The 72,089-nt window shown below is 43.7% G+C and overlaps 1 protein-coding gene and 1 long non-coding RNA gene across 2 annotated transcripts; one reads left to right on the forward strand and one right to left on the reverse strand.

The window, feature by feature from the left end:
- Positions 1-27,787: 27,787 nt before the first annotated feature.
- LOC142008442 (uncharacterized) lies at positions 27,788-33,934 on the reverse strand. The gene is made up of 5 exons (XR_012644147.1): positions 33,825-33,934; positions 32,238-32,340; positions 30,977-31,030; positions 30,630-30,729; positions 27,788-28,253 (listed from the first exon to the last, which is right to left on the reverse strand). It is a non-coding gene; the product is annotated as an uncharacterized LOC142008442 (long non-coding RNA).
- Positions 33,935-33,999: 65 nt separating this feature from the next.
- HAS2 (hyaluronan synthase 2) lies at positions 34,000-57,826 on the forward strand. Its single transcript, XM_074985626.1, has 4 exons — positions 34,000-34,112; positions 45,496-46,122; positions 50,318-50,419; positions 54,877-57,826. Exons 2-4 carry the CDS (start codon positions 45,496-45,498, stop codon positions 55,804-55,806), a joined length of 1,659 nt encoding a protein of 552 aa, XP_074841727.1. The 5' UTR covers positions 34,000-34,112; the 3' UTR covers positions 55,807-57,826.
- The last annotated feature ends 14,263 nt before the right edge of the window (positions 57,827-72,089 follow it).

Genomic DNA, 72,089 nt, shown 5'->3' on the forward strand with positions numbered 1-72,089 from the left:
GCAGGGCGAGACAGTCTAGTGTGTTAACACATATTCCTCTCAACTCAGGTTGGATTGAGAAAGTAAGACAGATCTTGTCAAGACATGAGACACTGATGGAGTGTTTGGTTAAGGTCAGCCTGACTCTCAACAAGCTCAGCAATGGGTTGTGAAATCTAATTATGAGGAGGGACTGGGTACTTAATGATATCAAGAGCTGCAAGATAGGATTTATGCATAAGCAGCATTTATAATGAGCTGGATGGGGAAGAGGATGTCTAAATGGCTTTTACGAGGGGGTTTGATTTGCTTAATTTGTTTAACGAAAGCATGTGACTCCCTGAAACGACTGTCGTAACCATTTATTTTGTATTCCTGTTGCATCTAAAGGGCCCCTTATAGGATGGGGGTTTGGGGCTGAGGATAACAGCATTTTACTAGATGCTGTACAAAAAAACAGAGGGAAAGACAAGACCCAAACAGTTTACAAACTAAGCAGAAATGATAGACAAAGAATGGGAGGGAAAGCAGATGCACAGACAGATTCCAGGATAGACTTGCCAAGGGTCATACAAGTAGGGTCGCAGCTCACCTGAATAGAGAACCCGGGTGTCCTGACTTCCTGGCCATGGACCTATATGTGAAATGAAATGTAATCACTTACCTTCACTAACCTACTCTACTTGGGGAAATGTGCACACAAGAACCTGCACTGGGAGGAAACTATAAGGTACCAAAGGTCTTGCCAGTGTGGCAGAAAAAGACACTACAAGAAACAATGGCTGGAAGTTAGAACCAAACAAATGTGTGTGAGAAATAAGGCACAAATTTCAGCGGTAGCTGTTAGTCTGTATCTTTGAGAACAACACAAAGTCCTGTGGCACCTGACAGATTAACAGATATTCTGGAGCATAAGATTTGAGGGCAAAGACCCGCTTCATCGGATGCATGAGTTGTGGGGGAGTGTTCAGAAGGGTATTTAAAGAGTGGGGTCCCAGTAAAAGGGAGGGCCAGAGCTAACAAGATCTATTCAATCAAGTTGGAAATGGCCCATTATCAGTGGTGTGTATCAAAATAGTGTAGTACCCAGAGGCACTGAGACCTCATCTAGGGTGAGTGAAGTCTCTGCTCTACAGCCATGGCTGAGAGCCAGCTGGCCTTTAGTTCATGTGGTAGAGTTCAGGGCTTTAGAAGGTATGTTTGTAGGTTCTATCCCTGGTGCCCGCAACCAAGGTCTGTCAGTGTTACAATAGGAAAAAACAAGTCAGATCAGACGGGGGGGAATGGTTTCCCTGCACAGGTTCTTGTATGTACATTTCCCCAGGTAGAGAAGGTAAGTGAATGGTCATTGTCTGGTCTGGCTTGTTTTTCCCTCTTTGGATACATACTACTGATAATGGGCCCTTTCCAACTTGATTGAATAGATCTTGTCAGCTCTGCCCCCCCTTTTACTGGGACCCCACTCTTTAAATACCCCTCTGAAACCACCCCACCCCCACTCATGCATCTGATGAAGTGGGTCTTTGTCCATGAAAGCTTATGCTCTAAAATATCTGTTACTCTATAAGGTGCCACAGAACGTCTTGTTGTTCTCAAAGGCACAAATTTGTAACTCTAAGGCTACGTCTACACGTGAAGCCAACATCGAAATAGCTTATTTCGATGTAGCAACATCGAAATAGGCTATTTCGATGAATAACGTCTACACGTCCTCCAGGGCTGGCAACGTCGATGTTCAACTTCGACGTTGCGCGGCACCACATCGAAATAGGCGCTGCGAGGTTACGTCTACACGCCAAAGTAGCACACATCGAAATAAGGGTGCCAGGCACAGCTGCAGACAGGGTCACAGGGCGGACTCAACAGCAAGCCGCTCCCTTAAAGGGCCCCTCCCAGACACAGTTGCACTAAACAACACAAGATACACAGAGCTGACAACTGGTTGCAGACCCTGTGCCTGCAGCATGGATCCCCAGCTGCCGCAGAAGCAGCCAGAAGCCCTGGGCTAAGGGCTGCTGCCCACGGTGACCATAGAGCCCCACAGGGGCTGGAGAGAGAGCATCTCTCAACCCCCCAGCTGATGGCCGCCATGGAGGACCCAGCAATTTCGACGTTGCGGGACGCGGATCGTCTACACTGTCCCTACTTCGACGTTGAACGTTGAAGTAGGGCGCTATTCCTATCTCCTCAGCTGCGTCTACATGTGCATGCTACTTCGAAGTAGCGGCACCAACTTCGAAATAGCGCCCGTCACGTCTACACGCGTCGGGCGCTATTTCGAAGTTAACTTCGACGTTAGGCGGTGAGACGTCGAAGTCGCTAACCTCATGAGGAGATAGGAATAGCGCCCTACTTCGACGTTCAACGTCGAAGTAGGGACAGTGTAGACGATCCGCGTCCCACAACGTCGAAATTGCTGGGTCCTCCATGGCGGCCATCAGCTGGGGGGTTGAGAGATGCTCTCTCTCCAGCCCCTGTGGGGCTCTATGGTCACCGTGGGCAGCAGCCCTTAGCCCAGGGCTTCTGGCTGCTTCTGCGGCAGCTGGGGATCCATGCTGCAGGCACAGGGTCTGCAACCAGTTGTCAGCTCTGTGTATCTTGTGTTGTTTAGTGCAACTGTGTCTGGGAGGGGCCCTTTAAGGGAGCGGCTTGCTGTTGAGTCCGCCCTGTGACCCTGTCTGCAGCTGTGCCTGGCACCCTTATTTCGATGTGTGCTACTTTGGCGTGTAGACGTACCCTCGCAGCGCCTATTTCGATGTGGTGCCGCGCAACGTCGAAGTTGAACATCGACGTTGCCAGCCCTGGAGGACGTGTAGACGTTATTCATCGAAATAGCCTATTTCGATGTTGGCTTCACGTGTAGACGTAGCCCTCATGAGGTTAGCGACTTCGACGTCTCGCCGCCTAACGTCGAAGTTAACTTCGAAATAGCGCCCGACGCGTGTAGACGTGACGGGCGCTATTTCGAAGTTGGTGCCACTACTTCGAAGTAGCGTGCACGTGTAGACGCAGCCTAAGGGTATTGGCCAAAGTTGGCAGATAACGTACTGGGCTAGATGGACCTTTTGTATGACCCATTATGGTTGTTCTTATTGCAACAGATTACTAACAGAAGGGCTGGAGTCTCCACTTCTTGCAGTCTTCAGTTCAAGACTGGATGCTTTCCTGGAAGAGATGGGTAAGTCAAATGAAAGTGACTGGGCTCACAAAAAGGATAACTGGATGAAATTCTCTGGCCTGTGGCATCCAAGGTATCGAACTAGGTGATTTAATGGTCCCGTCTGGCCTTAAAATCTATGGCTAATTGAACTATTGCAGCACTTAGAAAAAGTGATCCTTGTCTACAGTAGCACTGCAATGGTGCAAAGGGATATAGTGTTAGTTGACATAATACTGAGGCTTGCCCAGAGAAACTGCAGCCTCAGGCATGATGTGAATGTCTGCGTGCCATTGAAAGCACTTCTCGATGTGGTCCAGGCATTCGATTGTCATCATGCCAACATGCCATCATGTAGACAAAGCTACTAAGACTGAAACCCTCTAATTTCCAAATGTAGACAAGGCACTAGATTAAATACACCCAGATCACACTGGATTCAGTGGTGATGGCACTCACTCACTCCCACTGGTTGCATCTACACAAGACCCCTTTGTTCCCCCAGTGGTGATGGATCCTTACTCACTCCCAAGAGCCCTTTGTCTCTATTGCAACCTTTACTGCAGCTCCGTCTGCGGCAGCAATGGGAGGTGGTGGGGCAGAACACTAGAGTATATGAGCCATCAAGTGTTTTGACCATTGTGTTACCTAACCCTTCCGGGACCAGATCTAGGCAACCTGGTACTTACATCACTGGTAGCTGCTGATGCCTTATCTATCCTAATGCTCCCACCACTCCTATCACTGGGGGAGCTGCACTGGTTGTAGATGCAGCAGAAAATTTCTGGAAAATTTCATGTGCCCCAAGGCCTGCTTCGAAGCAGTGTGGCTTTGTAGATAGTGCACTGTACAGCAAGCAATCAAGAAGGCAGAAAGAGAGAACTGTAAGCTACTTGTGGAAAACCTGAGGCTTTCAGGCTAGGGTACTGAGAATGCTGATGAAGTTCCTTGGTGGGAATGCGTGCTTCTGAATACTCTTCTACTGTTATCCACACTGTAATCTACATTGAAAATTTATCATTAACAAGACATCATTACCTATTGTTTTACATGCAGCACTGCCAGCTGCTGAAGCTGATGCTTTGCATCCAGTCCTGTGCCCACTGAAACAAAGGATGATATTAGCATGGACTCTCATTGAGGGAGCCGGACAGTTACCCTCATTGCCAATAGTCCTGCCCACTCCCTTAGGCTATGTCTATACTAGACAAAGAAAGTCAACCGCAGATACACAATTCTAGCTACGCCAATTGCATAGCTAAAATGGACATATTGTCACCTGGCTAACTTGTCTGTCTGTAGGGGGAAGATCAACAGGAGATTTTGACTCTGAGTCCCGAGAGCTCGATTTTGCATGTCCAGACTAGAAGTGTGAAATCAAACCCCGAAAGATCAACCCTGAGCCGGCTGATCTTCTGTGGTAGCGTAGAAATGCTCTTAGTATTCCACACTTAATGTAAATAAAACTCGATTACTCTTTGCACAGTTTGGATTCAGTTTGTCTTGTCTACCACAGCTGTGGCAGAGAGATAGCCATGACAGTTTGTATTCTACCAAAAGAAACAAGCAGTCATGTAGCACTTTAAAGACTAACAACATAATTTATTAGGTGATGAGCTTTCGTGGGACAGACCCACTTCTTCATAGGCAACCGTGGTCAAACTGGAGTGCTCTCATTATCAACTGTGTTCTCTGGGAGGGGTTACTGGATGTCATGGTATGTCTATGGTACCAAAAAAAAAGTCTATTGTTAATGGACATTAGCTTACTTAGGCTAAAATAGCAGAGCATCTGGCTTTTAACTCAGGTTAGCAGTTTGAGTTCAAGCAGGTAGGGCAGTGGTCATTTCACTGCTATTTTACCCTGTATTGACTTACAAACATACTTGGTTTTTTGCACTGTAGATTGTAGTGGGTCTTAGTTGCTCACTCAGCCCTTGTGCACAGGAAGCTGGAAGTGTTAAATATCTGGCCAAGCTGTAAATAGCACATTTCTTCCGTCTTTTGGGAAGGGGTTTGAGTTTATCATATTATCTTCATAATAGTTGATGGATACATGTGTTTAGAGAGATGACAAGACCTCTTGTGTAGGTTCTATTGTGAATTTTAGTTCATGGAATGGCTCCTAGTGCAGGGAATGTCAACATTATTCCTTCTCAGCCTCTTTTGTCTCCCACATGCTACAAAATCTCCACTGCTCACCTGTGCCACAATAACTGTTTTTCTGCATAGCCAGTAGATTAAAAGCCAGGGCTGGGACACTGACGGGTAGCAAAGAGGGCAACTGCTTGGGCCCTACACCATAGGGGGCTCCATGAAGTTAAATTGTTAGGGCTTTAGCTTCATCTCTAGGCTGCACAGGTCAGGATTCAGCTTTCTGCCTGGACCCCAGTGAGCAACACCAGCCCTGCCTTCTGGTTTATTTTGGCAGACCCCCCTGAAATGTGATCTTGAGCTCCACCCCCATGCCCCAGGTCCCAGCTCTGTGGTTGAGAATCACTTCCACAATGCACAGGATGGGCCCCTATGGAGAGAGGGGTGTTTGTTTCATTTCCATAGATGTCTACATAAATAAATGCTCAGGAAAAAGCAAACCGAGTTTAATCAAGGGACCATCTTGTTGTAGCTGGGTTTCCCAACAGGGGATTTGCTCTGTTCCTCAGATAAGGAAAACGGGGGGGGGGGGGGGGGGGGTTCATGAAGATTAATATCAGGAATCTGGGAGAAACAGGGACAATAAAAATCTACGGGTGCTGAAAACTACCAAATTTCACTCAGTTAGGCCCTGCCTATAGATTTTGCTTGTCTCTCCAGAATGCAAGACAGACATGTTTACCTCGTGTGGCTGTGCAGACAAACCTACAGGAAGTGAACTGATGCTCCCTGTTACCCAACTGAGTCTGCAGCCAGACAGTCTGAAACACTAGCTCCTCAAAGACATGATATCTTCCCTTCTGACTGAGAGGTTAGCTCTGAAGTCCAATTATCACTGTGTATGCTCCCATTGTCAATTTCGCTGACCCTGGTACCTCAAACATTAGCTAATGCATTTACACACTATTACTGAGTTATGGCTTTAGGTGGCACAACCCTGGTGATGTCCCAACCACTTGAAAGGATGCTGCAGACAGTTCTGACAATGGCAAGCAGGGGAAAGGGGCAGTAGCTCCCAGGCCCAGCATTTCAAAAGGTCCTGGAACTCCAGCTGCCACAGCTGTGGAAGTAACAGCAATGACAGCCAGAGCTCTGGGACCCTTTGAAATACCACAGAGTACTGTACCACTGCTCTGAGCGCAACTATGAGGGAGTGTGGGTGGGGGGTGCTCAGGGCTGCCTGACCTAAGCCACACGCCTTCCAACTTTGCCCCACCCCTTCTGGGGCAGGGAGACAGGCCACCATCCTACCTTGCCCCGGGGCCTCTGGCAGCTGCTGGCACCGCTGACTGCAGATAGCGAAGTGGCATAGTATGATTGTGTAGTGAATCACACCTTCTAAAAAATCTTCCTTTGACTACATAACATATTGAGATGTTTCAACAAAGAATTTGAAGACCTGTAGGAACAGGGGAAAGCAGGGAGGAAAAGATAGAACAAACCGACCTTTCAGCTGTCTATGGACTTCTGAAAAGAGTTCCAAGGACCACACTTTTGGAACCATGCTGCAGTGCTTTCACTTGGTAAATTTACAGTAAAAAGACTAGGAAGGCTTTTATGCACCCCCTGTTCCATGTTTAGCTGGCTCTTTGTTTGAATTCAAAACTCAAACTAATACTTACTGGGTGTGGTCCTGGAGAATAAGGTCATAAAAGGAAAGATGATCAACCCCCGAGTGAACAGAATGGCTTAAATTTGCATAAGTCTGCTATGAATCTCAGTGAGGTCTGAGAAAACCCTATTCTTATAGTTTAAAGGCAAACATGGCAGCAGTGTGTTCCCAGGTGCTCTTGCTAGAGAACAGGATATTGGACAAGTTTCCTTATGGAGAAGAAAGTTTTAGGTGTAGCAGCGTATGTGCTCATGAATGTACAACATTTCTGGAAGTGCACCTCAGCCCTCTACTATGTCTACCTGGCGGATTTCTGAACACTGAAGCCCAAGTGGACAAAAAAGAAAGGCCAGAGTGTTAAAATGTTCTGCAAGAAAAATCAGCAAGATTTAGTCAGTGGCAGGGGGGAGTGGGAGCTGGATTAGCTGAAGACAACCATCAGGTTGGTGTTGGAAAGATTATAATGTTAATAGTGATAGAGGATGAGGGAGTGGTAACTCTATCATTGCCTCTTTGTCTAATAAGAATATTAACAGCATGATAATAAATGTTACCTCTAGAACACCTTTCATCAATCACAAAATCCCAAAGCAGTTTACAAACATTGGTTCCAGTAGATAAGTATTAATGTACTCATTTTATGTGTGGCAAATGGAGGCACTTAGGTAACTCCCAAATCAGAGCTGGGCAGTTAAATGGTTTAATACTTTTGCCTTTGGTGGACCAGAATCAAAGAGATTAAGGATTTGAACATAGCAGATGAGCACCCTCCATTTAATTCAAAATGGTGGATTGCACAGAATTAATAGCTGTTCTGGGAAAGAAATATGTTGCCTTTTGCAGTCATGGGGCAGTATCCTCTTCCCAACTCTTTTTTTGGGGTCAAATTCTAACCTCACATACATCACTGTAAATCCAGAGCAAACTTCAATTGAATTGATACAATGGAGTTCTTCAGATATACATCAGCTTGTATGAGAGCAGGATTTAGCTTTTAATAAAGTATATTCTTGAAAATAATATAAAATACTGAAGAGTATGAAATATTTTCCAGCATAAGTCTATGAAACTATATTTTCCTTAAAAATATTTTAACTTTCAACAGAAAAACTGTGTTGTTTAAAAGCCTAGGATAAGTTTTCCTTGATTGCATGCCACAAATGCAAGCTACATGAAACATTAGAGAATTGCCCAATCTTCTTCTGTAATTGCAGATCATAGTTTTGCTGGTCATTTTAGGGAATAAGGCCCACAACTTGGACCTGGTGTCATTGAGACCAGCCAAATTTAAATCCAGCCCAATTTGCATCTGTTCCTCGGGTTTTATGTATTTGAAATGTGACTCAGAGGCTGCCTTGATTACCTGGCCCCATTCACTCATGTGACTTTTGTGAACAGAAACCAATAATGTGGAGATTCATTAGGATCTTATTTTATGGTGAATACCAACTTGCACTATTGCAGGTATTGGAGTGATACTACACAGACCAAATGACCAATACAAAAATGCCTCAGGGTTCAAGATGACACTTCCATGTCCCATGTTCCTTCCCGTGTTAGTTTGAAAAGGTAAAAGATTATGCAAAAATATAAAACCAAGCCCAATAAACTCCATGCCTCTTCAAACTGACAGCATCTTATAGTTTACCGGAAGCAGAAGGCGTGATTGCACCAACACGGCTAAGTTTTACAGAAACTGGAAATATTTCATGGGATTTTCTCGTTAGCTGTTTCCTAGCTGTCAACATTTTAGCTGTATTGATAACCTCTCGTGCTGAATAAACATCTGTTTTGGAAACTCCAACTACTTTCATTCAGATTGTCAAAATGCAATAAGAGAATTCTCATCCCACTTTGCCAGATGGGGTATGTTACACTGAATGGTGAAAGAGCCTCTGTGTAAGGCCAGTGTGGGTAAAAGCCAGGCTACTGTTTTCATACTTATCTGTCAGCTTCAACTGGATGCTGTCTAAAAGTACCCTATGTAGAAAAACCCCTCCTGAGATACATATTAATGTTATATTTTTCCAGTTTGTTACAAAAAGATGATTTCCCTTACATATCACCTCCCAGTTGCCCTGTTTTGTTGACGGCTTTATGTATGCTCACAAGTTCTTCCTGGGAGAAAAATGAGACTTCATCTCACCTATGTTTTTCTGTAGTAACAGAGAGGTAGCTGTGTTAGTCTGAACTCCAATGAAACAAAACAGCAGAAATGTAGCACTTTAAAGATTAATAAATTGATTTATTTGGTGATGAGCTGTCATGGGACAGACCCATTTCATCAGTCATCCTTGTTCAAAATCAGCCAGTATTTGATGCTTTGCATTTTCATGGGCGAGAAGCCTACCTCAACCTCATTTAATAGGAATGTCAGATCCCGGGTCTGTTCTACTATAATTGCATATCTAAATGCAGCTGAAATGAAAAGTTGTTTTGAAATAAAACTTTGAATTCTTCATTTCAATTTTAACTTAAATTGGCATGGTCCCGCAGAATGCTTTGATTAAGTTGAATTGGCATTTTCAAACGAAAAAAAAGTTCTGGCAGAAAAGTTTGGACCAGCTCTAGTGAGAACCCAGCTTGTTTTGTTTTTAGAGTAGATGGGATGGTAGCCATGTTTTGATTATATTCTTGACTCACACATTAAACTGGAAAGAGCTGCTTTCCACAGCCTTAGCAGCACTGGCAAACGTTTCTCCCCCAAATCTGTAGCAGAGACTGGGCTTCAGTGTGGACAACACCAGATCAGGTTAAAACCATTTTTAAAAGAGAGCTTTAAATAAAAATTAGGCTTCTTCTGATCTCTTTCAAGGACTGGAACTGCTTTAAAGATGTTTCTGTGTTCAATCATTTTATGTTGCAATGTTCTTAATGGGCTCAAAATTCTGCACTTAAACATGGAAAAAGTAGAAATAACTAAAAGTGCCTCTCTGTGGCTGAAAGGGGGGCCTGTGCACTATTTTCTACCTCCCAAGTGGATTTTGAAATCAAAGAGGAACACTGATTAGATTAAAGCTCCAGAGTGACACCAACTCTGAATTTGCTTTGAACTTTGGAAGTCTCCCAGGCAGAAGTGCTGTTCAAAGACAATTCCCTTGCAGCAATAAATATGGGGGAGGGTTTAATTACCACCTCCTCTTCTCATCCCTCACCTTCTCTAGCCAGGCACACACAGAGCTCAGATTTCAGCAATTTCTTTTCTCACTGACACTCTGGCCTGGGGATGGGTAGGTTCAATACAGTAGGGTCTCAACATTTGTGAGGGTTCCTTGTGGGGAACCCTTGCGAATGTTGAATTTTGTGAATATGGCAGCTCCCAGCTGCCGGTGATCCTGCCCGGGGCCCAGGGTAAGTGACGGCTGCCAGCACTCCTGTCCAGGGCCCTGGGGAAGCAGATGCTCTGGCTACTCACAAATAATTGAATTTGAATATTGAGACTCTACTGTACGTCAGAGCTGGGGCAAAAGAAAGCCAGTAACAAAACACAGAAATAGGAAGAAATACTTGCCCATTTCCTTTTCACCTGCATAAATCGAGTTCAAAAAATTTGCACTAACTTTCTGGACTTCTCAGTCCTGAGTTTGAGGCAACTTCAGCTTGTGTTAGAAGATGGAAAATACTGCTGTAATCTTTACACAAACTAATATGTAAGGTTCAGAAATCCTGCCCTGGATTTAGCAGCAGTGCAGCCCAGCTGGTCTTAGCCTTGGTAGGAGCTTGTGCGTTTACTGAGTTTGGTCTAGACTAGGGAGTTAAATCGATAGTAGATACACAATTCTAGCTCCAGCAATTGCGTAGCTAGAATTAACTTATCTAGCTACAATCGAAACTCTCCCATCGACCTCCCCTACTCCTTGTGATATCAAGGAGTATACGGGTCAACTGCCAACCCCAGATAGTTCAATTTCGTGTGTCTCTGTCAGACATGTGAATTCAATTGCCAGAAGATCGACCCCGACTAGGTCGATCTTCCCTGTAGTGTAGATATATCCTTAGTCTCTATATTGAAGTCTCATATATATATTCTTAGTCTCATATATTTAAGTGTCTAGGTCTTTAATCACTGTTTCGCTTCATCATGCTCAGGTCTAACCAGCAAAAGGGGACAATTACAAGCGCCTCTTCTGCCCTCATGCTGCTACCATTTTGGCTCTGGTAGAGTTAGACCAGTGCTAGACCGTGGGAGGAGAGTCCATAAATGGACAAATTATCTTTGCCTGGAAAAGGCTTAATTAAAGGTTGTCTCCAGGTCTCTGTCAGCAGCTGATCACTCCATTTTTGTTCCTTTTGAGTTATAAGATGTTATTTGTTGCCATTAATGTTAAACAGCAATATGGAATAATTGGGAAAGCATGAGCCTGCTTTCAAATCCATTCAGACATGGTGGAGTTCAAATATTGGCCGGTTTGCGGTCTGAAGCTCTGAAGAAAGGAGCAGAGATGAGGAGGAGGGCACACGGGAAAAAACTAAGACAAAAAGTAAAGCAGAGGGGAAACAATTACAGAGAAGTGACATTTGCATTCGAATGTTTTGCTGACAAAACTAGTGTTTTGTCTCACGGAGCATCAACATTACAAATGTGTTCTGTCAACAGTAAATTGACAGAATGCGGCACTTCTGTTGACAGGGTTCTGCTATTCCCCCAGTAGGCACAATGCCTCTCTCCACAGAATCTTTCAACAGAAAGCAAAGGTGGATGCTCCAGAAGGGACTGCGGGGGGTGGGGGGGGAGCTTTCTGTCAACACACAGGGTTTCTGGGACACTGGGCAGCCCTGTCTGCTGTGCTTCTGGTTGGCTGTTTTCTCGAGAGAGCAGCCGGACGGATATCTTCCAACAATAACTTCTGTCGATAGATGGTTGTAGTGTAGACCTAGACAGAGAGAGCATGACAAAAAGCAGAGAAAGAGCCTGAGAAATCCTAATAAACACAAATCTTATATGTATTCTGTATTGGAAGCACCCAATCCTGTGAATCAATAATAATTTTGACAGAGAGAGATAGTGGGTACAGGGCTTCTTCTGTACCCAAGTATATGGCATAGGCTTCTCTGTAGCTAAAAATGGATAATCAGGGAAGGGTTAATCAGAATTACCTTTGGGGAAAAAAAAGTACTTGGGTTTAAACAAGCACAAGGTTCACAAATTCTGACTACTTATTGGTGAACCTCAATTACCATGTCAGTTGTGTCAGACCTTACATTTGCATTAGATTTGCACTGCAGATCCTGTAGTTTCTACATGGGGGCAGTTCTTTCTCTCCCTCAGAATGCTCTGTACGCTGTGGGAGATGCACAAGGGAGCTGATTAGGGCTCCACAACCCAGAGAAGTAGCAACTACTTCCCAATCTCCTGGCACTGTGTGAACAATGTAAAGGGTCTGGCTTGTATGTCCCCACCCTTCCACAAGTCCCTAACACACCACGTGCTGAACACAACCATGGTCCATAACTCTCTCTGAGCTCAAGGGTTATCAGAGTCTACTAATGATGTTACTAAACTTCCCAGAGGAGGCAGGGAGCACCTAGTTCTTGTCCTTTTTCCTCAGAAGTGACCCAGCAAGAGGTGTCATGGAACTATATTCTGCCATATGCATAGTGCTCTGGGAGCACCCTTGGGCTCCAGGCAGCTGTACAAGGTCCCATATGGCTCTCTGTGCCTTAAAGGCAATGTTAAACCCTGCATAGATAAGAAAGCTCTGTCACTAACCACTCTAAAAGCAACTGTCTCTGGCACAGAAGCGCAGCAGTCAGGCTGACAAATGACAGAGAGCCCACTTAATGCCAGTGGCTATGGGGGAGGTGCTTGGCAGAGGAAACTGAGGCAAATCATTTTCCTGATGAAAGGCTGGGGACTTTAGTGTCTGGAACAGACAAGACCACAGAGTTGACGAGCGTGTTTGTACAATCACACCAACTGTAAAATGTGAGAAATTGAGTTTTGTTATTATGGGTATTCGACTGTTTTTAATAGACTCCTGAAGTCCCTCCAAGAGGCAACATTTATTTTAATAGGTCAGACAAGTTCTATCAGCATGGCTTTGTGTGTACTGAAATGTAAAACAATTGTGGTGCTCTGTGTTGCTTCAGTTACACCATCCCCGACCTTGATCTCTTCTCAGTTCCTTGGCTCTACCTGCTTCTTTCATAACCCCCTTGGATGTTCTGCCAACAGCTTACAGGTGATGGGCCAAGTTCTGTGCCTGACTTACATTCTGTGCTTCCCAAGTCAAGTCAGTGGAGTTCATCGAGATGTAAGTGCAAAATCGTGCCCGTGCTGTCTAAAAGAAGTTTACACTTTGTGTTGTCTTTATACATCTGGTAACATGGTCAGAACATGGCACGGTCATGTCAACACAGGGCAGACTATGTTGTGCTGTAACAAGAATGGGGTGTTATTGCATAGTGCTCTGTCCTCCAGCATGATCATATTTACCATCCAGATCAAGCCTCAGGCGGAACTGGCCAGGGGTGTGCAAAGTGGGGTTGGGCCCCTTCAGTAGGCATGAAATTTCCTAAGAGGGCACAGCTTGATCAGCTGCTGGGTCTCAGACTCATCCATCTCATTAGACATATTGAAATACGTTACAGTTTTATATATGGCTGTGTCTCACAGGAGGGCTTTGTCAACAAAAGCCCACAGAACATCTACACGCAAAATACGTTTTGTCAACAGTCGGTCAACAAAACTTGGCACTTCCACCAGCATCTTCGTTGACAGTTTCTGTTGACAAAAAAGCCCTGTAGATGCTCTGGGGGCCCTTTGTTGACAGATAGGGCTTCCCGTTTACTGGGCAGCCCTGTCTGCTGAGCTTCCAGTTGGCTGTTCTGTCCAGAGAGGGCAGGGCAGTCTGGCCACTCTCTGTTGGCAGAGTGGATTGCTCTTTCAACCTACTGTTATGTGTGTTTATGATCTGTCAAGAGCAGTTTTGCCGGAAGATTTCTTCCAACAGTAACTTCTGTCAACAGATTGCTGTAGTACAGATGTAGCCTATGTGTATTCACATTTATATACAGATTAATAAAGTTCTTACATTCTACATACTTATTTTCTTACACACACCAAAAAGTTTTTTTCTGTCATATGAACATAACTGAAATTTCTGGTGGATTGGATTACATTAGACATGTTGATGGGGGTGGGGCAGAGGGCTGCTAATTGCAGGGATGAAAAGCAGGGCCCGACCTAAAAAATTTGCTCACCCCTGACCTAAGTCAGAGTTGTGAGGTTTTCTTCACAATCTGATGGTTTAAATCATAGGGTGGGGTTTTTCAAAAGCACTCAGCTTTGGACTAACTCTGCTCCCTCTGATGTCCATGGGGACTACTGACTTCGACCAGAGCAGAGTTAGGGCAAAGCAAAGTGTTGTTGAACATCCCAACTTTTAATTTGCTTTTATGAAATCTCTTTCTGACAGAGCCACCCCATCAGAAAAATGTTAGTATGACACATCACGGAGCACTGACACAGAGTAGTCCCTGACTGCAATTGATTAGGAGTTACCAAATGATTTACCCACAGATGTACAGTTTGATCCTCCATCCAGCCAATGAAGGAACAAATGAGACTGGAGGAAATGAAGATCCCCAGTGGCAGACAGAAAATAAGGACACAGAACACCTCAAATAGCTGCCTTCCTGCTGTGGTTTGTTCAAATGGCCCACACACCCACCAAGCTGCTTCAGGAAAGAAGATTGATTGACTACTGAAAAAGAGGAGAAAATTATGGAAGAGACATGGAGGTTTCGAAACTGCATCAGATGTAGCCCATTTAAGATTAGACAGCACAAAAGTAAAAGAAAAACTTGTAAAGGGGAATCTTGTCCAGAGTATTATTAATCCATTTTACCATTAGCAGTGAGACTATATCATCAAAGTAAGTGCATATACATGTGTCTTTGCTCAGCTTGCATGTGGCTGAGGAACTGGGAAATAACATGGATGTATTTTTAAACTGGTGTCATTCATCAGTAGATCACAAAGGGCTTGTCTACACTACCTCCCCACTTCGAAGGAAGGATGGTAGGTAGGGTGTCGGGAGTTTATTAACGAAGTGTTGCAGTGCATATGCAGCACTTCATTAAGCAAATTCCCACCCACGGCAACTCCGAAATGTTAAACTTCAAAGAGTCGGCTTGCATGTAGCTGCGGCTCACCCGCTTGTACTTTGAAGTGCCTGGCAACTTCGAAGTCCCTTTAATCCTCAAAATGTTGAAATAGGCCATAATGGGTTCCAAGGGCACTATATGTAGGTGGTCCTGAACATAGGACTGTCTCATACTCTCTCCTTGCTCCCATATCTGAGATCCAGGGTCTCCTTACTCTCTATCCCATGTGAATATGCCACCCTCTAGGGGTCTTGTCATTTTGTGAGTATATGATCCCCTTCTCCCTTGTCCCCACTCCGTGTGAGCTGGCACCCAGGCAAGTTTTGCTTCTCAGAAGGGAGCTCTGAGGCCCTCTGCCTCTACATGTGAGCTAGAAACCCTGCCCCTCTGAGTGAAGAGTTGAGTGAGGACATGGTGGGTGAATACCAAGAACACACTGACACAGGGATGGGAAGCTGAGAACGGGCATGCTTGATGCACCTCACAGACTTTCAAGCGTGTCGCATGAGAGGAGGAAGAGAACACCCACTGAGCTGAGGGGAAGAGTTCACATGTCTCAGCACTATTGTTTCAGGCTGTCCTCACCTCCTGAGGGGTTCTTATCCAGCTGAAAACATCACTTGGAGAGAAATGGGCCACAGCACCCAGTGAGCCTTCTCTGCTGTAGAATCACTTCACAGCTCTAGTTTTTCCATTGAACAAATTGCTTCCATCCTTGGTAAAGTGCTTAGAGATATGATGAAAAGCTCTATGTCATTATCACCCCATCTGGCCACAGCAGCAGCTCGACAACGGACCTGACACAGTAATGACAACTGCCCAAATGACCACCGATATTGCCTTTATTCTGCTACTTTTTATGGCACTGTAATTAACATATTTAAATAAATAAAAAGCATAACTCACTAATATACCACCACCCATAAAGCATCCCTGACCTAAAACATTCAAGAAAATCAACAATAAAGTTACAAACAAAACAATGTGTAGCCTGGACATTGGACAAAAAAACATGTTTTTTTTTTTAATCCAGCGCTTCCTAAGCTTAAGGCTTACCTACACATGCAAATATTTAGGTCAGTAGTGGGCAACCTGTGTCCCAAGGGTCCCATGTGGCTCACTGGGGTTCCATGTGTGGCCCACAAGACATTTTGTTTACAGGGTTGCCAAATTCTGCTGGTTTCCACCTGCACAGGTTTTTATTTTTCCAATGTGTACTATATTCACTTAAAGCAAGAGCATGTGAAGCCAGGTGTATGCAGATTGCACACAATGTTGTGAAAGCTGTGCACACCCTCTGTGTAGCTACAATTCAATCAGCAAACACTTCAGGTTCAAAGTACACCAGCCCAGTTAGCAAAATTACCCTATCCTGGAAGACTGTCTTGGTCACGACAATCTTGTGGTCCACTGAGATGAAGGAGGACCACTCATGTGGCCCTCGCACTAGCCTAGGTTTGCCCTTCACTGGTGGAGATTGAGATAACTACACTGCACAGGGGATGTGAAAAATCTACACATCTGAGTATCAGAGCTTTGCCAATCTAATCCATGGTGTAGACACAGGTAGGTGGACAGAAGGGTGTTTCCATCAACCTAGCCACTGACATCTGGAGAGGCGGTTTTCCTATAGCAATGGAAAAATACATTCCATCACTGCAGGCAGCCTCTATGCTATGAATTATCCAGCTTAACTATGTTGCTATAGGTATGTTTGTACAGTCCCTGGAGTGCAGACATGGCCTTAAGTTCTAATGGACTATCAGGGGATGCAAGTTCTAAAGTAGGAGTCCTTCAGCTCTCCTGTTGAGCTCAGAAAGCCAAGTTCCATGTAAAAATGGATTAACAAAAAGGAAGTTCATAGAGGCTACGTCTATCAATGGCTATTAGCCATGATAGGCAGGGATGCAATCCCATGCTGTGGGTGCCCCTAAACTTCTAGATGCCAGAAGGCTGGGACAGGGGATCGATTACTTGTTAACTTCCCTGTTCTGTTCATTCCTTCTGAAGCATGTGGCACTGGACACCATCAGAAGACAGGATATTGGGTTAGATTGGTTATGGTATTTCTATCCTTATGTTCTTAGGGTTTGAGAATCCCTCGGTGGACCTTAAGTATCGCAAGATGATATGTTTGCTAAAAATTAGGTCCTGGGTCATGGAGGGTTTTTAAGGTTGTTGGTGGGACAATTTCATTCCATCTCAAACCAGACAGGCAGTGAGAAGTAGTCTGGTGCACAGTTCTAACAAGGCCAAAGCACTACGCAATGGAAATAGACCTGGGAGGACATCCCAGATCACTATTCTGGGTTTCCCATGCTATAAAATCAATATACGGTCTGTTGTGCTATTCTGACTAGTGCAGCTCATTATATATTTGCATACCTGGTAGGTGTTGCTTCTTTCCTTGGATTACTGTTCTGAAAAAGTATTGTGTTTTAAATGGGAAAATAAATAGAGCGAGGGATTCCCCAGTCTCTCACAGAGGGATAGTCTATCACTGGTTATGGAGAGAGAAGGGTTGTGGAGCCCTTTGTTCAGATATCACTAGTGCAGTGTTGTGCTGAATGGTCTAATGGACAAATGATTGTGTGTGACAAGGAGTCGTTCCAAAATGTTAATAAGATTATTAAAGTGAAAGCCCTGTTGAATGGCTGAGTGTAGAAAACAATCGACAAAAGAGAAAGTGTTAGACCCCAATATTCTGTAACTGACACATTAAGAAAATGCTATCAGGACAGTAGGAAGTATGTAAAATATGTTGATAATTAAAATATCAATATTTTGATAATCTAAGCCTTTTAAATTAAATGACTATCTGATATAATAATTACAACATATAACTATCTCCGTATTCACAGCAGGGAACCTTGTCCTCTGCACTGCCTTTAAATGAATAGAATATGAGAGTAGGACAGGAGTCTTCAAACTTTTTAGGTTATGTGCCCCCCTCCAAATAACCGAGGCTAGCACCTACCCCATCTGAGATATACCCATGATTACATTATCAAGTCAAATTAAAAGAAACACTTTGTCCGCTGTTACAGGTTTCTTCTTGCGTATCTCCCTGATGGTAGGTCATGTAACCCTAGGAGTACACATATTCCAGGTTGAAAATCCCTGGGCTAGGACAAAATCAGCCAGCCATGCTGAGAAAGGAATAGATCATCTCCTCATTGAAGTCAGAGCGGAAACACCTCAAATGCCTTATCTTACTGTGCCCAGAAAGGGGATTAAGAAGTGAACTGATTACACAAGTCAGCCTTTAAACTGCACTGGAGATAGCTGAGCTTCAGTCTGACAGCTCTGGCAGATGAATTGGGAAGTTCTCACTTTGCTTTGTTGCATTGTTTCCAAATCTTTTTCTACACTGAAGATCTATATCAGCCATCAGTGGCCCGCCAAGGGCAAAGCTCCGCCAGGTCTAACCCTGGGGGCTTGTTTGCACTCAGGAAAGTCAAGACAACTTCACTAAAAGTGTCAAGTTAATGTGCATAAGTTAAGGCTCGTTAAAGTGCTTCTTGGACCCTCTCTCCTTGGGAAGTAAAGCAGCCTTCCAGATTAGTTTTGGTCACACATTTACTAACTTTTCTTAATTCCCTCTGTAGACAAGCCCAGCCATCGATGAGCACCAAACCGCAGTGAGCATCCATCACTACTCCCATTTAGCTCAGCAGGAAACCAGGGTAACCTCCATATTGTCCGATTGTTTATTGTCCGTATACATCTGGTGTCCTTTGTTTCATCCTGAGAACGGCTCTATACTGCCCTGTAGTTCATACTATGGAGGGTTGTGAATAGCGGCGCACACCAAAATGCTGTTTTGTAATTCTCCTGTGTGTATATGGTTGGCACTAACTAAAAAGTGCCTAGTTCTCACAGATATATTGGTGACCACAGTGTCCACACAGGGGAGTCAGAGCACAGCATTGTGGTGGGCATGGCCATTCACATGACCTGAGCCTGAAAAGCAGAGAAGTGTAGATACGCCCTTTAGATTGACGAAAACTCTTAGGGTACAGGCTATCTTTTTGTTCTGCATTTGTACAGCACCTGGCACAATGGCGTCATGGTCTATGATTAAAGTTCCCTACCCTGGAAGCTGGATCAATGAAACTGTATTACAGCAGCTTTACCTGTCTATATTAGTCCACTCTTGTATTGCTCTGGCTCAGTTGCTCCAATGGTTGTACACAGGGCAAAGTCTCATGGGAAGCAAGGCCTCAAAAAGTCTCACTAGAATGTGTCTGAAGTCCATCTTCACAAGCATAATGGCAAGAATCATTTTTTCTTAAGAAAAGATTAGATTCAGGGAAAAACGTTAATGCCTGAGGCTCTGTGGACTATCCTTACCCACGAATTAGTTATCACTAGCCTGTTAACTATGTTTGCAAAGTGTCTGTAACAAAACTCTACACATCACTTTCCTAATCAAACATTGACAGTAAGAAACTTTTTGGACTTCCTCTGGATGGGTCCCTAATTTATTTGTGTGAATGCTGCGGGAGTGGGAGCAGAGATTAACAGTCACATGATAAATAATCACCTTGACAATTTCTTTTTCATAAAGCAGTGCCTGTTCTGTTCAGGTTTGTATATTGTGCCCATCGCAGTAGGCCTAAGGCTCTCACAATATTGTACACGTGAGACATAATCTAATCTAATCTATCTACCTGTATTTAGTATTAGCAAAATAGTAACCAAAGAGGCCAAACAGTTCAACCCACATAACACAATACAACACAACCATCTGGGCCAGCTAATTAAACCACCTACACTCTTCAGAGCTCAACAGCAACGAAGAGTCCTGTGGCACCTTATAGACTAACAGAAAAGTTTCGAGCATGAGCTTTCGTGAGCACAGACTCACTTCATGAAGTGAGTCTGTGCTCACGAAAGCTCATGCTCGAAACTTTTCTGTTAGTCTATAAGGTGCCACAGGACCCTTTGTTGCTGTTACAGATCCAGACTAACACGGCTACCCCTCCGATACTTCTTCAGAGCTCAGTCACTCAACCACCTCCAGATGGTTGCAGTATTCCTTAAAGGACAAAATGTATAAAATAGACCAGACTAGTGAATTAGTACCAGCTGAAAGATCACAGTGTTGACCAGAAAGAGGGGCAGTCACTCAGGTAAATTCTGTATACGTTTTGGTCTGAGTAGACTGTTATGGGATCCACAGCACACCTCTCCCAAGCATCTATTGAAATAAGAATTAGGTTTTCTCCATATTTTCAAGTGTCCTTAAGGGCAAGACCACAACTGCTTACCTTGGCCTGGGTGGCATTGGAGGAGCCATTTGGTGTAGTATGCCTCATTCTATGTCCTTTGTCTTCTGTTATAGGCATAAGATATGTTGCTAAAGTGCATACATTTTGCTGTAAACGCTAGTTTCTGTGGTCATCAGCTGGCATGTGTATTTGACATTGGACAAGGTTCAGAAAAGGGCAACGGAAATGATTAGGGGTTTGGAACGGGTGCTATATGAAGAGAGATTAAAAAGACTGGGACTTTTTATTTTCGAAAAGAGGAGACTAATGGGGGGATATAATACAGGTTTAGAAAATCATGACTGGTGTTGAAAAAGTGAACAAGGAAAAGTTATTTATTTAATGGTCAGAAGGTTTAAAATTAATAAAAGGAAGTTTTTCTTCACATAGCACATAGTAGACCAATGGAACTCCTTGACATAGGGGCTGGAACCCCTTTTGGAGGGGGCATGGTAATGAGACACTTTGACATACGCTAATGAGGTGCTGCTATAAATATGCAGCACCTCATTAGCATAATGGTGGCCACATGTGCTTCCAAAGTGCCAGTTTCGAAACGCACTCTGCTCATGTAGCTGGGCGCCTTTCAAAATGACCCCCTGATTTCAAAAGCACCTTCTTCCCATTTGGCTTTAGAAAGAAGGGGCTTTTGAAATCATGGGAGTCATTTCAAATGGGCCCTGGCTACACAGGTGACATGCGTTTCGAAACTGGCACTTCCGAAGTGCGCACGGCCACCATTATGCAAATGAGGTGCTGCACATTCATAACAGCGCCTCATTAGTATCTGCCAAAGTGGCTTATTACCATGATCCTTCTGAAAGGAGGGGCAGTGTGGCCACAGTCACAATGTTGTAAAGACCAGGAGTTAATAGGGTTCAAAAAAGGTTAGGCAGTTAGGCCCATCAATGGCTATTAGCCAGGATGGGTAGGAATCGTTTTCATAGTCTCTGTCAGAGGCTGGAAGGGGATGACAGGAGAGAGATCACCTGATGATTATATGTTCCATTCACCCCCTGTTGTAAGACAGGATACTGAGCTAAATGGACCTTGGGTATGACCCAGTATAGCCATTTTTTGTTCTTATGGATATTTCCAAATGAGTTAGATCCTCTTCCATTGTATTTGCCTCTATTGCAACAGCTACCAGACAGCTGAGCTGATCATACTGGAGCAGGGTGGGTAATCTGGTAACATTTGTCATCCCAACATCATCCTGCATAGATGAGAATGTTGTCAAGGAATTCTGATGCCAGGTCACCATTTATAATTATTTCTATATCTCTTCTCCCAGGCTAATGAGCAATACAAAGGACCAGGCTCAGACAATGCACGTGTTATCTTCAGAGCATACACATGAAGAGAAATCAGACTTTTTCTACACATGTTAATAAACGGTCCAAAATATGCTAATGAGGCATGGATGTAAATTCCTGGTGCCTCATTAGCATAAGGTCACATGATTTGGAGTCCGGAAGAAGCTCTTCCAGACTCCAAAATGGCGTGTAGAAGCGTGGCTCCTGGGGGGGTCTTCCAGAAGGAAGTCCTCCTTCCGGAGGCCCTTCTTCCCCCTAGCCTCCAAGACGGACCAGGAAACCATGTATGTGGAAGGGGCGAGTGGAGGTGGAGGCCAGTCTTAAATATGTAGCTTGCATCAGAACCATCAATATATCACAGTCCTAGGCTCTGTTTTAAATAACTAAAGGATTGGCTCAAGACTACCCCTAAAGCTTTGCCCAGTCCTTGGGTTAGGAATTTACAATTTTAATGACCTGGCTACCTTCACTGGTGTCTCTTCCCAACTTGCATGTATTCAATAGCCTTAGACTATGAAACCACACATGCTTTTTATTGTGGAAAAAGAGATAAACCATCTATTTACATAATTAAATAAAATTATCAGGACCTGAAGAGTATATAAGAGGCATGACCAAGCCCACAGACCCAGTTGTTAATTGGATGGTTTGTTGGGTTCGAAATGCTACTGACAAAACAGTTCCCCACCCAGCTAAATCTTACTCACAAATCCAGATAGACTCAGTGGTCATCAAGTGGATGCCTTGAGATGGCTTTTTCCCTGGCTGCCTGCTCCTCTTGTCTGCAGAAACCACATCCCCATTCCCTCTTCTGATCTGCAGCTGTCATGTTTGGTTTCACAAAGGCAAAGCCACAATTCCTGTTAAGTCTAATTTTACAAAATCAGCTCCACATGAGATCTAAACTCTCTAGGTGGACAACCCAGAGCAAAGCAAGTACCCTAAAAATAGACACAGGTCCCAGGCAGAATCCTGCCCCCCCCCGCATCTATTTTGGGCTCACTCCCTAATCTGAGTCCCTGATCTGTATATTCAGGGTGACCCACTTTTCCTAAGATACAGCTTTTGTGACTGCTTCACTTGCCCACCTCTCTATATTTGTATGCACCATTTAAAGTTCTTGCCAAAAACAGGACACAAAGCAACTTCAGATGACACAACAGTGAAATGCTGTGCCTGACTAACTGCACAGCAGGAAAATGGCAATTGTTATGAATTCAACTTGTTTTCCCCCCACCTTTTCCTTTCCAAGAAACGGTGGTCTCTCTTTCTCTCTCTCTCTCTCTCTCTTTAAGCGTTCTAGCCCTGGGGCTTGTGCTTCTATCAGTAATCTCACACATAAAATTGTAACATGTCACAGAGGCATTAGATTCCCCACACTGCTGTCAGGAGCTTTCTTCACCATTCCTACAGTGCATGCCCTATCACAACCTTGTGCTGTTGCTTGGAGGAACTGGGTTGAAAGCAGAACCTAGGGTCTACAGTTCCCAGATTTAGAGGAAGTGGGTCCAGCAGTTACACCCAGCCCCCATGCTTAGCCTGTCTGAGACATGGAGTCAATACTTGCTCCAACCCTGACACCCGGGCAGATTTTTAAAGATATTTAGGTATCCAAATTGCTTTAGCAATCTGAACCTGAGTCTCTCTGGTCCAGATCCTCAAAGATTTTTACTTACCTATCAGCATCTTTTGGTACCTCAATAGCTTTAAAAACTGGCTTCAGAGGGCTGAACAAGTACCCAAGAGAGATCAAGCCAACAAGGTTGCTGGCTGCAGTGTTTTCCCTGTGCAGCACCTGTTAGCTAGTTCAGGGCCAGTGAGCCGCTTTTAATGTCTACATCAGTGTTTCTCAACCAGGGTACGTGTACCCTTGGGGATACACCGAGGTCTTCCAGGGATACATCAACTCATCCAGACACTTGCTTAATTTTACAACAGGTTACATAAAAACACTATAAAAGTCAGTATAATGTAAAAGTTCATTCAGACAATGACTTGTTTCCACTGCTTCATATGCCTTGTGCTGAAATAAAACAAACCAGCAGTCATGTAGCACTTTAAAGACTAACAAAATGATTTATTAGGTGATGAGCTTATGTGGGGCAGACCCACTTTCTCAGATGTGGAGATATACCATTTCCAGTACAGAACTGAAGGTTTGGAAATGTTATATCTCCAGACCTGAGGAAGTGGGTCTGCCCCATGAAAGCTCGTCACCTAATACATTATTTTGTTAGTCTTTAAAGTGCTACATGATTGCTGGTTTGTTTTATTAGAATACAGACTAACATGGCTACACCGCTGTTATGCTGAAATGTAAGCATGATATTTCTATTACAATTCATTGATTTGATAGTAAGGCGGTAGAAAGCAAGTTTTTAGTAGTAGTCTTTTGTGACATTTTTGTATATTTTTGTAAGTAGGTAGTTTTTAAGTGAGGTGTAACTTGGTGGTATGCAAAACAACTATGACTCCTGCAAAAGGTACAGTAATCTGGAAAGGTTGAATGGCACTTGTTTCAAGACCTCAGATTACCTTAGGACCATGTTTCTCAACCGGTGGTATGTGTACCCTTAGGGTTATATGATAAAAATCTGGGTGTACTTATAATTGTTAAAAGGGGTACTTTATAAAAAAGGTTGAGAAACCCTGGGTCTACATTATGCATTTCTTTGAACTTCAGACAGACAGAATATGAGGAGCAGAGGAATCCAGCCCTGCCCAGTTCATCCTCTCCAGCCCCATTTGGATGCACCTGAGAAAGCTCATTATTTTTAACATGAGCAACTAGGAGTCCTGTGACACCTTAAAGACTTGCACTGCCAGAGCCACCTGCCCAAGTCCCACGCCACCAGGGCCAGCCACCTGCCTGACCACCCAAGCCTCATGCTGCCAAGACGAGCCACCCGCCTACCAGCTGCCCACCCCAGCTGCAGGCCAGCCGCCCGAGCCGCTCACGCAAGCCGCATGCTGCCAGGGCCAGCTACCCACCTGTCATCCCAAGCCCCATGCTGCCAGGGCCAGCTGCCCGCCTGTTATCTCGAGCCCCATCCTGGCAGGGCCAGCCGCCTGCTCACCATTCCAAGCCACCCAAGCCCCATGCTGCCGAGCCAGCTGCCCGCCCACCAGCCTGAGTCGCCCAAGCCCCATGCTGCCAGAGCCATCCGCCAGCCTGAGCCGCTTGAGCCCTGCAATGCTGGGGCCAGCCAGTCAAGCCCCATGAGTCCCTCAAGTCAGCTAGCCACCCAAGCCCCACAAGCCCAGAGACCCACCTGCTGGAAACCCTTCCCTCCCACAAACCCAGGTACCACCAGCCCCCCACCCTTGTCCCATCCCCCTTCCCTTTACCTGAGTCAGGCACCCCAGCTCTCATCTATCCCCATCCTCCTTCTCCTCCCCCACCAACCCACATTCACTCACCTTTGCAGAAGGCAGCTAGCTCTACGTGGGTGTTCGCCGGCTGCCTGCTTTTTAACGCCAGCTGCCAGCTGCGTTGGGTCACCCACATAAAATAGCAGTGGCTGAGTGCCAGCAGCAAAGGCCAGCTCTTTCTTTGGGTGGGAGGAATAATGGGGGGCTGGGTCGCCTCACGCCTCCCCCTGGAATTTCTTCATTCCCCCTGGGGGCACGACCTCCAGTTTGGGAAAACGTGTTAAAATCTTGGTCTTCACAAAATCTTCTGACAAGGAATTCCACAAGTGTGATACAAGAAGAAAAACTCCCTTTTGTTTTTTTTAAACTTGCTACACTTTAATTTTATTTGGTAACCCCTAGAACTTATGTTATGGAAACAAATAACTCTTTCTTCTTCACTATTTCCATACCAAACATGATTTTATAGACCTCTATCCTACCCTATCCCCTCCTTAGTCTCCTCTTTTCTAAGGTGAACCCAACAAATTGTGTTTAGCCAAAGCATACCTCCAGAACAGCCTTCAGTCTTGATCAAGTCTTGAACACTTGAAAGAGATGGAGAACTGCCCCAATATATTTTGGTAGTTTACTCTAATAGTTAAGCATGTACCCTGCTAAAAATGTATACAGGTTGAACCTCTCTCTGACACCTTTGGCACTTCACCAGTGCTGAAAGAATTTGCCGGACCACGGAAGGTCAATATTGTCTACACATTACCAACACTTCCACTGCTATTGGGTTCTTAGAAGACATTTAAGGATAATTTAGGGATAAATAACAGCACAGAACATTGAGAGCCAGGACTGGTGGCTGTAAATAAACGTTTTGGTGCTGCAGGAAACTTGGCAACAGCCATGATAAGTGGTCATCCAGCTAACTAAAATCAAGATGGATTATGGATGTTGCTGGACAAGAGAGTTCCAGATTAGAGAGATTCAGCCTGTACCTTATTCCTACCGTGCGTTTGTCTGGTTTTAAGCTGCAGGCATTATTTTTTGTTATGTTTTTCTCTGAACATGAAGGACCCCTTGGATCCCAGTTTATTTTCTCCCTGTGAAAGTATGTATGTAACACAATTGAGTCACTGTGTCATTGCCTTTTGGGTAAATTAACAGATATAGCTCTTTAAGGAGTGTCCACATGGCAAAGTTACCTTGAAATAACAGCTGTTATTTTGAAATAACTTTGGCAGCATCCAAATGATGCACATGCTATTTTGAAGTAAAATCAGAAGAGCATGTTCGTTATTTGGATTTGGTAAAACTCATTCCACAAGGAATAACACCTATTTCAAAATAGGTGCTATTAAGACATGGAATAGCACTATTTTGAAATAAGCCATAATGGGCTCTAATGGCATTATTTCAGAATAGTGCTATGGACTCAAAAATGCTAATTTGAAATAGCTGGGTGCTATTTCAAACTACATCCTTGTGTGTAGCTGTGTTATTTCAAAATAAGCTATTTTGGAATAGCTATTCCAGAATGGATTATTTCAAAATAACATGGCTGTGTAGATGTAGCCTGATTATAAGAGACTTTTACACATCAAGTCACTTCTGTATCTCTTCTCTGAACCTTCTCCAATTTTTCTCCATTCTTTTTAAAATGTGGAACACAGAACAGAAAACACTGCTTGAGTATTAGCCTCAGCAATGCCATAGAGAGAGGTAAAATTATCTCTCTACTCCTTGTCACTGCTCCCTGTTTATGTACCCAAATGACATTCAATTCTAATGCCACAGTATCACACTGAGACTAAATCTATACTAGACATAGAAGTTGACCACACCGATATGCAATCTTACCTACGCCCATTGCATAGCCAAGATTGATTTATCAGTGGTCAACTTCAGTGTCTGTCTACAAGAAGAAGGTCAATGGGGGTATTTCTCCTGCCAACCTTCCTTAATCCTCACTGTTCGCAAGGAGCATTGGGGTCAACTTAAATCCCAGAAAGTACTGTTTCATGCATGTGCAAAACAAAGCCCCAGAAGACTGACCCTGAGAGGGTCAATCTTCTTCAGCAGTATACACCCAGCCCGAGAGCTCATGTGGTGTATCTACTAAATTCTTTCCAGGGTCACTGCTTTCCAGGGTACAGTCCTTCTCCCACTTCTGAAGATACAGCCTTGCATTTGGATGGACTAAAATACAGTTTGTTGGAACTGTCCCAGTTTACCAAATGATCCACATCCTCCAGGTATGTATGCCCCATTCTCATCATTATTCATCACTCTGTTAAACTTTGTGGCATCCACAAATTTTGTCAGCAGTGATTTTATATATACTTCCTGATCATTCATAAAAATATTGAATAGCATCCAACCTAGAACCAATCCCTATGGAGCCCTCCTACAAACACCGCAATTTGCTGATGATTCGCCACTGACAACTACTTTTGGAGATCTGTCAGTTAGCCAATTCTTAATGCATTCAACATGTGCTTTATTTAGATCGTTGTGCTAATTTTTTAATCTGAATGTGATTCAGACAAGCCTTACAAAAGTCTAAAGCTCAGGTCCTCCAGGGCATTTAGATAACTAATTTCTACGGTAATAAAGTGTATTGACAAACTCATTATCTCATCAGCAAATGAAACCAGGCTGTGTTGATTGTCATTCATTAGATTCCCATCCTTTAATTCTCTAGTAATTGAATCCCATATAAGTCCTTTCCATTATTTTGCCTGGTGCAACATTATCATGAGCTGACACCACAATAAATGAGAGGGTAATCAGGCCCAATTACAAAGCTTCAGTTTATTTTAAGAACCATTGTTTCTGCTGGTAGTATACAGGGCATGGCTTTTTACATGATTGGGCCACCATTCTTGTAGTACATTAGGATGCACAGAGAACATGGGACTGGGCCCAATATTTAGTTTAGAATTATTTATAGTAATGGATCACATACATATAATGTCTGCAAATGCATCTGAAAGAATTAGATCAAAAACAGATTTCAACCATTTCAAATTTCAACATGGAGAAGTAACCATTCAAAAGAGGAAATATAGCTATGAAAAAAATCATTCTCAAAACATTTAAGAGCATTACATTGTGTCTTTAAAGTCACCTGCCCTGGACATGTTTGCAGGATCAGGAAGTAGAAGGTGAAGCCAGCTAGCACTTTTTCCTCAATGGATATCTCAAGATTGCAAGTGTAGCCATATTCAAATATGAGTGTAGCCAAGCTGTGTTATGACTGGTTCCCTTCTTTCCCTTGATAGAGAACAGCTGATGTCAAGAAATCATGTTTTAGGTCTTGCTGATTCATGCAACTTGATCACAACACAATTAATGTGTACATAACTACCCACAAGCAGATTAGAACTTGAGACCTCAGTGCAGGTGCTGCTACAGCTTGAGTTAGAGGCCGGGGGTCTCAGCCTAGGCTGTAGAGGACACCTATTCTCTCTCTGGGAGGTGGTCTATGTTCCACTACATGGGACAGTTAACTGCATGTAGGTGTTGGATTACATATAGTTTTGGCAAAACCTAACAGAGCCTCCCTAGCCTGTCCACGCTACCAGCATTACCCATATAACCACCTCTTCTGACTCGTTCTTCTAACATTCAGGTTTTCTGTGACAGAGCAATGACAGAAATTATAAATCTGGTCTACGTGGATATGACAACACAAGTCAATCAGCTGCTGTGGTGCCCCTCTATGCTGACTGAATAACACTACCTTCCTAAGCAGCATAGAGTCAAAGTCGATGTAATGAGGTTGATGTAGTGACCATGCAAACACTGCATTACTTGCACCCAATGTGGTAGGCCTCCAGAAGCTGTCTCGCAACCCCCCCCCCCCCCCAACAACCTCTCTAATCATCGTGAACTCTGCTTCCCAGGGCGCAGTAGACAGGAAGCCCAGCCACCGCATCCTCTTTAAAGCCCACAAATTCTGGCAGCTTTCCATTGTTGAATTTAACTGCCTAGCTAGCTGCACACTGCAGACAAACTTCTGCCTGGAGTGGACAAGAGAGGTTGGATCTTCTGGTTCTCGGGGGAGAAGATGCTGTGCAAACTCAGCACTGATCCAGCCATAGAAACATTGACATCTATGAGCAGGTTGCTCAGGGCATGGGGCAGAAGGGTTACATAGGGGCTAGATGCAGTGCTGTGTGAAAGCCGAGGAGCTGTAGCAGGCACAGCCAGAAGGCAAGAGAACGGTGTTGCCTGTAAGCTGAGCAGTTGGACAGATGCCCAGGAGGAATTAAGGTGCCACCCTGCTGATTAGCAGATCATGCACAGCTGCCCAGAGTTGGCAGCATGCTTCTATTGGTGGTGCACATCCCCATAGGCCTTGGCACACACAACAAAATTTATTCCACTCATGGGTGGAAAAAAACTAGAGGGAACACGGACTTCTCAAAATTGGCTACACTCCCCAGCTGCCCAGGAGGGATGGGACTGTGGCAGGGCATCCCAGCTACCCAGCTGCCCCAGTGTGCTAGGATCAGGTGTGTCTTGGCTCTACAATGGGGGAAGGGAACAAGGTTGCAGAAGAGGCAGGGCCTCTAAGGGCAGAAGGGGCAGGACCTCACAGGTATGGCTTGATTTCTGTAGATGGGCTTTCACCTGCCACCTATGAGCAGAGGCCAACTATTAATCTGGCACAGCGATGCAGACCTGTTGCTTTTACAAATAACTGAAAGTCATCCCCCAGCAAAGATGTCCCTTCCAAATCCCCTTTCAAACTTTGGGGTCACAGGCCCCACATGAACAGTGAAGAGGAAGAAGGGGATGAGGAAAAGGAGGAGTATGTGGGACAAACAACTACAGGACCAGCTGTGAAGCAAGCCAGGACATGATTCCGCTGCTCTCTAGCCTATCCCAACAGTCAAGCACAGGCACGCCTGATGCAGAAGAAACCTTTGGTAAGTGTCATCTTCACTTTGCTATTACAGGGCTGGAACCCGCAGTGTTGCTTTGCTCATTTTTACCTGCGCTGGAAGAGGCACTGAAACAGCCAAGAGAGGCACAGCCACTCTCTGCTTTTTCATGCACCTCCAGGCCTGCTGACAGGGGCAGTTGCCCTGCAGCCAGGCATTTCAAAGGAACCTGGAGCTCTGGCCACTCCTGCTGCTACATTGGCAGTGGCCAGCGCTTACAACACTTTGAAGTGCTGTGGCAGGACTGCTCTGGCTGCATGTGGCTGTGAGGGAGTGGGGAGTGGTGGCAGCACTGTGGCCTGGGTGGTGCTGAGAGCTGACTGCCCTCAGTCCCACCCCTTCCTCTCTCGGCCTTGCCCCTTCCAGGGGCAAGGAGCTAGGCCCCCATCTCAGCACTAGCACACCAGCAGCAGACACGCGTCTATTACCCCCTGGAGTGAGATATCAGCTAAAATCTCCACTTCCCATGGGAAATGGGACCAGCATTTAGTTCCCTTTCTTTATGCATCTAGACTCATGCAAGCAAGCTATTCCCTCCTCATGTCCCAAGCCTCCAGACGCCCATACTCACCTTGGCTGGTGCTGTGACTGGCACCACGCTTGGTCAGTCCTAAGCACAGGTGAGAATATAGTGCTCATAACTTCTGCAGACCAAGGGGAGTGCGCTTGGCACCTGAAGTTTCAGTTTCTACCACGAATACATTGATAACCTTACCTCTGTGTGTTGTAGATGCAGCTGCTGCCATTGCACACTTCAGGGTCCTCCCCCAGACGAGGAGGAGAAGGATGACTCGGGGTGACACGTCCAGGAGATCCTGTAAGCCAGAGCTATATCAGAGAACAAGCCCAGGGCCAGGTCACCCTTGCAGACAGCACACACTAGGACGGAATGGAGAGGAGAAAGGTACAAGAAAAGAGGAGGGATGTGCAGCTAGAGATGCTTGCAAGACTCAGACAGCAAGCAGAGATGTTGCAGAAAGTGGTGGACCTGCACATTCAACAGTCCTGTGTTCTCTTCCCTCTGCAGCCCACAGAGAATGCAACATCAGAACTTCCTTATACCCCTTCAACATCCTTGTGGAATCAGGCTTCTGTTCACGACCCACACCAGTCCTCCTGGAGGGAGTAAAGAAAACAGCTTGGCACGCACACTGACCTGTGAAACCATGGTTGGTGTATGTGTATCTGGAATAGAAATGACTGTTCTTTTCCCCTAATTGATTACATTGTATTACATGCTAAGGGGTTTAATTGCCTGGCACAAGTTATAGACAATTATATATTTTTGGAACATAGTTCAGCTTTATTACATCAACACGTATGCTGGCTGGTGACAAGCAGGTCTGACAGCAGTTGGTTTCCTGTCACTTGGCTGTGTCACAACACCCATAACAACATTCACAAACCATATTAATGGTTACTTTGACAATGTTATACCCCCGCTCCACAGCAGTCACTTCCTGATTCATTCTGGGCCACAAAAGAGAAAGGTCAGGTAAAGCACACTAATGCAACATACGCTGTTCTGGCTCATTATGAAAATGGTCTTTCAAAGCCTCTCTGAGCTAAATGGCTGTAGGTAGAGCTCAGCGAACCATCAAATTCAGCAGATAACTGCACCACCTCTGCCCCACAACTTGGTAAAAGCTTTTCCCCCTTAGCTTCACTGACTGGCAGAATACAGCAGCCGCCATAACCATTGGCTATTTTTGTCATCGTGATCCAATCTTGCAAGCAAACACAACCAGCAGCCCTTCAAATGCCCAAGGGCCCATTCAACCCTCCTTCTGCACCTGCTGATCCTGTAGTTTTAATACTCCTTGCTGGTGCTGAAGTGGCTCATATTTGGCTTCATAGCCAGGGGAGCAAGAGTATGCTGAGTCACACAGTATCATTAGTTTCCTAGCATAATTAGCCCATGTTTTGTTGTTTCTCCCCCATGTTAAATAAATATATGGAGATACACATCCCATAGAACTGGAAGGTCATTAAGTGCAGACCCCTACCCTCCTGGCAGGGCTGAGCACCATCCCCTCTTTTTAATCTATTTGCCCCAGATCTCTAAATGCTCCCCTCAAGAATTAAGCTCACAACCCCGGGTTTAGCAGGCCAATGCACAAACCAGTGAGCTATCCCTCCCTTCATTGAACAGTGATAGAGAGGTAGCCATATTAGTCTATATCCTAACAAACAAACCAACAGTCATGTAGCACTTTAAAGACCAACAATTTATTAGGTGATGAGTTTTCGTGGGGCAGACCCTCCACATTAGCAAATATGAACCATGTGATATCAACTCAGTGAAGGGTATGACTCCACTTACCAGCAGATCAACTCCTTCAGGTCAGTCTTCAGGGATCTGATGTAGCACATCAAGCTGGAGATGGGCCAAAGTTCTACAGTTGGCCCTGGTTCTCCTCATTGTCCTGAGAAGGAAAGGAGTTTAACAGGAGAGCTCCTGTTGACCTCCAGTTGTATGGACAGCCAGAAAAATCAACCTAGGATACGCCAAGTCCAGCTATGTAATTGCTGTAGCTGGAATTGCACCTCTTAAATCAATTTTTCAGTCTAAGTTCGGACTGGCCTAAGAGTCACAACTGTGTTGCCGAACTGGGTCTGTCGACTTAAAACTATGTGGACCGCAGGAAGTACCTTATTAAGACTAAACAAAACAACATGGCAGAAGATAAAAATCAAAATGCTCTTTGCCCTCCAAAGACACAGCTGCTACTTGTACACCAGAATCTGTTACACTGTGTGTATTTATGTACACCCAGGCGCCCAGCAGCTCTTTTAACAAAGTGGTGACTCTCCACTCAGCGTGCGGATCTTAGTTCTTATTCGTTCCTAAACAGTGCCACCTGGTGGTCCTTTTTAATATCTTCCCCAGGAAAGTATCAGAGGGGGAGGCAGCCCTGTTAGTCTCTACCTACAAACAAGAAGTCCTGTGACACTTTATAGACTAACAGATATTTCGGAGCATTAACTTTCGTGGGCAAACACCCCCTTCGTCAGATGCATGAGTGGGGAATCCAGAGAGTCACTGCTCTGCTGCTCTGGGAAGTTATAATGAAGTAGCAAAAGGACATAAAGATAACGATCTCCTGTAACAGAGCTACTAATACCTACAGGGCACTGTGACTTTGGAAGCCGATGGAAGCATTGCAATTAACTATAATCTATTTGCATGGTTAGCTGCAAGCTTACAATACATGTAGACAGAGAGAGAGACAGAGAAAGACCAGTACGAAGTTTCTTGGGCAAAACTCAGAGGAGCATTGCAGACTCTTTGAACAATATGGACTATTGCTGAGTTTTTAGAAACCACATCTGCACAAGTCGGTCATGCTCGGCAGGCGATTTCGTAGTGCAAGTATTGAGAGAAAGTGAGTGTATGAGGCAATCCTGGACGCTAGCTACATCAAGAAACAGTAGTTAATTCAGCTCCAGGAGAGCACATGGATTCCTAAGCCCGAGGAAGCCATTCCCTTCCAAGTACAGCTAGGCACCCCGCACGGGAAGGCGGCTGGAGGGATGTTCGCAGCAGGACTCTCCCTTCCCAAGGGCGGTCCCCGACCAGGGAATCAGGTGGGGGCAACATATGTGGATTGCGTGTCTCTGCAAACGTTTGCAATTAGGCTAATTGGATTCACTCCTTTGAACCGGGGCTAGACCCAAGCTACTTCTGAATGGGCAGTTCTCCTCCCCCAGCCCCCCACCCCCAAGCTCCCTCCCGCCTCCCTGTCCCCATCCTCCGCCCTTATTAAAACAACCTCCAAGTCTCACTTGTTAAAAGCCCCCAGAACGTGGAGGAGGCAGCAAAGCAGCCGCGGGAAAGTCAAGCCCCGTCTGGAACGTATTAGCCGCCCGCTGCGCCTCCCCGAAGGGTCTTTCTATTGATGCCGCTCACCTCGCCACTGTCCGAGCCGGGCCAGGCGCCTTCCCACCCGGATCGGCTGCGGTGTTTGGGGGGCCAGCGAGGAAGTTTGGCGCTAGAGCCCGAGACGGCGGCGGGGGAAGAGGGGGCTCGGGCAGGCGCCCACGTGGGAGGGAAATGAATCGCTGCAGCTGATCTGTGGAGATTTCTCCTGGACGCCCGGGCCGTCGTCGTTACCTCAGCCTTGGAAACTGTCCCCCAGCCGGAGCGCGCAGCCCACCCAGCCAGCCGCGGGCCCGGGAGGAGCAAAGGACAGACAAGGTAGGTGATGCATGGTCCTGCGCCGCTCATCCCCGGGGGGCTGGAGAGATGCGCTACCCCGTGGATGGCAGTGGGGGAGGGGGGGAGAGATGCGCTACCCCCGTGGATGGCAGTGGGGTGGGGGCTGGAGAGACGCGCTACCCCCGTGGATGGCAGTGGGGTGGGGGAGGGGGGGAGAGACGCGCTACCCCCGTGGATGGCAGTGGGGTGGGGGAGGGAGGGAGAGATGCCCTACCCCCGTGGATGGCAGTGGGGTGGGGGGGCTGGAGAGATGCGCTACCCCCGTGGATGGCAGTGGGGTGGGGGAGGGGGGGAGAGATGCCCTACCCCCGTGGATGGCAGTGGGGTGGGGGGGCTGGAGAGATGCCCTACCCCCGTGGATTGCAGTGGGGTGGGGGGCTGGAGAGATGCGCTACCCCCGTGGATAGCAAGGGGGGGATTTACCCCCCAACACACCTAAACGAGGCGACTTGAGGCGGGTTTAATCTAACGTCTCGCCGGGAAAATAAAAAAGCCACCGCTGTCACTCGTGGCGAGTCCCGCTCCGCCGCCGCTGTGAGCAGGAGAAGGTGTGTAAGTCCTTCACCGCCCAAGCTGCAGAGGTGCTGGGCTGCGGCCGCCTCGGCCCTCAGCGCCCTGCCGGCGGCTGGTTCTTGGACGGCGCACAGTGTAGGCATTGATCCGCTTGTGCACACAGGGCCGGGATCCCTTCCCTTCCTTCCTCCCTTCCTCCACACTGGGCGCTCCGGGGAGGGGGTGGGGGCGTGACGGGCAGCGGGGAAGGGCGGGGGTGGTTCCACTCCAGCCCCACCTCCGGCCGCGCCGAGGAGACCGAGATGTCCCGCCGCAAAGCCCAGCGGAGGGCGAAGTTTCGGGGGAGGGGGAAGGGAAGAAACCCACCACCCGCAGGCAGACGTCGAGGGCCGCCTCTAAGGTGCCCGGCTGCTGCCGAGGAGAGGGACTCGGAGCGGCCTTGCAAACGCTCCTCACAGGTCCGCCCCAGGCTAGTCTGCAGGGCTGGCGCGCCCCGGTGCGGCGGGGGAGTATGTGGCATGCCAGGCACGTGGTTCCTGAAGAGCCCGGGGAAAGGCGGGCTCCTGATCCCCAGCGCTGGCCCGACACCCCAGCATTGTCCTCCCCTGAACCGCTGGGGAGCAGGCGGCCGGGGCAAGTCTCGGCAGCGGGCTCTGAGAGGCGGGAGGGCAGGGACAGGAGAGACACCCCCGTGTGACGGGCAGCGGGAGCCCGTCTCACGTAGAGTCCTCAGGAAGCGCGTCCCAGGCTGCGGGCCTGGCGCAGGAGCTGCGGAGGCGCCCGTACCTGCACCCGGAGCGCAGGCTCGGGGAACGCCTGGCCCGCTGCTCCAGCCACCGCCGCGGGGTAGAAATTTACAAGGCGGCTGCAACCCACGTGGCAGAGCAGGGAATACCTTTGAGGTCACTGCTTTGGGGCCGCCCCCTGTGATGCAAGAGCGCGCCCTTCCCTGATTGGCTAATGCCCGCGGGCAGGGGGTTCCCTGGGCAGTGGCGCTGTCTGAGCGCGGGGTTCCCCGGCTCCTTCCGGGGATGGGGAGTTTGCTGGGGGAAGAGGGTTGGGCGACCGGTGCTTTGTAGGCGCTGGAGAGGAAATGAAGCTGCGAGCTGACAAGGGGCTCTGGAGCATCGCCCCACCAGCGTTTCGTTCCCTTGCTTCAAAGGTTTCCTGCCTGCGAGTTAACATTTGCTTTCCCTTAAAGGCCTAACAGTCTCAGAAGGGGTAGCCCTGTTACTCTGTAGCTTCACAAAAACAATCTGTCCTGTAGCTCCATCCCCTAACTAAGTGATTTATTAAATAATGAGTACCAGAGGGGTAGCCCAGTTAGTCTGTATCTTCAAAAACAACAAGGAGTCCTGTGGCTTATAAGGTGCCACAGGACTTCTTCTTGTTTAATAGGTAATGAGCTTTCATGGGTAGGACCCATTTCTTCAGATTTTCCTAACGGTCTAAGTTGGAGAGACCATTCCAGGAGCCAGAGTGTGATCTCCCTTATTGGCCTCTATCCACTCTAACAGCACTTCTACTCATTTGCCTGGTGCAAGAGAAGTCACAATCCGTGGTGTACCTTTTAACAGCAGTACGCTTAGGACTCACGCAGACAACAGAAAGCAGTAGAACTGATGTGGATGAAATTATGGAGTAGTGACCATGCATCCTTCCTGAGCTGAATGGCATTGTGCTAATTTTATTTTGGAATTTAATAGTATGTAGTATGCAGATGCTCCATCTAAATTAGCAGAGACAGATCCAATATTGGTTGTCTTCCCCTGACAAGATAGAGGTGGTTTCCTTATCACACATTGGTAGAAACTGCACAAACTCAATCCTTTCTTACTTTAAAATATTAATACATATCACAGTTTTCAAAGGAAAAACAAACACTTTCACTGCAAGTTGAGGCATACAGCGAGAGTGCTTTCATATTTTGTTCCAGGAAGCTAGTAGGCTACTGCAGTTTTGTGCAGTCACATGCATACTTGCATGGAGAGCCTTATTAAATTGAATGGGACTACTCATGCAGCTCTGTAGGCATCAGAGTTTGCAGGATCCAGTTCTTAGTCTTTCAGGGCTTGGAGCACTTTAAAATGCCCATATTAACATTAAATTATGAGTATCAAGCTAGCATCTTTCCTTCAAAAATTATACATCATACCACTATAGACATATCTGACAGTATATATTAAGCATATATTAAAGAACTACAGGTGAAAGTGTAGGCACAATGAAGCCAATGGGAGTTTCGTCACTGATCTCAGTGGTGCCTGGATTTCATGAGAAGCCTGTAAATATTATCTCCTTGGACAAACATACCTGTATACCATGGGCCAAATCCTCTATTGGTGCACAAGGACACAATACTGTTCACTTCAATGGATTTCACACATTTACACTAGCAAAGAATATGGCCTTAGGTATTTATGGCATTGAACAAAAATTAATATTGCCTCCTAGCTGTGTATGCACAGGGCCAAATGGTTCCAGTATTGAAGGTGATGGAACAATTCTGGATATGGCCTATGATAGGTAAATGACCAGTGAATAAATTACAAGATCATAAAGATATAAACACCAAATGTATATTTAAAGTGGGTGCATTCCTATATACTTACTTCAGGGATTCTCAAACTGCATTATACTGCAATCCCCATATGACCACAGGAGGGAGGACTAAAGCCTGAGGTGCCCCCACTGCCCAGTCCCATTGCCATGGATGGGGGTGGGGGAACAGAGTTGAGGGGGGGGGGGAAAGTCAAAGCTAAAAATCCAATGGATTCAGCCACAGGCAGGGGATCTCTTGTAACTGGAGCCCTATGGCCTTCAAACCCCAGCCAGTCTAAGTCAGCCTTGGTGATCTTATTAAAAGTGTGGGTTGGGATCACCAAGTGCCATTGGGAACCAGTCTGAGAACAACTGAATTAGAATACTAAGCTCACAGAATACTAGACCTGGAAGGGGCCTCAAGAGGTCATCAAGTCCCGTCTCCTGCCCTCACTGCAGGACCAAGCACCATCTGTATCATCCCTGTTAGATATCTATCCAGCCTGTTCTTACATATCTCCGATGATGGAGATTCGACAACCACCCTGGGCAATTTATACCAGTACTTAACCACCCTGAGAGGAACTTTTTCCTAAAGTCCAATCTAAACCTCCCTTGCTGCAATTTAAGCTCATTGCATCTTGTCGTACCAACAGTGTCTAAGGAGAATAATTTTTCTCCCTCCTCCTTTTAAACACCTTTTTAGGTACTTGAAAGCTGCTATCATGTCACATTTCAGCCTTCTTTTTTCTAAGTTAAACAGAGTTCTTTTCATCTTCTCTCATAGGTCATATTTTCAAAACCTTTAATCATTTTACTTGCTCTTCTCTGGACCCTCTCCACATCTTTCCTGAAATGTGGTGCCCAGAACTGGACACAGTACTTCAGATGAAGCCTAATCAATGCAGAGTAGAGCAGAAGAATTGCATCTCACTCAGAACACTCCTGTTCATGCATCCCAGAATCATGGTTTTTGTAACAGCATCACACTGTTAACTCATACTCAGCCTGTAGCCCACTGTAACCCCTAGATCCTTTTCTGCAGTATTCCATCCTAGGGAGTCCCTTCCCATTTTGTCAGTGTGAAACTGGTTGTTCCTCCCTAAATGGAGTATTTTGCATTTTTCCTTATTGAATTTCACCCTGTTTCTTCAGGCCATCTCTCCAGTTTATCCAGATCACTTTGAATTCTGACTCTGTCCTCCAAAGCACTTGCAACCCCTCTCAGCTTGGTCCCATCTGCAAACTTCATAAGCATACTATCTATGCTATTATCCGGAATGTCTACACTGGTTTTTTGTCAACAGGCTGTTGACAAAGGCATTATGGCTGAACACAGAAAGGCACAACGCTGCCTGCGGATGTGCCAGGTTTTATCCTGGGTTTTGTCGACAGTCTGTTGACAAAGCACATTTTGTGTGTAGATGCTGCATGGGTTTTTCCAACAAAAGCCCAGTTTTGACAAAACCTTCTCATGTACCGTAGCCTCTGTGAATGGGTATCCAAGCAGTTACACACTCACCTGATAATAGCCCATCTAGGTTGCATTTCCCTAGCTTGCTGATAAGAAGGTCATCCAATACTTTAATTCCACATACTTACCTAAACTGGAAATCATTGATAAAATAGATTTTTGTGCAAGAACTTTCGCATAACCCTATTACTCTATACGTTGTTTATATCAGGGATAAAAGCAAATGATAGAGGCCTTGCTAAAGCTCATGAGAGAATAGATTTGTGCAGGTGGTTTTTGGGTTTTGTTTTGTTTTGGAGAAATAGTGAGTGGAAAGAGAAGATTCTTGGTCCAGTATTCATGAACTTCTAAAACCCGGCACAGTTTGTTGTCATTAATTCTGATGTGCCAGCAGTCCTCAAACTTCAGTGCATGATGGTTCCCTTCCGAAAACAAAAATTACTACAGGACCCCACCCCAGAAGGCCTGTGATGACAGGGAGGCACCAACTCTGCCCAAGGGCTGGCTTCTCCCTGGGTGAGGGGGCATGTATTCTTAGCTTCTCTTTCCAGGGCTGAAGCTTTGAGAGTTTGGGCTTTAGGACACTAGCCTAGGTGATCCCATTAAAATGAGGTTGCTTTGGGCTCCCAATCCAGAGTTTGAGAAGTCCTGGGGTATGCTATCCTGTACTTTGTTTCACAATAAACTAAACTTCAGTTTTCTGCAAACCCTTTCAAGAAGATAAATGGTATGTAAAATCTGGAAGTGACCAATAATTCTAAACAACAGATATGGTAACTCTGTTGACATACAGATGTAGAACTTTTGTTTCCTCTCAGCATGCTGTAAACTGGAAGAGGGAATGTGGACAGTTATTTGATGTTTATAATTCATGTTTATAAAGTCATTTGTACTTCAAAGTTAAAATATTTATTTTGCTGCCAAAACACATCTAAATTTCTTTAAATTGGATGCCAATTCATAATAATCTGTTAATGTTTTACACTATGTATATATACAGTGTTTTTGTGTATATATACACATTACACTCTTACACACCCACATACACACCCCCCCAGATCTAGTTGTTTTACTGAAGTCAAAACCAACTAGTCACATGGGGAAGGAAATGAAGCTTTGGCTTATAAAAGACTAAATGCTTCCATTGTCTGTATGTGTATAACTCCCTCTGAAAACAGTGGTAAATATGTTTATATACTTCTGTGCGTGTGAAATTTTATATTGGACTTGATTCCAAAACCTTTTCAGGCTACATCTACATTGCTGAGAACTGTCATCATAAGATATGCAAATTGTGCAATGTATTTGCATGTCTCCTGCTGACACTGTCTGAAGAGGCTTTCCCAACATTTGGCCCATCCATATAGGGCCAAATGTCAGGAGACAACCCCCCATCCCCCGGCTGAGACATCCCTTCTTCCTCCTGGAACAATGACTAAGATGTGGCAGAACGCTTCTAAAATGGCTGACTTCTGTTGGGAGACAGAAGCTTGCAGTTTTGACATAGACTTAGTGATGATACCTCATTGATATCAATGGGAATATTAGCCTGAGTAAAGACTGTAGAATTTGCTTTACTCATCTGAATAATTACATTCAAATCAGTTAAGTTACTCAAGTGGGTAAGGTAAGTGAGGTTGGGACTCGTATGTGGTGAGTGGAAAAGGGCCGCTGGTGGAGGGGCCAAAAGAGGCAGCTGCCCTGGGGCCTGGCAGTTTAAAAAGGCTAATGGAACCCTGCATCCTTTAAATCACTGCCAGGCTGCACTGAAGTTCTGAGTGGTGGAGGCTAGCCCTAGAGACAGTCCCTCCCGACACCTTTTACAGAGCCTGCAGCCAGGTGGGGAAGAGAGACATTTAAATTGCAAAACTGGTGGATTTTAAATGACACCAAGAGGGAATACAAGTAAAATCCTTAGCTCATATAGCACTAGTCAACCATAGACCTGAAAACACTTCAGTTCTCTACAAGGAAGGTCGATATCATTAGGCTTCCTTTACACACAAGAAACTGAAATTCAGCAAGGTGAAGCAACTTGCCCACCCTCAGGCCAGTAACACAGAAGAGGAAAAACTCAGGGCTTTAGAGGCCCAGGTTCATATTCTAGCCACTAGGCCATAAACCAGAAAGCAGCTTATTCAGAACAATATATTTGTAAAAGTTAAAATATCATACAACTTGGATGTATTTTTACTGGGGTAAAACTGGACGTGACTTGGGCTACGTGTACACTAGCCAAAAACTTAGAAATGGCCCTGCAAATGGCCATTTCGAAGTTTAATAATGAAGCGCTGAAATACATATTCAGTGCCTCATTAGCATGCGGGTGGCCGTGGCACTTCGAAATTGGCACGGCTCGCCGCCAAGCGGCTCATCCAGACGGGGCTCCTTTTCGAAAGGACCCCAGCTACTTCGAAGTCCCCCCTTAATAAGGGGACTTCAAAGTAGCTGGGGTCCTTTCGAAAAGAAGCCCCGTCTGGACGAGCCGCTCGGAGGCGAGCTGCGTCAATTTCGAAGTGCCGCGGCTGCCGTCATGCTAATGGAGCGCTTCATTAGTAAACTTCGAAATGGCCATTTGCATGGCCATTTCAAAGTTTTTGGCTAATGTAGACACAGCCTTGGCTTCTTAAAGAGTAAGATGTCCCTACATCAGGAGCATTTTGTACGGTAAAGGTTTGACTATTTCTGTGTGATGTTCATCAGAAAAGGCAAAGGAGAACACTATGGCCTGCAATATTTGTAATCTTATTTGCACTTTAGATCCTCATTTTGATTAAATTTGAAATGCTAAAGTATCATAGCTGCTTTAATTATTCTACTTCAAAACCCACTTACAACCACTCCTATATAGCAGCACTGTCATACTATAAAGTTAATCTTCCTTTTTGAAGTTTATTTCAGAGAATTTAAAACTAATAACTTATTAAAGGTAAACAAACCCCTTGCATAGTTTCCTTTGTGTTTGTGATGGTATGTCTCACCCTTCTTTTCAGTCTTTCTGGAGGATAAGTGGTTCAGGGTTTCTTCTGAGAAGCTGTGTGAGCTCTTCTTAAACAGCTGATGTAGTAAGCTACATCCCAGGTGTTGCAAACAAGTCTGACTTTAATTTGAACTCTGTTAGTCACCATTTTCAAATCCCTTATTAGCAAATGGATGGACCACCTGAAAGCTTTCAGTGCTTGAGAAAAAAGCTACATAAATGTTTAACGGGTATATAATAGGCACTGCTGCAGTGTTGTCATACTGTCAGTGCTGTCATGGGTTATCTTCGTGAAATTTTGTTCCTCAGTTCTATTTATTATTTCATCTAATTCTTAGGTTGAACCCTCTTATATGTCCTCTTCATTTTTCATTGCACTGAGCATGTGCCACTCCTGTTGGTCTCTTAGAGAGACACCCCCCTCCACATCTATGGAAACTGATTTACACTCTCTGGACCAGTCTGGGCCAGCCTCACTCAAGAGGAATAGTACCGTACATGTTGCAGCTAGTCCCATTGATTTCAGTGGGATAATTTGGTGAATAAGGCCCTGATTCAGGAAAGTATCCCTAGCTAGGAAGGCACTTGGCACTTGCTTAGAGTTGTATGTTCTTATCTCAAGTTTTATTCCTGGACATGGGTGATCTTCAACACATATTAAAGTGTTTTGCGGATTCAGAACGTAACCTACTATTTGACATGGCACATAAAGATGGCACAATCTGGGTCTGCATTATAAAGTAAATGTCACAGCTCCATTTTCTATATGACGTTCAAAACATTCCTATCCAGACCCCTTCATGAAAAGCCCTGTAGAGTTTCAGTTACACTGCCAAGGTAAGGCTAGTGTAGAGTAAGATCTGTTTAATCTTAGCAGTAGCAAGACATGCTACTTTTCATAAACTTAGACCATCATGCTAACCTCAGTAAATATTATGCTTGATTTTTGTAGTATTATTGTAGCAGTATTGGGCCCAGAGTGTTATGAGGTTGGTGAAGTAATACTTTGTATGGGACCAAGTTTTGTTGGTGAGTGAACCCAGCTATCCTGCAGACTGCGTAGATGTACACATTCATTTTATTAGTGATACTTGGTCCCAGTTCTTCATATGTATTTAGGCCCCTGCTGACCATTGCCTATGCACCTTGAGGATCTGGGCCATGATCCCATTATACAGGCAAAATAATTTCACTCAGTGATCAAACTACTTAAATTAGAGTCTCTCTGACTTCAGCAGGCTCTGGATGGAGCTCTTACTGAGCACAGTAATGCATAGATTTATTTATAGAGCTAATCTCGTTCTCTTTGAAGTCAATGGCAAAACCCCAATTGACTTCAATGAGAGCAGGAGCAGGGATGGAATTTCTGTTTTATTCATTCAAAACACAGGGCTAAATCTGGACACCTTTGAACAGCCTTCTATAGGCAGAACTCCCTTTGAAGTTAATGAAGATCTGCAGGATTTAGGCCTAAGGGCATAATTTAGAAAGGGTGATATTAAAGAAGTCATAGAAAAAGAGAGCGAACGTGATCTGGCCATCACAAAATTCTTGCTACCAGGGCTTGATTCAGCAATGGAATACATCAGCGTAAAACTGGAATAACGCATTTCTGAGTCAGGTCTTTGGTTTTGCTGATAGTTACTAGAGTTGTGCTCAGATGTGAAAGTCTAGAATCATGTTCAAAGTGTGACAAAAGATGTGACTAAGAGTTATGTAGGATGCCAGACTCTGTTCATAAGAATTCCTGTTGGCTTTTAAGCCTCTGATAAAGCAAAAGCTGATTCTGGATCATGCTATTTGACTCAGCAGTCCATTTTGGCCTCGGACATGTAACAATGTGCGTTTGCTGTAAGATCCTTGGCAAAACGCTAAAAGCAGGGCGGAGATTTTTTGGCTCTCCTCTCTTTGTGTATATTCATACTGATAAAGATCAGGTCTACTGGGCAAAACATCAACAGTCCACATGCTAAAGACCTGAACAATCCTTAAACAGCTTTTTCCAGACTCTCCCTGAGAGTCACTCAGTTAAAAGATGTAATTGTTGAGCCCAGGTTTATACATACTAAAGGGGAAAGAGAGTTCACTAAAGCCACAAATTTAGGTCAAAATCTTCATTCATTTTCCAGTCAGGGATCATATTTAGTTAAAGAGAAGATTATTTTAGATGAATAAATAAAAAAAACTGCTGCTTTATTAGGTCCAGATACTCATTGTGTGATCTTGGGGGAAGTTATGCTAGAAGTACAACCATAAAGAATTACCTTTTGGGTTCAGCAGTTAGGGAATCTGTTTACATGAAAAATGAATAAACACATGGACCACACATTCTGATCTTCAGCATCATCTAATCTGGATAAATTTGACTATTTCTTTTGTATTTTTTATTCGGCATTCATGGTCATGCTCTGTAGTGCTTCTCTATGACTCCTGTCATGGAAAGCTTTTGAGATGATTTCTCAGCAACATTTCAGATATGTTAGAATAGGGAGTGTTAACTTACAGTCAGTAGTTTTACTGCTGGTCCTAAATTTTCTGGTGACTGCCCATAGCACCTGCCAAAATTTAGCTGTAGGTATTTAAGCAAATTTTAGTGATAGAATTCAGATTATGCTACTTTCTTAACTATTGTCTGCAAATGTAAATTTCAGAACCTTCCTCCCATATTGAAATATATCATTCTAAAATAGCTAAAAGGAAAAACATACATTTTTCTCAATCTAAAGTTCTATGGTTTATTATTTTCTGTTGAAAGATTTTTTCCCCCGCAGGCTGTACGTCTGCAGACTGAAATGTAAACAGCTGAGTACAGCTGCATGTTACAGTTTAGTAGTGATTTTTCTCTGTATTTCAAAGGGACAGTCTGCAGGCATATATGATGTAAAAGGGTTGTGTTCCAAATTCAATTGTGGCCAACAGATGGTGTGATGAATATTATCAGTGTACATGCTGGTTGATATTAGTGGAGAAAATATGAATAATGGAAAAGAAAAGAGATCAAAGTACAAAGAGAGGCCCTGATTCAGCAAAGCACTTAAGCACCTCTTTAAGTCCAATGAAATTCAAAACATACAGTTCATGTTAAGAATTAGGATTTAAGACATGTTTTATGTTGGTTTTAAGAATGCTGTTGAATAAAATACTTGGTTTGACTGTGACTGAAAGTAACCCAGGAGAATGTCATATCTGCTTGTCTGCCTGCATGCTTTTTTCCTTACACACTATCAATCAGCCAGCTACCTTAGCACCTTACATGCTTGTTAGAGCTTGCATACCTGGAGTTGACTAAAGGGAATGCAAGAGACAGCTAAGCTAAGAATGTAGCATGTTGTCAAGGTCAATTGCAGTTTTGTAGAATTTCAAAGAACTTGGGTGAAATCTTGACTACTTTACAGCTGATGGCTATTTTGCCATTGACTTCAATGGGTAAAATCTTGGCCCCATTGAAGTCAATAGCAAAAGTTCCCATGATTTCCAACATAGTTCAGATTTTACAGATACATGTATGTGTTAGTGAGAGCACTTTTTAAAAAGCCTCTTCAATACTATTGCAAACATCTCCTTACATGTATGGTCTTTCCAGCAAGCCCAGGTTATTAGGATCAGATGCTTACATGACCACTACCATTTGTCTGGGGATCTTTGAAGATCTTATACAAGTTCTCAAATTCTTAACAGTTCAGTGAGATAAGTATTAGTGTCCCATGTTGCAAGTGGGGAATAGTGCAATGCAGAGATGATTCAGAAACAGATCCTGACTCTCCATCCTGTGCTCTTAGCTATGAGACCACCCAGGTTATATTCTGTAGCAGGAAACAGCAATTGCATTAATTATTTTTCTGGTTTTGTTGCAGATGTATTGTGAGAGATTTATATGTATCCTGAGAATACTTGGAACCACGCTCTTTGGGGTTTCCCTCCTGCTTGGAATCACAGCTGCTTACATTGTTGGCTACCAGTTTATCCAAACAGACAATTACTATTTCTCTTTTGGACTCTATGGTGCTATTTTGGCATCACATCTCATCATCCAAAGCCTATTTGCCTTTTTAGAACACAGGAAAATGAGAAGATCACTTGAGACACCAATAAAGTTGAACAAAACAGTTGCCCTTTGTATTGCTGCCTATCAAGAGGATCCTGACTACTTAAGAAAATGTTTACTTTCAGTGAAAAGATTGACCTACCCTGGAATTAAAGTTATCATGGTAATTGATGGGAATTCAGAAGATGACATTTATATGATGGACATTTTTAGTGAAATCATGGGCAGGGACAGATCTGTCACTTATATATGGAGGAATAACTTTCATGAGAAGGGTCCAGGTGAGACCGAAGAGTCACATAAAGAGAGTATGCAGCATGTAACTCAGCTGGTCCTATCCAACAAAAGTATCTGCATCATGCAGAAATGGGGTGGAAAAAGAGAAGTAATGTACACAGCATTCAAAGCGCTGGGCAGAAGTGTGGATTATGTGCAGGTAGGTATTAAAGCACTAGGCCAATGCCAACTCAAACATACCTTGACATAAAGCAGCTTTTGTATATTTCACGCAGCACGCTTTAGCCCATCCTAATCCCTTATGAACACAGTGCTCCTTTCAGACTGTTTAAAACAGCATGACCGTTGAAAGCAGATTTTGTACCTTTTAAAATGGCCCGATGTTCTGTGAGTGTGCTAAATCTGTGCACAGTTATTTTAGAAGTCCAAAGCATTTCCTGATACTTAACAGCACTACTCCCTTATCAAAATGGTTATTTTTTTTTTAAAGAAAGGTCTACTTTGGAAGATCTCTGCTTTGCTAACATAAATCAAGATCAGAGGTAATTTTTCACCCTGGTAGAAACTGAAATGGATGTCCTGTATGCAATCATGCAATAACCTACGAGGGAATATCTTCAGGAGTATCTCAAACCCTTGACAGAGCCCCTTGACAGAACCTACAAAAGGGAGACATTTTTAAGCCTTCAAAGACTGCTAGGATTATTCAGTAAAAGGGAGCAGAGAGGGAATGAAGCTCTTAAAAATATAGATGAGAAATTCATCAGCTAAGGCCTGGAGTAGCATTTGCTTTATCTTTTACAGCTGCATTTCTTTTACAGCTGCATTACCTCACTCACCACAACTTGGCCTTAAGACACTGTTCACTTAACAATGAATGAGGCAAGGTCCTGTATCCCCATTTCCAAAGCTGCAGGGACAGGTTGTTCTCAAGCTCTATTTTTTTCTGTACAATTTTTCCTGTGTTTTAGTCCTGATTCTGTGGTCCTGGAAATGTACTCCTAGAAATGGTCCCTATTGCTCCTAAAATTCTTGCTTCAAATTAATAAAAATGACTCCAATGAGGAAGGTTTGCAGGATCAGGCCCTTGCTGAGCTCCACTTGCAATGGATTAACCAGCCAAGGTTCAGGGTTTGGTTTTGACTAAGCCCTGTAATGTTGTGAAGATTGTCCAAAGAATTAAGGCTGTTTTTAGACGCTCTCCTCCCCTATGGACCTCAAAGTCAGTTGCCCGGGGCTTCATCTTCAAAAATCCCATCCTCCTGGCCAGCCCATTATGGAACTTGTCTGCTGGGCTCTGGAAGGGCCAGCATTGTAGTTGCTCGCAGTTTGGGGCCACTCCAGAAAGCACTGCATGAGAAAGTGTGCATGATTTGAACACCATGCCATCTGGGGGCTTGCAAAGGCGGAAGGAGTTTCTTAGCAGAAATTTCATAGGTATGTAGAAAAGTGCAGAGACTGGGGGAAGAAGAAATGAATGAGCAATATGTAAATTGCCACCATTTCCCAACCCATCTCAGAATAATCAAAAGTTTGTCCCCTAAAAGCAAGGGGCTTGACCCTCTGTGGTCTCATACTTTGTGTAGGGCAACCAGGGTGCAATATTGTTGTGAAAAATCTATTCTAATTTTGAAAGCATTTTGTGGGCTATAAATAGCTGCAAAAGGAGTACACTGAGAACCAGGCCTACCATATCTTCTGTTTTGCTGGACCAGGGGTCAGCAACCTTTCCAAGGCAGAGTGCCAAAATTTGACTGTTTGGTCTCTCTGTATGGGCCAAGTGCTGGTGATACTTTTTAAAGTCACAAATAGCGCTACTTACAACAGCTTCAGTAATAAAGAGGCAGAGCTTTACTGTTTAGGTGTGTTGGGAGCACTAACAAGTCGTTTACTAATGCATAGATGGCATGGCTTTGAGCAAGCTCCTGGCCACGTGGGGGAGGAGGGGCAGAGCTGAGCACTCTCCTTGGGTGCCAATGAAAATCTGATTATGTGCAACTCTTGGTAACCATACTGACCCTTTGCTATTCCAGGGATCTTTTGCAGTTGTCCAGGAAAACTGTAGTGAAGCATTTTTGCTGTAGAATCTATAGCCAAAGGTGTTAACAGCTATGCAGGAAACAAATATTTAATTGTGGGGCCTTCCATTGTATAGCACAATCCAAGGGGTGGAAGCTGAAGGTAGACAAATTCAGACTGCAAGTAAAGTGAAAGTTAATTAAGCACTGGGGTAGTTTCCTGAGGGTGGAGACTGATTTTTAAATCAAGATTGGATGTGTTACTAGCTCTGCTTCAAGAATCCTTGTGGGGAAGTTCTGTGGCCTGTGACATACAGGAAATTGCATTAGATGATCACAGCAGTTCCTTTTGCCCTTGGAATCTATGAACCTAAGAAAAAAATGGTAAAAACTGAAGTGCCTTCCTGGCAAAGATGCTGCCAGATATTGGTTGGTCGAGTTAGTACTTGTCACCTGGGGGCACCTGTCTGACTCCTGGGTGGGCACTGACTCAGAAAGCCTGATAAGTGCCCTAGAAACTTCAGCACCAGAGTAATGAAGTCAACAACTAAGGTCACATCCACATTACAAATACAACTGTGTCAATGGACTTGGTTACAATACTTGCATCCCATGGGGCAGTGAAAGCATGGCTCTGTCTGCAAATAAAGGCAAGATTTTCAAAACTGGCTAGTGATTCATTTTTAAGGTGACCAACTTGAGACACTTCAGAGAGATCTAATTTTCAGAGAGCCCAAGATTCCATCCTCTGAAAATCAGGCCTTCTGAGGTGTTTTTGAAGTGGGTGCCAAAAATGAGCTATCTTGAGCGTGTCATCCATTTCTGACCACCTGCATTTAGCCCTTCCTTTGTAATAAAAATACAGGTTGAACTTCTGTAATCTGGACTTCCCTATCCCAGCAACACCCCTGGTCCGGCATCGTCAGTGACTCCATGGAAGCTCCAGGGCTGGAGCACTCATGGGGAATAATTGCCAGACTGGGCCGGGAACATTAGGAAAGAGAAGAGCCCCAGCATCCTGGCCAAGAATGGAGCCCTAGCACCCCAGGGTCCAGCAGCTGGGAGCAGAGCCCCAGCATTCCTGTGGGTCAGTGGCTGGGAGCAGAACTCCAGTGCCCAGGGCCAGAGGCTGGGAGTGGAGAGGCCAGCACTGACCTCCTCTGGTCTGACAACTCCCCCGGTTTGGGACCTGTCAGGTCCTGAGGGTGCTAGACTCTGTGGTTCCACCTGTATTGGAGAAAATACCGCATACATGTTGGAATTCCTAAGTCTGGCATTCTTTGGTCTGGCAACATCCCTCTTCCAGCAGGACAAGGGATGTCACTGGACCACAGAGCCAGGCAGGAGGGTGCAGACCATAACCTGTGGCAGCCCTTGGGGGATAGGATGCATCCCCCGAGGAACCCCCTGGGAGGACAGGTGCACAGGGCTGTAGCTGGCGTTGGCATCCGCTGTCAGCCCCATGCTACAGCTAGGGCTGGATCCAGCTTTCCCCAACACCCCTGTGGAGCTGGAGGCAGCTTTCTTCTGCAGCCCCCTGGGTCTGAGGGCAGCTGCACAGGCCTGGAGCTGCATCCCCATTGCAGGCTGGAGCCAGCTTCTCCTGGCAGCCCCAGGGCAGAAGAGAGGGGAGTAGCCTGGATAGGTGGTGGCTTGAGGGCTGTGGTGGGGCAAATTTTTCTCTGGAATGTGTAGTTTCCATATCACATGTCAAATCTCTGTAATATTTGTAATGTGCCAAGCAACTAAAACAAGAAGTGAATTTGTCCTGCAATCCACAATACATATTTTACAGGAATTGCTAAAACCTTTTCAGAGTAAAAATGCTAGTAGAGTTCTTCCCAGACTTCTAGCTTATTTATATCAGAATCTGTGGGTTAACTCCTTGTCAATCCCCCTTATGAGAATAAAAAACATTTGAACTGGGTGCATGAAACACATCCAACATCCTTGTCCCAAGGCTCAGCCAATACGAGTTTTGTTTTGATTCATACGGGTGTTCGGTTGTCAAGAAAACCGCAGACTGCCGATATGAGTTTTGTTTTGATTCATAATGGTGTTCGGTTGTCTCTCGGATATCATCTCTCTTGTTCAGATTAGCTGATCCAGTGTCTCAATAAGCAAACATAGATAATATGGAAAAATAAAAGTCTTTGTGACTTTACCACAGACAAATGCTCTGTAACATTCAGCGTTAAGTCGAGTTGGCTGGCACCAAATGCCCTTAACAGAAGTAACTATACAACTTCCAAACCGATTTTTTTTTTTTACATTTGCTATGTCAACGGAGTCACTATATTCACTTTTATTTTTATTTTTTTCTCTGGTGCAGTCCCTAACCTCATTTTTCTGGTTTTTTCTTTGTGTTACTTGCAGGTTTGTGATTCAGATACAATGCTTGATCCAGCCTCATCGGTGGAGATGGTGAAGGTTTTAGAAGAAGATCCAATGGTTGGCGGAGTTGGGGGTGATGTGCAGGTGGATATAGTGAACTTTACATGCTCTGAATTCTAAAACAAAATTATCCACAGACTGGAATTAACACAAGGTGTTGGGGATTTTGTAGCAATATTTTAGAGTCTTGTTATTGTAAGAGACTGCCAGTCTCTAGTGGTATTAACCTAAGTATCTGAGCATCTTACAATTCATAATATATTTAGCTTCATAACATCCCTAGAAGGCAGTGAAGACCAATTATCCCCATTTCACAGACAGGGAACTGAGGCACAGAAAGGCTTAAGGCTTAGTTCCTCATTGGTATTTAAGTACCTAACTGATTTCAATGTGAGTTAAGCATCTTTGAGTATCTGGACCTAAGTGATTTGCTGAAATTACATAAGTCTGTGGTAAAATAGGGAACTGAACCTGTTTCTCCTGAGTGGCACCCTAGTCAATAAGCCTCATCCTTCATCCTCAAATTTTACTACATCCAGCTTAGATTATTCAAATTGAAAATCACTGAATCAACTCTGTGTCTTGTCACATTCTCTGACATTTTCATAAGACAATAATAGACACACTGACTAAGACAATGGTCCAGCTAGCTCAATATCATGTCTGTCAATTGTGGCCACGGCCAGATTCTACAAAGGATGCTACAGACCAAGGCAATTCATCAAGACATCTACCCCTTGTCATCCTATCCTACCTAAAGGCGGTCAGAAGTTTAGAGATCTCCATGGCATGAGATTTCCTTGCTAATATCCACTTATAAACCTTTTATCTTCAAGGAATGTATCTAATTCTATTTTTAAACCCACTTATGATTTTGGACTTCATAACATCCTCTGGCATTGAGTTCTGCAGATTGATTGTGTGTTGTGTGAAGACGCATTTCCTCATGTCTGTTCTAAACCCACTGCCTAGTCATTTTCTTGGGTGACCCCTGATTCTTCTATTGTGTGAAGGGATAAGTAACCATTCCATCTTCACTTTCTCCGTGCTTTCTCCATGCTTGTCAGATGTTTACAGAGAACTATGCAAGATGACTCACATGATATCTTTCGTGAGTGGAAATAGCTAATTTAGACCCCATCATGTTTTGTGTGGACTAGGGATTATGTTTTCCTTTGTGTGTTACTTGCATTTATCAACATTGAATTTCATCTCCCATTTTGTTGCTCAGGTACCCAGTTTAGTGACATCCCTTTGTAGTTCTTTAGTTAGCCCTCAACTTAACTATCTTGAATAATTTTATATTGGCTTCAAATTACAACTGGATTTCTTGCCTCTTTTTCCATACCATTTATAAATATGTTGAACAGTACTTGTTTGCAGTGCAGATCCTTGGGGAACCCACTATTAACTTCTCTCTGCTGTGAAGAATGGCGGTTTATTTCTGCCCTTTGTTACTTATGTTTCAACCAGTTACTGATCCTTGATGCTTATCCATGAGAGGACCTTCTCTTTTACACCATGACAGTTTACTTTGCTTAACAGCCTCTTGTGAGAGACCACATCATATGAAAGACCATGTACACTATATCCATTGGATCAACATTTTCCATGCTTGTTGGTCCCTCAAATAATTCTAATAGATTGGTGAGGCATGATTTCCCTTTATAAAATCCACATTGAGCATTCCCCAACATGTCATAATTCTGGTCTTTCCTGTAGTTTCAATCAATCTGTCTTGTACTGAAGATAGGCTTCCTGGCCTCTAATTGCCAGACTTCCTACCTCTGACACTTTTAAATGATGTTTCTGGATCTTGTAGTAGTTGCTGTTTACATTCTTTTTGGGCCAGCCTAGTTACAATTTACACTTGATTTATCACTGTTTCAGTTCCTTTCTATTTTCTTCAACAGAATTTGACTTCCAATTTTTAAAGGGCATCTTTTTTCTCTGCTGCCACTTTTGGACTCCTTAGCCATTGAGACTTTGTGTGGTCCTCTTAACTCTATTTTATTTGGTGTATATGCATATGAGTGTCTATTATATTTTTAAATAGTTCCTATGCAGCTTTCAGGCGTTTCACTATTGTGACTCTTCCTATTTTATTTTCCTTTAACTCACTTCCTTATTTTTGTGCAATTGAATTCTTTCAGTTAAATACTGTGGTGATGAGTTTCTTTGGTATTGCATTCCCTACAAGGAATTTAATTTAATTATTGCATTCCCTACAAGGAATTTAATTTAATTATGTTATGGTTGCTGTTACCAAGCAATTCAGCTATTTTCATCTCTTGGTCTAGCTCCTGTGTGCCATTTAAGACTAAATCAAAAACTGCTCCAATCTTGTGTGTTCTGGGACTAGCTGCTCCAAGAAGTCATCATTTAATGGTACTTGAAAATATTCTATTCTTACATCTCATCCTGAAGTGCCTTGTTCCCAGTCACTATGGAGAGATTTGAAATCCCCTCTTATTAAGTTTTCTGATTTCGTAGCATCTTTAATCTCACTGAACATTTCAATTATTAAATTTTCTGGTTTTGTAGCATCTCTAATCTCACTGAGCATTTCACCATCACCATTGACAGTATATTCCTGTTAAGATATTCTAGTTTATTCAAGCATGGAATTCCTGTGCATAAATATTCTGTTGTCCTGTTTAATTCATTAAAGATTTTGATTATGCTTTCTTTAACATACAGTGTCACTCCCCCACTAGCAGAACGTGCTCTATCCTTCCTATATATTTTGCACACTGGCATTACTATGTCCCCATAGTTATCATCAGTCTATGATAGCTATTATATCAATTTAATACCAGACACTCAAGTTTCTGTCTTCATGCATTTTCAGTGCTGCATCATTTGGGTTGCACATGCAGCAGAAAATATTTACATCTTTCAAAACTAGGGCTGACAACTGACTTCTGGGTTCTGGGCAATGTGCAAGCATGAAGGAAGGGGCTACAGGTCTCTGAGAAGGGGCAGGTTTTCTGGCAGAAGGGGCAGAGCGGCAGAGGGGGTGGGGACAATTTTATTCCCACATTTTCCGTCCACGTGCAGAATAAATGTTATGTGTGCTGAGCCAATGTTTACATGCACCAATTCATAGAAGCACCTGGTGCTGGCTGCTACCAACTCAGGGCACTCTGCTGATCAGCTGGGCAGCATTTGAATCTGTCCTGGGAAGCTGCCCCAGTGCACAGCTTACAGGAAATGCTACTGAAGGCTAACTTCCCCCACCCATCCCTCAAAGCTGCCTGAACCATGCCACATGGCACTCCAGCAGTGATTCAAAGGGCCCAGGGCTCTGGCCTGTCCTGCTGCCAAGGTAGCAGTGGTGGCAGCATGGAGCCACAGGCCCTTTTATTGCCAGTGCCTGCTTTGCCGCTTACATTCCTGTCAGTTGCCCTGTTCAAAACAATTGCTCCTGTTGGGACTGATTTTAAAACAAATGCACAACAACAGTTCCACAGGGCTTATTAATCTCCCTCTTCATTCAGTAGACTTTTAATGTGGGATGATGATCTTTACTCCTGCAACCAGTTGAGTGGTCAGATGGCCAGACAGCTACCTGTTGAGGCCAAAGTCCTAGGCCTTAGGTACCTAAATGCCTTTCAAAGGCTAGGCCCAAGTCCCTGCCTGAGCAGGCTTCCCACCTCCCCAGCTTCTGCCTTCTTCCCAGAACAAATCAAGCACTTATATTACATGAGTGCTGAGGAAGTGGAAAACCATGTGAGCTCAGAGGGAGGTGAATGGTCCTCAAGCAGCCCCCATGGGAAAAAAGGTCAGCTCTTTTGCTCTGATGTCCTCAGCAGAAGCTGAGCACAGTCTGGCTCCAAGAGTCTCGGACTGCTAAGTGGGGACAAGTAGAAAGGAACAGAGGAAGAATCAGTACATGGGATTCAAAAGAAAGCTCAGTGAGTCAGGAGGGGGAAGTTTTGTGGGAGTGAAGGGAAGGTTCATGTTTTTGAATGGAAGGAAGAAAGGTTTTGGTGGAGCAGGACCCTATTTAATGTTTATTTTGATCTCCCTACTAATGCCCTTGTGAATGAGTATGACTGTGACTCTTAATAGTCACTAAGGGAATGTCTATACTTACCTGGCATTTGACAGGCCGCGATCGATCTCACTGGGCTCAGCCATCGACCCTGGTACGCTGGTGTAAGCCAGAAGAGCCCCGCTCCTCGTTAGGCAACCAAGTCGATCCCGATAGGTCAATTCTAGCTATGCTAATGGCTGCACCCCCAGTCTCGTCCCCTCCACCTAAGACCCTGCCCCTTATGGGAGCACAGAGCTGCCACTGACATACACCTTGCCCAGAGTCCTGGTGAGTCTGCCAGCTCCCCGGTGAAGAAGCATGGCGACTGGAAGAGCTAATTCAGCTTGATGTATAGGAAATGATAGTCTTAACTCTTGGTTAAATGTACTGATGTTTTAATGGCAACCAGTATTTTGATTAGTCCCATTCACATCACTGGTGCTAGTTTTCGACCCAGAAGTATTTCTAAGGAACTAATTTTTAAATTTCCCTTTACTTGCAGATTTTGAACAAGTATGATTCCTGGATCTCCTTTCTCAGCAGTGTGAGATACTGGATGGCATTTAATATAGAAAGAGCCTGTCAGTCCTATTTTGGCTGTGTCCAGTGCATCAGTGGACCTTTGGGAATGTACAGGAACTCCTTGCTGCATGAATTTGTGGAAGATTGGTACAATCAAGAATTTATGGGCTCTCAGTGTAGTTTTGGAGATGACAGACATTTAACTAACCGCGTGCTGAGTCTGGGTTATGCAACAAAGTATACCGCTAGGTCCAAGTGCCTTACTGAAACACCTATCGAATACCTAAGGTGGTTGAACCAGCAGACCCGTTGGAGTAAATCATACTTCAGAGAGTGGCTGTATAATGCAATGTGGTTCCACAAACATCATTTGTGGATGACCTATGAAGCTGTAATCACTGGATTCTTTCCTTTCTTCCTCATTGCCACAGTCATTCAGCTTTTCTACCGGGGGAAAATCTGGAACATCCTCCTTTTCTTGCTGACCGTTCAGTTAGTGGGCCTTGTAAAGTCTTCCTTCGCCAGCTGCCTTAGGGGAAACATTGTCATGGTGTTCATGTCACTCTACTCAGTGTTGTACATGTCAAGTTTACTTCCAGCGAAGATGTTCGCAATAGCCACAATAAACAAAGCAGGGTGGGGCACATCAGGAAGAAAAACCATTGTCGTCAATTTCATAGGACTTATTCCAGTATCTGTTTGGTTTACAATCCTTCTAGGTGGTGTAATTTTCACTATATACAAGGAATCAAAAAAGTCATTTTCTGATTCAAAACAGACGGTTCTTATCATTGGTACAGTACTCTATGCATGCTACTGGGTTATGCTTTTGACTTTGTATTTGGTTCTTATCACCAAATGTGGCAGGCGAAAGAAAGAGCAACAGTACGATATGGTGCTGGATGTATGATGTTTCTGCAAAACATTACAAAGGAAATTTTAAAGCAACCCAACAACTTGATAGTATTTGTGGCATCAAATTAGTGTCACCACGAGAAATGGATCACTGCTGCTGGACTCAAACATTCATATTTCTATGGGCTCATTTTCTTCCTGCCAAAGGGAAAAAGCACCATTGTTTTTTCTGAGAGGGGAAAAATACAGATGCAACCTGTTCACAGGAAAATGGGAGGACTTTTTGTTTATGCACTTTTTTCTCTTGTGCATATGCCTGACAGTGTTACGTTCTATATACCTCACTAGTCATGCTTCTGTGGGTGGACAGGAAGGAAAGGAGTTTAGTGAATCAAACAAATGATCTTGCAACCTAATTTATGAACTTTTTTATAGTTTTGTTTGATAGGAAGGGTCTTTTTGTGTTAGGCTGCCAAATGTAATGCCAAAGGTAAATTTTAAGAGGCCGTTGGCTGAGCTGTATTTTTATATTATTGTCTTATCTGTGTGTGTATTTTTACACCAACTTTTTAAAAAAATTGCATATTTTATATATTATCTGCCAAAAATTCCAGCGTTTCGCTCTCTATCCTTTTCAGTATGTTTTAAAAGAATTCACACTCCCTCCTCACCAAAAAGCTGCCCACAATGTGAAAACTTGTTGATATTGATATTGTTCACGACAAAAATAATAAAATGTCTTTCTACATTTTTTTTTAAATTGCTGAATGGTTATTTCTGTGAAAAGTATTTAAAATGTTCTCTTGAACTTTTGACTTAATTGTATTGGAAAAGGCCAACATTGTTGTCAGTTTTTGAATAGCAACATATTTGTATGCACAAAAAGGCCAAAGGGTACATACGTGCAATTTTACTGGAGGACATTGTAAGAGGGCACCTGATTCTCTAACGAGAACATTACATTCTCTGCATATGGCCCTGGGTATAAAGCAGCCTGTTCTTGATGCCATTGAAGTTAATGGCAAAGCTCCCATTGGTTTTGTAGGGAGAAGAAACTGGGCCTACAATTTTGGAAAGTAGGAAGTGCTGAGAACCCAAAACTATTTGACTTTCATGACTGTTGCAGATGCTCACCACTGCCTAGGATCTGCAGAGAGTGCACGTTTTCTTAGTTTAAAAAGTAAACACATTGAAAACAAAAATGGCCCCAAATGTAAAAAAACCTAGGTGCCTAAAATAAGGCTTGTAAACTGACATCCATATATTTATTTTTAAGGTCAAAAGATACCATCAGATCATCTAGTCTGACCTCTTGTAGTACACAATCCATGCAATTTCCCTCAGTTACACTGTACAGAGCCCAGTAACTTGTGCCAGACTAAAACAAAGCTTCCAGAAAGACCTCTGGTCTACATTTCAAGAAATGGAGGATCCACTACTTCCCTGGCCTAAATATAATTTAGGACACGGGGTTTGAAAGCTTTGGAAAGTAATTTTCAGGACTGATTTCTGCTATCCTTAACCAGGACCTTAGCCAAATGAATGCAGCATTGAGCCTTCATATACTATATAAAGAATGATAGAACATTGGCTGTATACAAATACATGCCCTTTTGGATTCTGGCATAGATAGGACTGTGGTAAAGCAGAAACCAGCACATGATATTTTAACAACCTAGAAGCATTTTCATCTTCCTTCATATGAAGACATGAATATTTTCTGCTGTAGAATGAGTGGCACACACACTACCTTACTTGTCTGATGATGTTAAGGTACATGGTTGCTTGAATGTCATACTAATATGTTCCGAGTTGATCTTTGTTGGTTACAAAATAAAAAAACAAGCAGTATTAAAAACAAGCAAAAGAAACATTTTAAAATAAAACTTGAGTTTGCCTTTTAACTATTTATGTTGTAAGTTAAAGCTTGAGTAACATTCAAATGTCAAATAAATCCTCTCATTCTATAAGAGATTGAATTAATTGCCTGTATTTATTCTAGCAATTATTCAACATACTTCCAGTATAGGTGGTATAGTATAATTGTTACTTTCATAAATAAAGTATTTTTGATAAGATCGTGACTTAGTTCATGTTGTTTTTCTATAGTGCTTTTGCAGGTACATCCTTTCACAGCATACTTTAATACTAGCAAATTTACAGCCACATGCCTGATTTCCAGTTTGAAATTTGACAACATGGAGATGAAGCAGTTGTCCTGAATTTGGTAATTTGAGACCTAGAAGACAGCAAGCCTTGTTTTGGGGGCTTGAGGAACTGAAAAGGAAAAAATGGACGTTGATTTGATCTAGCATGATTCTATTATGAATGCTTTGAGGACCATCATTCTTGATACACTGGAGGAGCAGAGTTGGAGAACACTGAACTGGAATTTAGGAAAACAAAGTTTTAATTCCAGCTCTATCACTGGCCCTATGCCTTGGGGAAACTACCACTTGATTGCTCATTGCCTCAGTTTCCCTTTAAGGAAAGTCCTATGATACCTTTCTCCTTTGTGAGGTGATTTGAGATCTATGGATGAGCAACACTATAAAACAGCTAGTTACTAGCATTGGGCAAACTAAAGAAAGATGGCTCTCCGGAGCTATGTCTATACCACAGTGATCCTTCAAAAGAAGTTCTTCTGGAAGATCTCATCTAAAAAACCTACTTTTGAAAGGGCAGATCCACGCACAAAAAAGATCCAAAAATCCACTTTTTCAATAGAGAGTCTATAGCCCCCACTCTTTCAAAAGAACAAGACGGGGATTGAAAATTCAAGTGCCATGAGGATTGCGCTTTCAGATAAAGGAATCCTGGGATGTCCACACATTTTTTGAAAGAAGCTTCTGGAAAAATGCACTCTTACTCATCTGAGACAGGAAGAGGGCCACAGGAAAAAGGCCTGCGTTGTTCATATTTAATATTGAAAGAACGCATTTTGTGTATAGACATTCCATGGGATTTTTCAAAAGAGCCCTGTTTTTTTAAAAGAAAACTCACTATCATAGACATAGCCTAGGATACAAACTCTTTCTTATGCTAGTGTCCATCTCACTAATACCCTGTTCCAAAATCTACCGCAAATGTCTTGTGCGACCTTGGGCACTAGTGCCTTTCTGAAGTCAATGGAAGCAAAGGAACTTGGCTCCTCTGCAAATCAGGGCACATCTCTTCATGCCTCAGTTTCCACACCAATAGCAGGAGAGTTGCAAGGCTTAATGTTAGCTAATAAAAAAAATCTTTGAAAATATTTATTGACAATAAAAACGTTGATGGAAAATTTTAATTTGCAACATTTTTTTTCTGCTATTTGGAATTAGAAATGGAAGTTTTCTGTAAAAATGATTGGATATCAGTGAAAGTCAGTTGTCCTGAAACTCTCAATTTTTTTTATACCAAAAATATTTTTGAAAACCAAAAACATCCTAGTTTCTGTTTTTCATGCAAGCTCCACATTTCTGTGGGAAACTGCAGTGAAAACAAGTTTTTGTTTTAAATTGCCTGCGAAAATTAGCCTTTTTTGACCAGTCCTGTTTGTAAGACATCTGGATTCTGTGATGATGAATTCAATTTTAAAAGTCCTATGCACAAGTGAATTTAAAAAAACACATGAACTGGCAATATATAGATATGTATGCCTATAGGCTCAGGCCACGCAACAAAGCTATTTCAAGACAACAGCTGTTATTTCAAAATAATTTTGCAATCATCTATACTCCTATGCTATTTTGAAACAAATTTGAAATAAGTGGGAGCATTATTTCGAATTTAGTAAACCTCATTGCAGGAGGAATAACACCTAATTTGAAATAACAGTGCCCATTTCAAAACAGCTAAGACAAAGAATAGCGCTATTTCAAAATGACCCAGAATAACATCCAATGGCACTATGGCTGTGTCTATACTGGCCCCCTTCTTTGAAGAAGGCAGTGTAATCAGCCCAAGCGGGGAATAGCAGTGAGGTGCTGCGATGAATATGCAGCATCTTATTAGGCTAATTCTTGCCACGGCAACTTTAAAGTTTCAAACTTCAAAGCGCCGGCATGCTGTGTAGCCATGGGTGATTCAAAGTACTCGTGCAACTTCAAAGTGCCATTACTCCCATTGCAGCACCTCATTGCTATTCCCAACCCGGGTGGATTACCATGTCCCCTTCAAAGAAGAGGGTAGTGTAGACACAGCCTATGTGTCTGGGCATGCTATTTTGAAATAGCTGGTGTTATTTTGAAATGCAGCCTTATGTATAGCTGTGTTTTTTCGGAATAGCTATTCCAAAATAGATTATTTCAAAATAAGACTGCTGTGTAGAAGTAGCCATATATATTGTACAACAAGAAGTCTTGTGGCACCTTTTAGACATATTTTGGAGCATAAGCTTTCGTGGGTAAAGAGCTGCTTCATCAGATGCAGATACAGACTAACATGGCTACCTCTCTGATACATATATCTAGTATTCATTCTATATCTCATGACTACTAGCCATTCTTGGGCTGAACCAAGTTTGCTCTAGAATAAGCATTTGCATTCACTTAGTGCTGAGCAAGACTTAGAAGACCTCAGTGATAACATGGAGAAAGAAGCCCTCCTGTTATTGTAATGGGCTTTGTTTTCACTACAAATCAGGATTCTTTCAAGAGATTGTTTAACACAACTTTTTGCACAGGAAAAAAATTGTGAAGCACTTTTCTGCTTAAGAGAGTCCCAGTGCTTGAGTGGTTGCAAGTCCTCAGATTGTAATTTCTGACTTGTAGGTTACCAGTGGAAGCAGGGTGGGCAGTATTCTCATGGAAAAACCTCTAACTGGCCTACCAAGGGAGACGGATTAATGTCAGTGCTGCTATGCGTGATGTAAGGAGGAAGCTCACTCGCAGCTTTCTGTAGGATTGTGGTCTTTATTTGGTTCCCATTACTTCATTGAGCATGTTCTGGATGGATCTGCAGGTTGCATTTGCAATACAGGTCCCAGCAACCCCTGAATTTTCATGGGTGCTGCTCACACAGATTACCCCTGGACTGATTTGAAGGCAGAATTGGGACCAAAGGACTTCATTCTGCTTCCACTGAAATCAATGGCAGTTTTTTCATTAATCTCCACAGGAGCTGGATTGGACTCTCAGTTTGTTTTTTAATCACTGGGGCACTGATCGTGCAAAGTACCAACTACATCCACAGACTGCTTAAATGCCTTCAATCTCCATTAACATTGCTGGAAGTGGAGGCTGCTTGACAACTTGTCAGATTGGGCCTCAAATAACAACAGCAAATTGTGGGCCTGGTCTGGCTCCTGTGGGAGTCAATGGCATCTTGTTGTAGTGTGACCCACGTGAACATCAGAGCCCAGTGGCAAAAGAGAAGGACCATGGTGGCAAAAGATAGTGAAGTAGAAATAACACAGGGAGGGCAGAAGGGCATAGTTAACTTCAAAGAATAGTTTCCATTTGAAAAGAAAAGGATGCAACTCAACTGTTCAGGTGACACAGAATTCTAGGATGACAAATTCACTGTGAGAGAAAAGTTGGCTGTGGAACTATCCAAGAAAGTGAATGGGAGAATGAGAAAAGTGTGGTAAGCAATGACATAAGGCCCAAGAGAAAAAGGCTACGTCTACACTAGCACAAATCTTCGAAATGGCCACGCAAATGGCCATTTCAAAGATTACCAATGAGGAGCTGAAATGCACATTCAGTGCCTCATTAGCATGCTGCCAGCTGCGGCTCTTTGAAATTGCCGCTTTTCGCTCCTGCACGGCTTGTCCAGATGGGTGTTTTTTTTTAAAGGACCCTGCCAACTTTGAAATCCCCTTATTCCTATCAGCAGATCATGAATCTGCCTTAGTGACTTCAAGGCAAGATCTTCAAACACAGGGAGGCTGCATCAGTTTAGATAAACTGATTTTTAAGCATGCCTTTCATTAAACCAGCTCTAGTTATGTTAATAATATCTGGAGGCCAGTAGTCTTATTTCTCTAGGAGGTTTGAAGTCTGTATTGTGCTAGCTCTATAGAATCTAAGATGCAAGAGGAGCAATAGAAACACATTGATTAAACAGACAGATTTAAAAGTTACTAAGGAAATATGGGTACTGTTTTACAGCAACAATTCTTTCCATAATTGTTGTGGAAAGAATCAGTCAGCTAAACTGCACTCGCAAGAAATACAGTGCAGCAGTGTGTTTGTAAAAGTTATCAAAAGCATAGTCTGGGAGTGCATATTATTTACAAGTGATGAATCAAACCCCTTTCCAAGCACTCCCAAATAGCTTTCCTTTGGCTTTTGAAAAAATTCACTGACAACAGGGACCATTTTACTCTGTCAGCTTCAGTGACTGAGAATTGGGTCTAATGTTCTCAGTCCTACGTCCAGGCAGAATAAAAATAATTATCTCAGCAAATTTTATTGCTTGCAACTTTTGACTTGTTTGTCAGTGTGCCATCAGGCACTGCCCTGGGCAGCAAGGCAGAGCTCGAGGACACCAGCCTCCCTTTGTTCTCTTCCAGTCTTCCTGAATTTATTTTGTTACATCTTTTTCAATCAGCATAGCCAGCCAGGTGTAAAACTCCTGTCTTAACAACCTGTAATAATTAAAGATCATATTGTGTAAGAGTCAACAAGTTGTCCTAAATAAACCCCAGTGCCAATAATTACACTCTGCCTACCTGAATTGCCCCTGCAGTTTCAATGGACGTGGTAAGCTTAATTTTCTGCTCTAAGCATTTTTCTCTACCCTGGTGCCAATAGTAAGTAGCTGTTTCAGGTCAGTGGTGGTTACATTTCAGTAGCTGCTGAAGTGATACCTATATTAGTAAGGTTTTTGAAATGCTCCTGATGGAATCTGTTAAGATCACTGGCATTAAATCATCCTACTCCATAGCTACCACTAATGTCTTAGATGTGAACAGTGAAAGGGGGCTGGAAATTATCATGTCAGGTATTTTAGCATCCTAAAGGAATTGTAAAACATCCTCTAGAGCCAGCACTATTTTAGCTAGAGGCAGGATTAGGGAAGTCTGATAAAGACCTGTCAACTTGCTGAAATTGAATGCCCATTAAATCGTTCACCTAAGGCAAAAGATGACTGGGCCAGGATAGTCTTACAAGCATGATACCTGAGGCGCCACCATAAACTCTCCTGAGAGTCAGTTGGTGAAGTCCACAAAGTCCATGGGGACATGCCATTTGGGTGAACTGCCCCAAACAGAGCTCCAAGCTGCCCCTCTCATCTGGGGTGAACTAAAACCTGTCTGTTTCTGAGACATGCACAGTCTATGGAACAAGTCAATAGAATTCAGTGAAGGTGATGTGAATATATGTGTGAGTGGATGGAGTTAGGTGTGTGTGTGTGTGTGTGTTGGGGGTGGAGGGTTGTTTTTGATCCTGTGCCCAAACATCCTAAAACAACATGGTGGTGGAAATACTGTATGATCGATGATTAGCAGGTAGATGAATTCTTACACACACTGGGTCATATCTTAAGCACACATGCCGTTTCCCTCAGAAAGAAAGGGGTTTAAAGCTTCACCTACTCTGGAAAGTTTATTCAGTATAAGCAAAGGTGTGAATCCAAACTGATAGGATTATACCAGCTAATCCCAATGGGATGACAGTTGTTGTACAAGTGAAGCGCCCCTCCCCTGTTTCTGGTTTCGCTATATATTGCACAGGAAATGGTTTAAATTAATCCAGAAAAAGGCACCTTTATACTGGAATAAGGTTGTCCACCCTGGGGAGTTATACTCTATGGTATAACTGGTAAATCTTTCCCATGTAGACAAGCCCCAGATCAAGTGCTTTGCTGGAGCAGGAACACAATACAAGCAAAACACTCCCCTGACAGAGTAAAAAAATGCCCAATTTGTGTAACAAGCTACACCAGTAAACCCTGTGCTTTGCCACTGTAACTAAACATACTTTAGGGGCTTCTTCTGTCAACACAGTTATGATGGTCAAGTTCACTCCTCTTTGCACTGCTGCCAAATATAGCCATGCCCTCAGAAGGCTAGTGTGTCGATTTAGAGTTCACGGCCAACACTTGCAAGGGGGAAAGATAGAATGTTCTATACTTTTCCGTCTCAGATGGCTAGGACTCTGTTACTGAGCCTTTTGCCCTTAAATTCCAAAACATTTGTGTTCCCTACACTTTATGAGCATCTCTCTGGAAAGCAAACCAAACCAGCTGTCATGTAATACTTCAAAGACTGACAAAATTATTTATTAGGTGATGAGATTTCGTGGGACAGACCCATTTCTTCAGATCTATAGAATTTCCAGCCCAGACTTTGGAAAGCGTTTTGCAATACTGCGGATGCTGTCTAAAAAGAAAAAAAGTAGCACACTGAGCAGCTCACCCTAGGAATCATCAAAGTGCCAGCAACAAGACCATTAGCATATAAATGGTTTTCACCTTTTTTGCCACCATTGAGGTCTGAGGTATTTGCTGTGGATTTTAGGATTACATCTGTTAGCAACAGGCAACAGAATAATGACTTGTGTAATCATTCACATAGAGGTGCTAGTCAGTCATATGTAATCCATGCAATGTGATCTAGGGCTCCAGGAACTTTCTGTCAAGCATGGGAAAGGGACTGAAAGTATCTACAGTGAAAAATCAGTCTGAGACCAATATCAGACTCAAATTCTGTGGTAATCCCATTGCGTGACTGAGTTTGATACATATTCTACAGTCACCATTTAACTGACCCCAAAATGGTGAGCAAAAAACAAAAATACCACCACATCAAAACGTAATGGTATTCAACAGTGATGGTGTGTCACTGATTTTGAATTTGTCCTGCAGAACAAATTGAAAGGTTGCCTCCTCTAAATGCACTTGACCATTGATACATATGTCAGAGTGGACAGGGCTCAGATTGCATAAGGGAAGAAGCTTTACTGACTCAGAGATAAGGTTTCTAAATAAATATCAAGTGCCAAGGGCAGAGAGAAGAACAAAGAATATGATAGTGTTCTCAGAAAGCACAGACACTAGAAAACTTGAAAATTCAAAATTATATCTCCTTCTGGATATCTGGATGTTGCTTCTTTTGTCCCTGTTTGCATAGTAATCTACTTGATGGTTTAGTCTCCCTTGTGCTCATCATTTCCCTGAGCTCCCTTTTACTCTTTCTGCTGGTAGATTCCTCCACATCTTCAAAAATTGTGTGATTACTAGTGCATCTATCAAATCTTTCATGACTTTGAGTGGCTCATAAACATTCTGGAAAATGTGCATCAAAAGCCATGTCCACACTAGTCAAAAACTTCAAAATGGCCATGCAAATGGCCATTTTGAAGTTTACTAATGAAGCGCTGCAATACATATTCAGCGCCTCATTAGCATGCGGGCAGCCACGGCACTTCGAAATTGACGCGGCTCGCCGCCGCGTGGCTCATCCCAACAGGGCTCCTTTTCAAAAGGACCCTGCCTACTTTGAAGTCCCCTTATTCCTATGAGCAGAATAGTTTTTGGCTAGTGTAGACATAGCCAAAATGTCATTAGTTTAGTCCTAACTAGAAATCTAGATTCTATTGTAGAGGAGTCTGTGTGGAAGAGCTGTTAAGGTTGGCTACGTAAGTGAGGAGTGGCTACTCATGCAAAACTCATCCTCCATTTTGAAAAACGGGGTTCTGAACTGTAGAGAATTAAAAGGGCCACTACCTTTTCATAGCAAGTTCTGCTTAGTTGTTAAGTTCTGCGGGCAGGGACCATCTTCTTGTTCTGGCATAATGGGACCTGATGTATGACTGTGTGCTACGAATTGAGAAAGCATACAATGCAGAATAGTAATTTACTTTTAAATATTTGTTATTCTTTCTACCCATGTTTTCTTTTAGATGTTGTGTGAAAGGAAGTAAAAACTGTTACCAAAATGGAGATTGTTTGTGGTAAATCTGTAGAACTTGTTTTCCACACAGCCTGTCAATCTGGGCCAGATTAACTCTATAGCAATGGATGCAGCTGTGCTGTCCTTCATATCTCTGCTGTCCATGGCACTTCTTCTGTCCCCTTGAGACAGAAGTGCTCAGGGAGCAGTCCAGAAAACACTCAAGAAAGTTAATCTGAATTAACCGTTAAAGTTGGTTTAATTAAATTGCATTTACCCTCTGTGTGGTCATTCTTAAAGAGGTCTGAATTAAACCACTTTAATTCTGAATGAGAGTTTTCACACAGGGGTTTGATGCAGTTTATTTTACCCACTTACAATTCAAACCTTTATCTAATTCAGATTAATTTTCTTGTGTGTCCTTGGGTAGACTGGTAAAATTTACTTTAAAAGTTAATTTGAATTCATCTTCTAAATAGTCACATGTAGACAAGCCCTCACTCAGGAACGCACGGGAACTATAATTGTGCCAGGCCCAGGGCCTTCCCTAGACATACACAGAGTATGTAGCTGCATAGGGCACTGCTAAATTTGGGGCACCACTTTGCTCCAAATTAAGTAGTGCCCTGTGCTGTGCCTTTGTATGCCCAGTGCTGCCTCAAAAAGCCACAATCCCCTGGCCTCCTGGATGCAGTCACCCCATCCCCTCACCCCTCAACCCCACTGGCTGCCTCCCAGCTCCACATCCCAATTCCCAGGCCCCTCCAAAAGCCTCCTTCCACCTCCCAGCCCTGTGGCTCAATTCCTCAGTCCCTCCACCCCGCTGCTCTGCCTTTCAGCCCAGCAGCTGAATCCCTCAGCCCCCCCAGACCTCTGGTTCCCTGCTCCATCTCTGACCCATAGCTCTGGTGGGCTGCACTGCAACCCCTTCCACCTGTTTCCCCATCAGCCTCCCTGTACTGAACCTGCCCTCACAGTCCTGAGCACAGCCCCCGCCCTGCCGAGTTGCTGGTCAGCTCCCCAGCAGAGAAGGAAGGTAGGGCAGCTGAAGCCATAAGGGTGACCCTGGCCAGACCTTCTGGGTGGGGGAACAAAGAAGGAACTTGATCCGACTGCCTCTTCCCTTTGTTCTCCTGTGTAGCAGCTGGCTCCAATCCGGCCCTCCCTCAGCTGCTATCGTAAGACTGTAGCTATTTGAACCTTTAATTTCAGCTCTTCCCTCAGAATTGTTTTCATTATTTCTTCCAACATTTGATCTATTAGGTCTTGAGTGAAAGGTCAATTTTTTAAAAAAAAAGCATTTATCCAAAGGCAGATTATTGAAGCTCAAAGAGGCTTTTCCCACTCCATCCAGCTGCATCATGCAGCAATTCCAACTGGCAATTAGGACTGTGGTGTCATTAGACCTTGTTTACATTGAATCAGTGCTTTTGTTTATCTGGAACCTAGAGGAGACTATTCTCTTAATTTCATTTTACAGATATGGAGGACCAACAGGACATTAAATACATTAGGTGCACTAGGTCAATAGGGACACAGAGAACAAGATATATACTAACATGCTCTCCTTATCTCCCCAATTCACACATGCACAACAGTAAAATTCAGCTGAAAACAAACTATATTTCAATAAGCCAGGCTAACAGTTAGATGATTCCATTAGTGGTGCATATATGGCATTGTCTGCATGATGTGAGTATATGGAAAAAAATTTCCAAGATTCAGAATTCCAAAAGGCCCAGTACTTTGAGGCTCTGCACATACAAACAAGCTATCTGAAGGGCCCTTGCAAATCACCACTGAACACATGCTGGACTGGCTTCAATGGGGCTGTGTCTACACTTGCATTCCTCTTTTGAAAGAGGTATGCAAATGAGGGAAACAAAAATGCATATGAGGTGCACATTTGCATACCTGGTGCTTCATTTGCATATTCTTATATTGAAATAGCTTCTTTTGAAAGAAGAAAACCAGTGTAGGTGCCGCTCTTTCAAAAGTAAACCCTATGTTCGAAAGAATCCTTCTTTCCTTTTTTTATGGGAAGGATTCTTTTGAAGATGGGGGTTTACTATCGAAGGAGCAGTGCCTACACTGGATTTCTTCTTTCAAAGGGTGGGAATAAATGGTAAATTTTCACAATGGAGGAGGGTAACTAGTGGTGTTCCCCCGGGGGTCAGTCCTGGGACCGATCCTGTTCAACTTGTTCATCAATGATCTAGAAAATGAGGTAGGCAGTGAGGTGGCAAAGTTTGCAGATGACACCAAGTTGTTCAGGACAGTCAAAACCAAAACAGATTGTGAAGAACTACAAAAAGATCTCAGCAAACTGAGTGATTGGGCAGCAAAATGGCAAATGAAATTTAATGTGGGTAAGTGTAAGGTAATGCATGTTGGAAAAAACAACCCAAATTACACGTACTACATGATGGGGTCAAATTTAGCTACGACAGATCAGGAAAGGGATCTTGGAGTTATAGTGGATAGTTCTCTGAAGACATCCATGCAGTGTGCAGCGGCAGTTAGTAAAGCAAATAGGATGTTAGGAATTACTAAAAAAGGAATAGAGAATAAGACGAAGAATATCATACTTCCCCTATATAAAATTATGGTATGCCCACATCTTGAGCACTGCATGCAGATGTGGTCTCCTCACCTCAAAAAAGATATATTGGCATTAGAAAAGGTTCAGAAAAGGGCGACTAAGATGATTTGGGGTTTGGAACGGGTCCCATATGGGGAGAGGCTAGAGAGACTGGGACTTTTCAGTTTGGAAAAGAGGCGATTGAGGGGCGATATGATAGAGGTATATAAAATCATGAATGGCGTGGAGAAAGTGAATATAGAAAAATTATTTACCTTTTCCCATAATACAAGAACTAGGGGACACCAAATGAAATTGATGGGTAGTAGGTTCAAAACTAATAAAAGGAAATTTTTCTTCACACAGTGCACAGTCAACCTGTGGAACTCCTTGCCCAAGGAGGCTGTGAAGGCCAGGACTCTATTAGGGTTTAAAAAAGAGCTTGATAAATTTTTGCAGGTTAGGTCCATAAATGGCTATTAGCCAGGGATAAAGTATGGTGTCCTAGCCTTCAGAACAAGGGCAGGAGATGGATGGCAGGAGATAAATCACTCGATCATTGTCTTCTGTTCTCCTTCTCTGGGGCACCTGGCATTGGCCACCGTCAGCAGATGGGATGCTGGGCTGGATGGACCTTTGGTCTGACCCAGTATGGCCATTCTTATGTTCTTATGTTCTTAGGTATGGATGAGGATTGTATTTCAAATATCTGTCAAAGGGTACCTTGAGCTTAACATTAATCATTACTAATACCTGGCTCTTAAAAAGCACATTTTGCCTAAATAAATACCTAAACAAAACAACAACCTGAAACAAGTAAGTTACATATGATATGCCAACTACATGGCATTTATATGAAATACTTTTTCTGTAATTATTTATCCTTTTTTTTGGTGGGGGGCGGTTGGTCTAACTCTTGAGCTATATTCTGCCCCATGCAGCAGGAGCATTCTGGGGACAGGAGCCTCTTTTTGTCTAGATCACCCACACAGCAGCAAGACAGAGAGTGATGAATAACTTCTTCAGTACAGACGGACTGGAACAAGAGGAAATTTTTATGTAGGCTTTTTCATGTTTATAAAATGAAATAAGCAGTTGTAGGAGAGGGAATAAAAGTTCCTTTTCCTGTTATAAATCAGTCTGAAACAGCAACAGCACTTAACTTAAACAAAAAAACCCTCTATAACCTACAGTTTCTCTGATCATTTCCTCACTCAGCCCCTTCCTTGTCTCTCTAATCTCTTTCCCACTGTGTTCTCTCCCCTAACCATTCTAGCTCTTCTCATCTCTTTCCAACCAAGCACTGCTTCATAAAGCTCATTTAACGCTGCACACCTGGCAACTTTTTGTTTGAAAGAAAATGTACAGTAAGCTGTTTTCTTTCCCACATTTGCCTAAATGTTAGCAGTAGGAAAGATACATTCCTAGCAAAACACATAGCCCATTTCTACACATGCCACTTTTGTAAATGGCCCAAAATATGCTAATGAGGCATGGATGCAAAGTTCCGGCACCTCATTAGCATAAGGGCACATGATTTGGAGTCTGGAAGACGTTCTTCCGGATTTCAAAACAACATGTAGAAGTGCAGCCCCCAGAGAGGGTCTTCTGGAATGAAGTCCTCCTTCCAGACGCCCCTTCTTCCCAAAAATTTTCAGGAAGAAGGGGCCTCCGGAAGAAGGACTTCCTTCCAGAAGATCCCCCCAGGGGCCATGCTTCTACACGTTGTTTTGGAGTCTGAAAGAGTGTCTTCGGGACTCCAAATAACGTGACCTTATGCTAATGAGGCACCAGGAATTTGCATCCAGGCCTCATTAGCAGATTTCGGGTTATTTGTTAGCATGCCACTTTATCAGAAAATGGCAGGTGTAGAAACAGCCTTACAGCCTCTGGGAATGTAGTGGGTACACCTACACTGCAGAGATCTTGCAAAAGAATCCCTTCCAGAAGTTATCTTCCAAAAGAACTTCTTTCAAAAGCGTGCATCCACTCACAAAAAAGCTGATTGAAAGAGTGATCTGCTCTTTTGAAAGAGAGCATCCATGGAGCTCCCGCTCTTTCAAAAAAACAGGTCAAGGATCGAAAAATCAGGTGCCATGAGGACTGGTCTTTCAAAAGTAGGGCCCTGCAGAATGTCTACACCCATTTTCTTTTGAAAGAAGCTCTCGAAAGGGGCATGTCCTTCCTGAAACATGAGTGGAAGAGTGCTTTTGAAAGGAGCACTGCATTCTTTCAATTTACTTTTGAAAGAAGGGTTCTTTCAAAAGAGCTGTGTCTACACCACGTTTCTTCTTTGGAAAGAAGCTCTTTCGAAAGAAGAATGTTCAAAGGAGGGGCCAGATATGTAAATCTGTGCCTCATGTGCCTTTTCAATTTCCCTCATTTACATGCCTCTTTCGAAAGAGGAATGCAAGTGTAGACACAGCCTTTCTGTGTAGAAAAATCTTTCAAAAGAATTTGCTAGTATAGGCACAGCCAGTATGTACTCCTTGAATATTTTTTTAAATCTCATCTAACCTGGTTCTTTTCTCTCAGGCTATGTCTATACATCAGCATTTTCTCAAAATCAGACATTGGCTGTGTCTACACGTGCCCCAAACTTCGAAATGGCCATGCAAATGGCCATTTCGAAGTTTACTAATGAAGCGCTGAAATGCATATTCAGCGCTTCATTAGCATGTGGGCGGCAGCGGCGCTTCGAAATTGACGCACCTTGCAGCCGTGCGGCACGTCCAGACGGGGCTCCTTTTCGAAAGGGCCCCGCCTACTTCGAAGTCCCCTTATTCCCATGAGCTCATGGGAATAAGGGGACTTCAAAGAAGGTGGCGTCCTTTCGAAAAGGAGCCCCGTCTGGACGCGCCGCGCGGCGGCAAGGCTCATCAATTTCGAAGCGCCGCTGCCGCCCGCATGCTAATGAAGCGCTGAATATGCATTTCAGCGCTTCATTAGTAAACTTCGAAATGGCCATTTGCATGGCCATTTCGAAGTTTGGGGCACGTGTAGACACAGCCATTCAGGTGTAGCTATTCCGAATTAGCTTATTGTGAAATAACACAGCCACACACAAGGGCTGTGTCTACACAAGCCACCTCCTTCCAGAGAGGGCATGTTAAGGAGGCAGTTTGGAAGATGCTGATGAGGAGCTGAAATGAATATGCAGCTCCTCATTAGCATAATAGCAGCCGTGTGTGCTTCGAAAGTGCCGCTTTTGGAATGCACGCATCCCTGAAGTCAGTGGGTTCTTTCAAAAGGCCCCCATCTACACAGCTGGCATGAGTTCTCACAGTAACATTCTTGAATCGCTCACGGCTACCATTATGCTAAGGAGGTGCAGCATATTCATGTCAGTGCCTCATGAGCGTCTTCCGAACTGCCTCATTAACATGTCCCCTCTGAAAGGCAGGAGCTTGTGTAGGCACAGCCAAACATGCATTTCAAAATAGCACACCACTACTTTGAAATAACATGTCTGGATATATATTGACTATTTTGAAAAAGTGACATTAGACACCATTATTGCTTATTTCAAAATAATGCTATTCCTTGTCTTTACAGTGCCTATTCAGAACAGCTGTTTCAAAATAGGCATTTTTCCTCCTGCAATGAGGTTTGCGAAATTCAAAATATTATGCCCACTATTTCAAATTTATTTTGAAATAGTGCATGAGTAATGTAGATGCTTGCAAAGTTATTTCAGAATAACAGCTGTTATCTTGAAATCATTTTTCTGTGTGGCCATAGCCTCAGATCAGGAGAGAAACTCATCTTAAGTTAATTCTGTTATATCTGTGTAAAACCAGTATGTAAAACCAGTATGAAAACCAGTATGAAATACAAAACCTACTGCTATGTAGTATTCTTTTCTACTATTCTTAAAGTATTTACACTGTCTAAATATCAAATTTGAATTTCTGAAATTTTCTTTCCCTCACCC

This window comes from Carettochelys insculpta, chromosome 2, assembly GCF_033958435.1.
Source record: "Carettochelys insculpta isolate YL-2023 chromosome 2, ASM3395843v1, whole genome shotgun sequence".
Lineage (NCBI taxonomy): Eukaryota > Metazoa > Chordata > Testudines > Carettochelyidae > Carettochelys > Carettochelys insculpta.

What these genes read in the sequence shown, in the direction of transcription:
- HAS2 (XM_074985626.1), top strand. Translation starts at nt 45,496, where the DNA reads ATGTATTGTGAGAGATTTATATGTATCCTGAGAATACTTGGAACCACG. An exon ending in GAAGTGTGGATTATGTGCAG is followed by an intron (nt 46,123 to 50,317) that starts GTAGGTATTAAA and finishes TGTTACTTGCAG; the next exon opens with GTTTGTGATTCAGATACAAT. An exon ending in GAGTTGGGGGTGATGTGCAG is followed by an intron (nt 50,420 to 54,876) that starts GTGGATATAGTG and finishes CTTTACTTGCAG; the next exon opens with ATTTTGAACAAGTATGATTC.